Raw genomic sequence first — 72,089 nt, 5'->3', positions numbered from 1 at the left:
GGCTTGGGCAGCGAGGCGAAAGAGTAGGCTGGAGCAGAGGGGCTGCCCTGGGGGTTCTCCAGAGGGGCCCAGTGGCCATCCCTGAGGAAGACGGGACATGCGCTGGGGGGCAAGGCGGGCAGTTGACAAAACAAAAATTCAAAGGCAATCCAGCCCGAGCTCCTGAGCTAAATGCTGGGTGTGTAGCCTTCCAGGGGGTGGAGGAGGTAGAGCGGGCCCTCTAGGGACTAGTGGCAGGACTGGGGGGCAGGCCTGGGCTCAGACAACAACTCTGACATTGGGTGAGCGCTGTCTCTGGGCCAGACCTCTTCACAGGCCGCCTCTCGCCCACGTGGACATTATCGGCTCAGTGCTACGGTTCAGAACACACAGGCTCTGAGAAGTGAGTCCCTTCCCTGGGGTCACAGGAGGGAGTGGTGGAGCCATTACTCCAGCCACAGTCTTTTGCGTCCAATGCCATATTCTTTCTGAACGTGACCCGTGGTGAATGAGAATGGCGAAAGACTAGGAGCCAGGTACAGTGCCAGGAGCTTTACCTGGGTTATCTTCCGTCTGTACGACCCTCCCTTTATGGAGCAGGAATCTCAGGACCAGAGAGATTTCAATGTCATGCCCAAAGCCACACAGCATTCAACCCAAATCTTCTGGACTCCAAAGCCCTGCACTGTTTCCTCTATAGCTTGTTTCCCAAAGTGTGTTCCGTGGCATGCCCATGGGTGTCCTGGAAGGGAGTGGGGCAGCTGCTGGTGGACAAACATCTTGGGAAATATTGAGTTAAGCAGTTATCTTTACATTCAGATTTCTCGGGGCTTGAATAATCTCATCTATTTTGTGAATCTCTGATGGTGAAAACTGGCATGCCCCAACATAATTTGTCCACAGTCCCCGTTTGTCACAAAACACTGCACTAGTTAGGAATGCGTTGAGCTGCAAGAGAACTATCTCTCCCCATTAGTGGCCGGGACCCAGTATGGAGACAGGCAGCCCGGGGCCATGTGGAGGCTCGGACACGGCACTGGGGGCCCGGGCTCCTTTTATCTTCCGTCCTGCCACCCTTCACATGCAGCTGCCATCCCCACGGCTGCAAAATGGCGCAGCCCTTTCCGGCACCACAGCCGCACTCCAGGCAGGAAGAAGGAGAAAGGCAAAGAGCAAAGGTGGGTCTGAACCTTTATACCCTGGAAGCTCTCCCCAGGAGACTTCCGTTTACATCTCATGAGTCAGACGTGTGTCACATGACCACCCTGACTGCAAGGGAGCCAGGAAGAGTGAGTAACTTTGAGGGGCACATTTTCACCTGCATGGGTGACACCTCCAAGGTCTACGGCTAAGGAAAAGTGGGTGCCATAAAACCCCGCCTGGGACTGGCGTTCTGTGAAACTGCTTTGGAGAATGCTGCTTATCCTCACGCCACTTCCCCTTATTGTTCAGTGAAAAGTCAACTCATTCCCCAAGATCCTTCCCAGGCGGGGGTCCCACTCCCTCGGATTCCCCCACTCCCACTCCCCACCCGTTATCAGCACACGGCAGGTTGTGCTGGAGTGAGGAACAGGGATGTTGACCTCCACTACAGATGTGCTCCCTCGCAGCTGCTGGAGGCCCAGGACGTACCCGCCAGTGCCTCCATCTAGCCCCAGGCAAGCCGTGGCGCACGTGGCCAATAGCTGCACGAACGGCGTGCAGAGGCGGAAAGCGGCTCGGGGTGCCTGACTTGATGAGCTGAGGCAGGTACCAACTTGAGCAAACATAAACAGAAAAGCAGACTTCTTAATTAGGACCTGGGGGCTTTGGGGCCCACAGGGCTGGGATTCAGTCAGGGCTTAGCAAGGGATGGGGTGGAGTCTGGAAGGGCACGGGGATCCCAGGCAGGCTCTCTCCCCAGGGACTGCTCCATCTGCATGCTCTGCAACCTGGCCTTTTCTGCTCCTCTATCCAGGGGGCAAGAGGCAGACGCCACACTCAGCTCCCAGTCAGATCGGCCTTCCAATTCCCAAGCCGGGGAAAGACTCTGAGTGGCCCGGCATGCACGGGTTAGGCATCAGCCTGGTCCAATCAGCTGTGCCCCTCAGCGGCTGGGAGGGGGGCAAGTAGGGCTCATGTCACACAATGGGTGGGGGGACAGTTACAGCAGATACCCCAAGATGCTACTACTCAGTTTAGGGTGTTGGAATATATCGGGGGTCAACACATTCCCGTCTGACGGCTAAATCCAGCCTGCCAGCATTTCCATAAATAAGGTGTTATTGGAACACAGCTATGCTCATTCGCGTACCTATAGTCCATGGCTGCTTTTGTGCCACAACTACAGACTTGAGTGGTTGTGATGGAGACTGTGCGGCCTGCAGAGCCCCCTGTTTATTATCTGGCCCTTTAAAGATCTATTTACTTATCTGAGAAAGAGAGAGAGAGCAAGTGAGGGGGGCAGAGGGAGAGAGAGAGAGAGAGAGTCTTAAACAGACTCCATGCTGAGTGCAGAGCCCGATGTGGGGCTTGATCTCAAGACCCTGACATCACAACCTGAGCAGAAACCAAGGGCTGGATGCTCAACCGACTGCACCACCCCGGCGCCCCTTATCTGGCCCTTTAGAGACAAGTCTGCCAACCCCTATTGCAAGGAGGAAGTGTGTCGGTTAGGACCTTGTGGGCAACTTGAGGGCAAGAATGTGTCACTCAGGTCTGCGTCCCCAAAGGCTGGAGCACAGGTAGCTGGTGAGGGAAGGAAAGAAGGAGGGAGGAAAGGAAGGAAGGCAGGAAGCAAGCAAAGAGGGAGAGAGAGCAGGAGGGAGAGAAGGAAGGAGGGAGGGAAGGAAGGAAGAAGAGAGGGCAGGGAAGAGAGAAGGAGGTAAGGGAGGAAGGAGGCAGGCAGGCAGGAGGGAGGCAGAGAGGGAAGGAGGGAGGGAGGGGGAAGAGAGGCAGGGAGGAAGGGCAAAGGCAAAAGCCGGTACCCTTGCTATTCTCAGACCACTTCTCTGGAGCTGGAGCAGAGCAGAGGGACGTTGGGAAGCGGGTTTCTTGCTCCTCCCGCGCTCAGCCCCGCATCTGCTCTTAATTGAGGCGTAGTGGTACAAGCCTGATTGGGAATAGCAGGTGCTGGGACGTGGTGAACATTAGGGAATAGTCACTTGGCGGGCTCCGGAGCTGCCAAAAACGAAAGTGTGCCGATGGGCCAGATGTTCGCTCATTACCATCCGCTCCTCCTCAGAAACGTTTAAAGGGAACATTTGTTTGTTGAGGAAACACAGCTGTTCCTAGGGAAATGGGTTTCCCTCCTTTGGGCAGAGAAGTGGGGGAGGGGACTGTTGGGGGAGGGACACAGGAGACGCCTTGGGTGGGTGGCAGTTAAGAGTCACCATCCGGTCAAGGGCAGGGGTCTTTGAGAACAGGACCTCAGAGACTGGAAAGACCTAGTAAACCCATAGTGACTTTCTCCACACTCGTGTGAAAGATCATTCGCTCCATTTCTCAGAGACAGAACCAGAGGTTGAGAGAGGCCATGTGACTCAGCCAAGGCCACAGAGCCAATCAGTGGCCAATCCCAGCCTCGAAACTGGCCTCTGTTTTCCAAGACCCCGGCTCTTGCACACTCCCGTCTCTGGCCCTCTTCGGCTGTCTGAGACCCGTCTCTTAGCAGCTCAGTCTTACACGCTTCATTTCCAGGCCTGTGTTTCTGTCCCTGCGTCTTGTTTTAAATTTCCTGTCTCTGCATCTCCCACTCCCTGTCCCTGGGCCTCTGTGATTTCCATCGGCTGTCACCTGTCTCCTTTTCTGCCTTCTCAGGGTGTCTCGTCAGCGTCTGTGGGTGAGTGGCTCTGTGTTTTGTTCTTCCCATCCATCTCTTTCCCTGCTTCTCCCTCTCCATCTGTCTTTGTGCCCGAGCCACCTTGGTGATGTCTGTAATATCCCAGGGTCGGAGGCAGGGTCCACTGGATCTTGCCTCCTTTAGTTATCTCTCTGCCTCTTTGGCATCTCTTTCTGTATATTTACGATAGTGTTTGTCAGGTTGTGTGTCATTACCATAGGGAGTTCATAATATCAATTTACTAGATTGTGACTAGCAATGAAACAAACAACAAAAAAAATAGAAAATTTCAGGTGTGCCTGGGTGGCTCAGTCGGTTAATCGGTGGACTCTTGATTTCAGCTCATCATGATCTCAGGGTCACAAGATCGAGCCCACATTGGGCTCCACGCTGGGGGTGAAGCCTGCTTAAAATCCTCTCTTTCTCCCTCTGCCCCTCCCTCCTCTCTAAAAAAATTTTTTTTTTAAATTTCAGACTATCTTGTGAATTATTTCGGTTCTTTACATGACTGTACTGGGTTCAAATATAAAATGCCTCACTATGAGATTTGATAAACAAAAAATCTTCAAAAACCACTGAAGGTGGTTTTAGACTACTCAGAAGCCCCACTGAGTAGGGGCTCCTGGGTGGCTCACTGGGTGAAGCATCTGACTTCAGCTCAGGTCATGATCCCACGGTCCTGTTGAGTCTGGCTCCTTGCTCAGTGGGGAGTCTGCTTCTCCCTCTCCCTCTGCCCCTCCCCCTGTTTATGTTCTCGCTCTCAAATACATAAATAAAATCTTAAAAAAAAAAAAAAAAACCACTGAGTGGAGATTCTTTGGCTGTAAGTGCAGAAATCTGACCCAAGAAGTTCAAGAAGTCTGCAGGCAGAGGAGCAAGAAGTCCTACAAGAAGTCCGGAGGCTGCCAGGCAATATGCTCAGGAGTCAGGCACTTTGCCCTCTCCTTTTGCTCTCAGCCATCATCAGCGAGCCAGCTCACTGTCCTCACGGTCACAGGCGGCTACTGCCGATCCATCCCCCCGCTGACAGCTCCGGCGGAGGATGAGCGGCCTCTCCGGTCCCTTATATCCCTTTTCCGAAGCCAGGAACCTTTCCTTTCACGTCTCATTGGCCAGCACAGGGTCACATGCCCAACCCTTACCCAATCACTGGCAAAGGAGACAAGGCTCACTGTGATTGGCTTAGACTACTCAGGAGGCGGTGTCTTTCCTCAGCTTCTGACTGCGCCGCGGAGGGTGGTGGTCAGAGGCCCTGAGCCTTGTCCAACCAGAAAGAAGAGGGAGAAGTCTGCGCGCTGGACAGAATGCCCCCCACGTCTGCCGTAGTCTCTCACTGTCCCCTCCGCCTGGGTTTCCCTCCTAGTCCCTCTTTAGATCCATCCCGAGGGGAGCCCACGGGGCACAGTTTAGGGGTCTGTATTAGCTTCTTGTGGTTGCTATGACAAATTACCACCAACTCGGTGGCATAACACAGACATTTCTTCTCTCCCGGTTCTGGAGGCCAGAAGCCCAAAGTCAAGGCGCCAGCCACCGTAGGCCGTACTCCCTCTGAGAGCTCTAGGGGAGACTCCATCTTTGCTCTTCCCCCTTCCCGGGGCCCCAGGAATTTCTTGGCTCGTGGCTGCCACCTCCTATGTCTGTCTCCATCTGCACGTGCCAGTCCCCTCTTCTCCCTGTCTCTCCTCTGTGTGTCTTTTGTAAGGACACATGTGACTGGGCTTCAGGCCCACCTGGATAACTAACACAGGATGACCTCACCTTGAGATCCTTAACCTGATTACAGCTGCAAAGACCCTTTTCCTCAGAGTAGGTCACTTCACAGGTGCCTGGACACGGACACGTCTTCTGGGGGTCACAGTTCAGCTCACTACAGAGACTCTGTCCACCCCAGGCCAGGCCAGGCCAGGCTTTTGGAGGGCCAGGGCCTGGAGTCATAGCCTCTCTCCCACCTGCTACCGTGAGACCTTAACCTCTGAGCTGCAGTGTCCTCATCTGCTAAATACAGACCTGAATACTGGTGCTGAAAGACCAGACAAGTATCAGGAGCCAACGTGTTTTCCTATTGTTTCTTGTCCTGTGACAGAAAAAGCAGGTTGACGTCTCCCACCTGTTCTCTGGGAAACTAGGTCTTTGGAAACTGGGCTGAGGTAGTGGGGTCTGGCGAGGTGTTAGAAAAAGACCTCCAGATCTCCCATGAGAGTCATAGGACCTGGCCAGCCTCCCTCTCCCAGTCGCTCCCTTGAGTCAAAGCAGGAAGTCTCTAGAAAGCTCCTCAGAGAAGGCTGCACCTATTACCTAGGAGGGGCTAACCTGGCCACAACCACACCTATGGTGAGAGAGAATTACTGCCCCTCCGCTCTGCCTGGCACCTAACAGTTCCCCATGGGCCCCACACATCAGACTCTGACAGCAATCCTCATGGTGCAGGTACAGTGACTGAAGTATATTCATTCATTCAACAAATATTTGATTGAGCACCTGTTATATGCCTGTCAGGCACTGTGCCAAGCCCTGGGGGCTCACCAGGGAACAAAATTCACATCCCTGCCCTTACGGAGCTGACATGTAGCAGAGAGGTTAAGTTACTCGCCGAAGGCCACACAGAGCTAAATGACCAGACCAGGCCCAGCTCTGGATCCCCATCCTGTTCGTCAGTGGATGGCTCACTGGTCTTCTAGGAAATCCCGTGGGAGTGTCGGGTTAAGGGCAACCAAGTTGGGAGGGTGTGTAATAAAGAATTTGGCTGGCCTGCGTCCCCTGTCCCTGGCAGGTCATTTCTAATCCCTTGGTATTTCCCACGGTATTTCTTCATTACTCATGATAGGCTCCCCAAGACTTTGCCTGATTGTTTATGCTAATGAGGTGATTCGTGGTGGGCTTCTCCATAGTTTATGCTAATGACTCAGATTACGGGGCTGGCCATATCAGAGACCAACCACATGAGGAGAGGGTTGGAGCTCTGAGTCATGTGATATTAGCCTGACCTGGAGGGGGCACTTGAGACTGAGTTGAATCATGTGACCAGTGATTCAATCAATCATGTCTGCATACGTCTGCATAATGAAGCCTCCAGAAAAACTCTGGACACCGAGCTTGGGTGACCCGCTCCAGCTGGCAACAATGCTGAGGGTAATACATCCCTGAGGATAACAGCAGCTTTGCATTTGGAACCCTCGCAGACCTCGCCTATGTGTCTCTCCTTTTGGCCAATTCAGATTTGTAAATTTTTGCTAAAATGAAACTGTAATCATCAAAAAGACAAATACCGTACAATTCCACTTATATGAGGTACCTAAGAATAGTCAAATTCATAGAGACAGAAACTAAAGGGTGGTTCCCAGGAGCTCGGCAAAGAGAACAGTGGGGAGTTGTTTCATGGATATATTGAGTTTAGGTTTGCAGCATGAGAAGATTTCTGGAGACTGGTTGCAGAACAATGTGAACATACATAACACTACTGAACTTAAAAATGGTTAAGATGGTAAATTTCATGTTAATGCATATTTTACCACCTTTTCTTAAAAAACCATAATCATAAATATAGTGCTTTCCTGAGTTCTGTGAGTCATCCAAACAAATGATCAACCTGAGGCTGGTCATGGGAACTCTGGGAAGTCCTGAATCTGTAGCTGGCTGGTCAGAGTGAGGGTGGCCCAAGGGACCCTTGAACTTGCAGCAGGTACCTGGAAAGCCTTGTCAAGGGGCATGCCCTTAACCTATGAAGTCTGGCCCAATTCCTCAAGGGGAAGCTGAAAGTGGGAGCTGGCTGGTGGGCCAAATGGCTTTTGGAATCCCACCCAGGCTTGAGTTTCTACGATTCCTCCATGAAGACCCCAGCCCTCAAAGCAACCACTTTCCTTTGTCTGTTCCACTTGCTCATGGCCTGGCTCTCTCCCTTTGGTTTCCTTTTCAGGGGTGTGTGTGTGTGTGTGTGTGTGTGTGTGTGTGCGCGCGCGCACATGTTCCTCTAGGCCTGGAACTACACTTTCTACTACTGCATTGCTTCTACCACCAAAGAATTTCTTTGAACAGCCTTTCATCCTTCCCAGGTGAAGGCTGGCCTCTTTGAGGGGCCCATGGTCAGCGCTCACTACTGTCGCTCCAGATTCAAAGTGTGCTTTCTTGAATTTGTTCTGGAATGTTCTCTGGAGGTAGCTCTAGCTGTAGACCACAGGCAGGAAGTAAGCTGTTCAGCTGGAAGACAGCACAATGACTAATGAAACCAAACACTGCCGCGGCTGCACCCTTACCCCGGGTCCCGAGGCCACCAGAAGGGATCAGACCCTCCTTCTCAAGGATGACCTCACTGCCCTGGGGATGTGGACTGTTTAATTAGAACACCTTCAATCGGAAACGCTCATCCATTTATGGCAAAAACAGCGACAGGCTTTTAAGGACATGCCATAAGTTTTACAGTTATTGGATTTTTCAACTTGTTTACAAAAGCAATATTGTTAAATGGCCAACGGCCAGGCCCAGTTGTTTTTCCTCCTGTGCCTTCTGACAACAGGAAAGCATATTATCTCCCCCAGCCAGCTCCCAGGAGGTGTGTGGAGCTGCATTCCATTCTGCTATCTGTTTAATTATCCATTCAGCCAGGCTTACGCTGAAGCTTTTTCTCGTTTGTTCACAGCCAGATCTGTTCTGGAATGCAGCAAAGAGCTCCTTCCCCATTCCTCTACCCCCTGCAGCAGTTCCTGCAAGCAGTTTCACTCCAAGAAAATGCCAACCCCTTAAGAAAGGGTCCTTTTGTAACAATGGATCCGAAGGATCCAATGCAGGACAGCCTTAGTGACCCTGACACTGGCTTAACCCCTCCGTCAGGGGCTCCCCCTTGTTCAGAGAAAGAAGATTACTTTAGAAGAGTGGTTTCCAAAATAGGCTGCTGGGCACCAAGACCCCCTGGGGGGATTTTAAAAATAAAGCTTGCCATGGCCTTGCCCTTTCAGACTCTGAGTTAGAGGGTCTGGGTCCTCGAATCCCGAGTTTTAAAAGCTCCCCAGGTGATCCTGATAACCTAGCAGCAGGGCCTTCTGGACTTGATGTTCTCTGCCTGCCTTTGACCCTGAGGTTCTGGATGTGCTCGCCCAGGGGAGGGGGGGAGGGAGGGGACCAAGCCTTCTGCTTTGCATATCAGCACCAAGCAGGAACTCCACACCTGCTCACACCTGCTGCAAAGTCATCTTGGAGAAACATCCAGGTTGGACAGAGCTCCAGAATCATCGAGTAGGTATAAATAAATGGGGAAGTGCGTACGAGCTGCTGCAAGGGTTTTGTGAATGGTGTGATAGTGGAGCACCTGTGCTGGCCCAGCAGTGCGTCTGAAGGGCCTGGGAAAACGCTTGCCTCCCCAGCTTTCATTGCGAAAGTGCCTCCAGATGAAGGTAGACTTGACATCTGCCGCTGGCTTGGCTGAGGGACGTAGAGAGGAAGGCAGGGGACAGAGAGCCCTAGGCAGGAAGTCCTCCTCCTGGCACCGCAGGTTGGCCCCCAGAGGAGGAGGCTGGGAGAAGGGCCAGGAGCTCCTGCATTCCAACTTCACGCCCCCCATGCCCTCTACAGCAGAGGGAGGACAGTCACAACCCACTGGGGCTTAACCTCTCCATGGCACCTAACAGTCAAATACACTCACACATCCCTTATCCCCCTCCCGCCTCACAGCATCTCTGTGTGGGAGGCAGGGCAAGCCCATTCAACAGCTGCAGGGATTGAGGAAACAAGACAGGAAGACAGGATGGAGTGATTTGAAAAAGGTTACAGGGCTGCCAAGTGGCAGAACTCCCCCTCGGGTCCAATCCCAAGTCCACAGCCCCACGGGCCGCCTTTATCATAATACACTTACTTACACATGGGCCTTCATCATTCCCAAAGCGCGTCCATAGACACAACTCGATGTGACTAACGGAGGTAAGTGGGAGAGGTGTGACATCCTCAACCCATAATCGAGGAGACTGAAGCTCCAAGAGGCTACTGCAGCCACAGAGCTGTACCCTTTGTAACCCAGGAGCTATCAGAAGGAAGAGTGTCAAGTTGGGGGGGGGGGGATTGCGTATTGGAAAGAATCTAATGTTTGAAATTGGACTGTCGCTCTTATAAGCTGTGACCCTGGGCAAGGTATTTAAACTTTAAGTTTTGTCCTATTAGAAAACAAAATTCAACGGAGTAAATTTTGAAGATCTCATTGGCTTTCTTCAGTGATTCATGAATCAAGCAGCATCCAACCCAGCAGACAGAAAGGAGCTCCGAGGAGCTGTACAGAACAAAGGACTTTTACAGGCAGAAGGGAGGGCGAACAAGGAAGTTGTAGGAGCAAGAAGGGGCTTGGTTGTGGCAAGCTCACTTTCCTTTAGGAGACGGCAGGGGTTAGGGGCGCCTGGGTGGCACCGCGGTTAAGCGTCTGCCTTCGGCTCAGGGCGTGAACCCGGCGTTATGGGATCGAGCCCCACATCAGGCTCCTCCGCTATGAGCCTGCTTCTTCCTTTCCCACTCCCCCTGCTTGTGTTCCCTCTCTCGCTGGCTGTCTCTATCTCTGTCGAATAAATAAATAAAATCTTTAAAAAAAAAAAAAGAGACGGCAGGGGTCTCGCTATCAGGCAGATAAGTTACGTGTACTGATGAGGTAATTCCCGATTGGCTGATTGAAGATTCCATTTCTGGGAAAGACGAAACTTTAATTAAGTCTCGGTTTGGTAATGAGGGGCTTAGCATAAGTGACTCTGTTTTGGGCCTGTTGTCTTGTTTTTAACAATTCTATGTTAAAGAACAGTTTTCTAAATGTAAAATAACCACTTTATTACAAGTATAAGGATGCACAAATATCAAAAAGATTTTATTTAACTCACTAATTAATGAGGGAACCAGCAAGGTGTTAAAAACTGGTTCTAAGGAGAATCCAAAGAGCACGCATATAGACAATCTGAAATGGATTTACAAACAGTGCACAACTGGTCAATATCCTCAGGGCATCAGTCATTTGCATTCCAACAGACACAATTTATTTGCTCGGACAAGAATCATTTGCATTATTATCAGTTTTCTACAGCTTAGTTGCAAAATAGCTCAGACAATATAAAATGTACAGATTGCCCAAAAAGGCATGCTATTCAAGACATCCAGTAACCTTTTTTTTTTGCTCATGCCAGACACTTCCACAGTTTTTCCTAACTTGGAAAATGGGATGACCCAAAGGGCAGTTGCAAGCATTAAATGAGATGGCAAAAGTTTACTACCCGGTGTGAAATAGATGCCCCATAAAGTTCCTTCCTCTCCTTACCCAGGTAAGGCTCTTCCCTTCTAGAATGGCTTCCCAATCACCCCAAGCCCATGGGTTTTCACTCTCCTGAGTCTGGCACAGCGGACAGGAATGGGGTCTTGATGTCACCCAGACCCGGGGTCTGGTCCTAGCTCTGCCACATCCCCGGACGAGTCATTTCTTCGTTCCTTAGGCCTCACTTCACTGCCAGTAAAAACGAGTAGCTGGACCAAGTGACTTCCAAATGGTCTTTAACCTCTAAATCTTGGCTTCACATTGGTTGTTATGGCACAACCAGAACTGTGGGTTTTCTGAGCGGATTCATGGCACGGTGAACAGATACGGACTTTGGAGTCAGCAGATGGATGTTTGACTCCCAGCTTAGCATCTCACTATCTGTGTGCTATGATTAAGTGGCTTAACATCTCTGATCCTACACGGCTTGTCTGTAGATGAGGTCACAACAGAGGCCCAAAGGGTTAGGGACATGGCTAAGGACAGGGGAGAGACCTTGGTCCTCAAAGAGGGGCCAGCAACGGGCAGGGAGCAGTCACAGGAGATAGCGCTCACTCTGGCAGCTGGGCCAAGATGGGCTTCTAGAAGGAAGTGACCCTTGAATGAGCACGGCAAGATTTAGACTCAGGACAGTGCTTCACAGGCACAGGGGCTACTTAGACAAAGCCGTGGAGTATGGTAGGCAAGGCAAGAAATTGCTCATTGTTTAGTCTGACAAGGGCTGAGGGTACCTGGAGGGGAATTCTGAAGACAGGTTTGGAAAGCGATGTATGATTTTGATTGCCAAGGGCTTTTAGTGATGGGCAAAGGAGTTTGGACTTCAGCATTCAGATGGTAGGGTACCAGGGGAGGGGGCTGTGGGACTCTTGTCTTCTGGCCAGCAGGTAATACCCTGGGAAGGTGCACCTGCCCGCTTTGTATCCTCTCTAACGTCTAGCATGGAAAGGGGCACCCAGTAACACACATGAATCCTTGGGGATCTTATGAACGTGCCAATTCTGATTTAATAGGTCCAGCACTAGGGCCACAATTCTGCGTTTCGAACCAGCTCCCAGATGATGCTAATACCTCCGGCTTGTGGGTCACACTTGGAATAACAGTTACATCACGTGTGCCCTCAAAGCCCGTGGGTAACTTCAGGATCAGCAAATGACAACACTGTCGGGAAGATGGGGCTTAGGCTAGCTACTGTTCTCTCCTCTTTCCTCCTAGTTAGTCTCCAGGCCCCAGATCCCCAAAGCCAGATTTCCTGTGCCCAGCTGCCTAGGACTCAGCCCCCAATGCAGTGCCCTACCTGGGCTGCCCCTTCCAGGCCCTAGAAAGGCTGAAGGTCTCACTTTCCATCACTCTCACTTAACTTATAAGTTTCATTCCCTGTAGGCTCTGGGAGGTGAGATGGATAGGACCGCTTTTCGCTAATCTACCCAGGGAAGTTCATGGAGCAGGTGGCCATTCAGCTAAGCCTGGAAGGATGCCAGTGGCAGGGATCATCCCGCAGAACTAGCCCAGACCAAGATGTTCATGGCTGACAAAAACCTGCTGTCCATGCCTCCCAGAACACATTCTTGACTTCTGCCTGGGGCTCTGACTGCCTCAGACCAAAAGAGCTAATCCAAGGTTGGGCATCATGGAAGGCTTTAGGATGAGAGCACATGATGCAGGCCCCTCTCCCCAGTTCCCAGAGCACCCCATGCTCTTCCACTATCCGCCCCCCCCCCCACGGCCTGCCTCCCCTGCTGCACTTGGGAACTCCATGGAGAGAGGCAACTTGGCATTTCCAGCACCAGCACCTACTTCACGACGTTTGAGAAACGAACGAGCGGCTACACCCAGAACCCACACCTACGTGGTTCCCAATGTGGCGATTCTGCCCCCAGGGACATTTGGTGCGATGTCTGGAGACAATTTTGGTTGGCACATCTGCAGTGCTGGGTGGGGGGGTGGGGTAAGAGAGGATGGCTGGTGTCTGGAGTCCAAGGATGCTTGCTGTAAGCAGCCTCCAGTTCAGAGGACACACAAAGGATTCTCCAGCCCCAAATGCCGATAGTGTTAAGGTGGAGAAATCCTGGTGTGAAGGGGACAGTGAGTACCTAGGGAAATGATACCTCTGGGGGATGGTCACGGGGGCACTGATAGAGTCCGCTATAGAAACCGCGACCCAAAGGGGGTGAAGTGACTTTCCCTGGGTCATACCACAAGGTAGCAACAGCCCAAAAAGAGAAACCTGCCCCTGGAGCCATTCTGCTATCACACCTGTCACCCCTTTTCTTCACCCATGTTGCCACATCTCAAAGTCATCCCTGTCCTGCCTCCCTGACACGGTTTACTAAGAACACTTCAGTAGCGGAGGTGACGGTGTCTTGGAAGACACCAGATGCTTTAAATCTCTGAGACTCTGAGCCTTCATGGACAGAAAGACTCTGAGTCCTCTTCCCTAGACCTGCATTTATGGAAACATCCCCACTCAAGAAATTTAAGAAAAATGTAAATGGTAACAAGTAGAGGCAGGCAACAGTGAGCTAGTAATAAGACACCTTGGGATGTTCATTATGCTGGATTTCCGGACAGTTAAGTTGGCTAATGCATTTCCCTTTGGCTGGTGGATCAGTCTCGGTGACTGTTGGCAATGCAGCAGCCACCTTGTTGCACGTCACAGCTTAAATGCCTCGGTGACACCAGTGAAGTCCTCTCCAGGTAAGACCTTGATTCATGAATGGCAGAGTGGTGGAGAGAGATGACTCTGTGCCCACCATTCAGGCTGCTGGGGGCCTCACTCTCACTCCCCCGCACCCTCATATGCACACAGCCCCCTCCCCAAACAAGCAGTTATAGACATGCAAGTGAAAGTAATTTACTCAATTATTTCCTGCTGTTAATTAATTAATTCCTGTAATTATTTCCTATAAGGCTTGGGCATGGGGAAAATCATAGTGTCCTCTCTGCATGGAGAGTTTCTTTTAAGGAGCTACAACCAGCCAGCATGGCCCAGGGAGGGAGTGGCAGAGCGGGGCAGGGGGGTGGTTCGGGGCGCTGAGTGTCATGAAAACCCAGCCAGGGCTGCAATTCCATGGAATGAGCCTGCCTTTCGGTTTCCTTGTCTGTCACAGAGGGGCTAACAGCTGTCCTTCCATCCACCCTCTCTTTCTTCCTTTAACAAACACCCATTAACGGGCACCTGGGTGGTTCAGTTGGTTAAGCAGCCAACTCTTGATTTTTGCTCAGTCATGATCTCAGAGTCCTGGGATGGAGCCCTGTGTTGGGCTCCATACTCAGTGGGGAGTCTGCTTGAGGATTCTCTCTCCTCTCCCTCTACCCCTCCCCCCCCACTCTCTCAAATAAATAAATCTTAAAAAAAAAAAAAACAATACTCATTAAGTCCTGGCATGCACAGACTCTGGGCTAGGCACTGGAAATATAACTGGAAGAGAAAGAGAGAAAGAGGAGGGATGGGAGGGGCCAAGGACAGCGAGACGCGTGGAGAGGGTACAAGCTGGGTGAGCATAAGGTGGGAATATTATTCAGTTGGGACAAGCCCCACCTGTGAATTCATGGCCTTCCCCACTGGCCCACAACACCCATGACCTGTCCCCACCCCCGTCCCCCAGCCCCCAGTCTCCCTCTCCCAGGCAGCAATCAAAGCCAACTCCCCCTTCCCCGAAGGTCCCTGCCTCCTGGGATGTCACCTTCTCCTGGATCTGAGGCATCCTTCACACCTCACACACCCCTCTTTTCCACTATTTACATAGTCCCTCCTTCTTCCTCATGGTTGTTGAGCTTTCTACCATGTTCTTATTCTGCTGGTTAATTTTTGCATGGGTTTGCCTTGGCTCAAAAGCTGACCCGTACCACCTCACCCCATCAGGAGGGCTATTATCAAAAAGCCAGAAAACAAATGAGGAGGTGGAGAGGTTGGAACCCTCATGCACGCTGGCAGGACTGTAAAATGGCAAGGCCACTGTGGAAAACAGTATGGCAGTTCTTCAAAAAATTAACCATAGGGGGCGCCTGGGGGGCTCAGTCAGTCAAGCGTCCAACTCTTGCTTTCGGTTTAGGTCATGATCTCAGGGTCGTGGGATCGAGCCCCTCATCAGGCTCTGTGCTCAGCCGGGAGTCTGCTTGAGATTCTCTCTCTCCTCTCCCTCTGCCCCTTCCCCCCCTCTAAAATAAGTAAATAAATAAAACCTTTACATAAAAAAAATTAAACATAGAATTAACATTTGGGGGCGCCTGGGTGGCACAGCGGTTAAGTGTCTACCTTCGGCTCAGGGCGTGATCCCGGCGTTATGGGATCAAGTCCCACATCAGGCTCCTCCACTATGAGCCTGCTTCTTCCTCTCCCACTCCCCCTGCTTGTGTTCCCTCTCTCGCTGGCTGTCTCTATCTCTGTCGAATAAATAAATAACATCTTTAAAAAAGAAAAAAAAAGGAATTGACATTTGATCCAACACCCCCAGCTCTGGTATGTACACAGAAGAAGTGAGAGCGGGGTCTCGAATAGATACGGGCACAGCCATGTTCCTAGCGGCACTCAACAATAGCTTTAAGGTGAAAACAGCCCAATCATCCGTCCATGGATGATGGCTAACAGAACAGGGTCTAGACACACAACGGAACATCGTTCAGCCTCAGAAAGGAATGAAATTCTGACCCATGCTACAACATGGATGGACCTTGAAGGCATCATGCTAAAGCCGAATCAGCTGGACACAAAAGGACAAATATTAAGATTCCACTTATATGAAGTACCTAGAATAATCAAATACATTGATTTGATTTGACACATATACAGAAAGCATAATGTTGGTTAGCAGGAGCTGGGAGAAGGGGAGAACTGGGAACCAGAGTTGAATAGGGACAGAGTTTCAGTTTGGGAAGATGAGAAAGTTCTGGAGGTGGATGGTGGTGATGGTTGCACAACGTGCCTATGCCACTGAATTATACACTTGGGTGGTTGAAATGATCTATTTTATGTGTATTTTACCACAATAAAAAAATATCACATATATTTCCATTTTAAAAAGAGAAAGAATGAAATCTAAGCTGTGAGCTCCTTGGGGCTGGGCCTGTATTGTTTTTACTTCTTTGGTTTCTGTTCAGTGATATTAACAAAAGCAATGGCTGTGTGAAGAGAAGAGGAAGGAGGGAGGGTGTGCATCCCCAGGTCAGTGGTCCACTAGGACCAGAGATGGGAGCTGCAGTTCTTTGTCCCCATGGCAGGCATCTCCTACAGGCCCTTCTTCTGGAAGCAGGCACTGTAATCACAAACCCCAGGCCTCCACATACCCCACAGAGCCTTCCCTGCTCCAGTCCTGCAGACCTGAAAGGCCCTGCCACTCGCCGCTCCCCCACGTTCCCTGTACTCAAATCACACTGGACACCCTCGTTCCCAGTGCATATTCTCACTACCTCTCTGCGCCTTTGCTCAGGCCATCTTTTGACTGGGAAGTCCAGCCTCATCCTCTGGGCTCAGTTCACACCCACTGGCTTCCCCTGAGCATCTCCAGAGCTCCTGCTCCCCACTTGGGGCCCCCACAGTGCCCTGCTGTACCTTCCCTGAGTCAGCGTCAAACACCCGGATCTGTAATTGTAATTGTGGGCATCTCCAGCTGGAGGGCCGCCTGGACGGTGGGGCACTCACCCCTGACTGGACCTTTCCCCTTCTTCCCACCTTGCTTGCAGAGCCCCCCTTTTGTTCAGCTGATCCCCTTCTGCCTGGTCCTGGGAGTGAGGGCAGCCTCGGCCCCAGGGTCTGAGCCTGTTTAGTGTACTCATCACTGTACCCAGTCCCCTCACCAGGGCTGTTGCTGAGGAACGATCATGTGATCTAATTCTGGCCAAAGAAATGGGAGGGAAAATGGGAGCGGGGGTGAAGCCCTGCTTCTCACTCAATAGGCCATTGCAGGCCAGTTTCCGGCTCTCCCAGCCCCCATCTTCTCATCTATGAAATGGGGATGTTAAGCACAATAAGAACAGTGTTCTCATGGGATCCTGGTGAAGGTGATGAGAGGCTAAGGGACAGTGCTGATGTCTGCCTGCCTCACACACAGTAAACACTGGGAGCTGTCCTGGCTGGTCAGCAGCTCCTACGCTGCTGCTCTGACGCATGGGCTTTGGACTGGCTCCCCCAACACCCAGTGCCACCCTGTGCCGCATCTGTACAGCCAGCCTCTGTGCCCCACCTCCCTGGGCTCAGGGCACTGGCTCGGTGACCTGCCTTGTGCCCAGGACTCCTCCCTGTGTCTCTGGGTCAGTCCCCCCTGACGCCTTCCTGTGAGTGTCCCGCAGCCTGGACTCCCCTTCCTTCTGCTCCTGCTTCTACATTCCACTCCCTTCCAGGCAGCGTGGACCATTCCCCCATCCCGTCCTGAGACAGGTCAGGGACGCTCATTTCCACGGTGTGGTCCTCCGGCACTGGATGGGTACTCTAGGGCTCTTGTAACAAATAACCACACGCGTGCTGGCTTACAACAGCAGCAATTTATTCTAGAGGCCAGAAGTCCGAAATCAAGGTATCAGCATGGCCATACCCCCTCTTCCTTGTCTCTTCCAGCTCTGTTCACCCCGGTCATTCCTCAGCATGGGACAGCCGGCATCCCTCCAATCCTCTGACTTGTCCTGGCCTTCTCCTCTCTGTGTCTCTGTGTGTCTTTTCTGTCTCCATGAGGACACTTTCATTCGATGTAGGGCCCGCCCTCGCCCAGTACGATCTCATTTCAATCCTTAACCTTCATCACATCTACAAAGACCCTATTTCCAATGAATCTGGGGGACATGCTCTTCAACCCACTGCAAGTGGCAAGCTCCAGACCCAGAGGGGAAAGCAGAAGACAGAGCAGTAGCTGTCCCCACCCAGACACAGGGGTTTCTTCTTTGGGGGCCAGCTGTCACACATGAGCCTACATTTCTGCCCCTGTAACCACTCAGGCCCTGGCAGTCAGGGGTCACTGCTAGAATCTGCCGATAGGTGACATCACACCCCCTCTTCCGTCTCACCTACAGGCTGCTGGTACGTTCTGCCTGTCACAGCACACACTGTAAATAAAGCCAGCTCCATCTGGGGACCGGCAGTACAGCAAAGGGAAAAAGGGAAAGAATTAAACAAAAAAGGCAAAATCTTCATCACCCACCAAACACTACACAAAAACCAGGGCATTCCTCCGGACCGTCGATAAATAATCCAGACCACAAAAATAATCTATTAGACAGCTTGTATAATGGTAGCATGTGAAAGACTGTGGAACTTTCTAAAATTAATTTTCTTCATTTTGGTTTATTAAAATTGCACTCATCTATCTCCCCTGTTAAATATTTTATTTTTTCATATTAATGGCTGCAATTTCAGCTTGTGCCTGTTTCTGTCATTAACACTGTACAAACTTAATATCATTAGTAGTTTTTCCCTTAATTATGTGACTAGAGAAGAAAAACATCAAAGTTTCCGTGAAATTGGAATAGTATATCTAAATTGCCTCATGTTTATTTTAACATTAACAGTAAATGAAGCTAATGGGCTTTTATATTATTAAAAGCACTCATTTGTGTCCTGCCTGTTCTAATATATAACAAAGCTTTAAAAGATGTTAAATAATTAGTTATTTAATAGGGATGGGTGGAATAGATCAAATGGAAGGAAAAGTTGAGGGTAGCCAACGCGCACGGTTGAGGGGTCTGTCCCATTTCGGGCTTTCAAACGGGATTCCCCCTTCCCAGGATCCCTACCCCACTGTAAAGTGAGAGCTCTAATTTATAACTACCCTGGAGAGTTAGAGCAACAAAATCTATTGCCACAGCCCTGCAGAGGACACACACGTGTGGGGGGCAATAATGTGTGCAATTATTTCTGGGCAATCTCCATTCATAATTCAATACCTGCACAGGGCCCGTGTGAGGCTGGGGTTCGGAGGTCCTCTGTGGGAGGGAGGCCGCGGGGCTGCCGCTGGCCTGCCTTCTCCCTTACAGCCTCCTCACCTCGTAGCAGGATCTCCTTGGCTTCAGGGGCTGCTGATGCATGTAGGCATTCAGCTGCGTTAGGAGCCCAGCGAGACCTAGAGAAGGACTCTGGCCTATGGGTCTAAAAGAGGTGCCAGACTGTTGTCACTGTCCTGCTCAAAAACCTGCAATGGCCCCCCTGGCCTGCTCCACCAAGGCCAACCTCCTTCTTGGCACTCGAGGCCCTACCTCTCTGACACGAGCTCCCACCCTTCCCAACATCTGTACTCTGTTCCAGCAGCTGGCTTCCTCACTGGGCCCAGCACAGGCCCAGGTGTCCCATCTTCTCCCCTCTGCTCATGCTGTTGCCCGTACCTGAAGCCACCTTCCCCCTTTCTTTTGCCTCTTCGTATTCGAGTCATTCCTTACGGTTCAAATTCCAGATCCTCCATCAGGCCTCTCCTGGTCCCTCTGGCTCCTGATTCCTGGAGCAGGGGTTCTCAAACCTGAGCATGCTCAGAATCCTGGACAGGGCTTGTTACCACACAGGTCACTGGGCACCACCCCCTCGCAGGCCTGAGTCCCTAGTTGGTTCCAGAGGTCTCAATGTCTAACAAATTCCCAGAGGATGCTGACTGATGCTGCTGGTCTGGGGACCACGCTGTGGAAACTACTGGAGCATATACAGTCCCTCCAGACCATTAGGCACTATTCTTGCTCAAAAGGTTCTCTGATAGCAGCGTGTGGCCACTGTCTCCTCAAATAGACAGCAAGTCCCTTGAGGGCAGGGGCACTGGGCTACTTCTCTATATCCCTCAAAACACCACCAGCTCAAGGCTGGGCTCGTGGTGTGTGGGACAATGACTCCCGATGAACCGAAAGATTAGTTGCCATGGAGTTTCATTCAATCCTTAGGGAAATCTCCATCGTATAGGTGAGGAAGCTGAGGCTTTTAGAAATGAAGAAATGACATAAGTTGCTGATGGTCACACAGACCTTAAGTGACAAATTGGAACCCAAGTTCACCTCCAAAGGTCTGGCCAGTACTTCTTAGTTGAGTGATTTCAGACATGGTGACTTGGAGGGCAAGGCACGTGTGTTAGGAGACCAGATGTTTCTGTCACTGTTGTGTAAGGAGCCTGGGCTTCCAAAACAATTATATCTAGTGGGGGAGGGATTGAGCTAATTTCTCCTCCATGGATTTAGTGATCCTCTAGTCCGGGGAAGATACACATGGTAAATAGCTGCGCTCCAGCCAATGGCTGCACTGTCACCTTGATGTTAGCTGCAGTCTCAGAATCCTTAAACGATTGGCGTTTCTAATGCAAGATGATATATATTTGCCATTTACAATGTAGTCCAACTTCTCTGCTACACGGTTGAGAAGACAGAGATTCCAGAGAGGAAATGCAGCGTGGCCAAGAGCAAATTAGAGATGTGTATTAGTTATCTCTTGTGCATAACAAATTAGCCCCAAACTCAGCAGCTCAAAACCACAAACATTTATTGGCTTATAGTTTCTGTGTGATGTGAGTTTGGGGGCAGCTGTTCTGGGCGGTTCTGAGTCAGGGTCTCTTGTGAGGTTGCAGTCAGGATGTTGGCAGGCACTGCCTGTTGTCTAAGTGTCTTGACCAGAGCTGGAGGGTCTGCTTCCAAGGAAGCTCTTTCATTGAGCTGTTGGCTAAAGGTCAAAGTTCCTCATTCTAGGCTGATTGAGTGTCCTCACAACATGGCGTCCTCCAGAGCGAGCAGTCCAAGAGAAAACAATGAGGGATTTATAGGGCCTTTTATGGCCTGGTCTCTGAAATCACACGTCATCATTTCCACTCTATTCTGTTTGCAGGAAACAAGCCACTAAGTCCAGTCCACATTCAAGGACAGGAGAATTAGTTTCTATCTCCTGGAGGGAGGACTATCAGAGAATTTGTGGGCACCGCGTGCTGGAAGAGGGTCTAGAATTCAGTGTCCAATTTTTTCAGTTGTGAAATAAATTGTGCAAACATACATCAATTCTACATATACAGCATAAAGCATAATTATAAAATGAGCTCGTAAGCAGTCACCACCCAGCTTACTAGACCTAGAACTTCATCAGCATCCCAGAACTCCTGTGTGCCCCTTGTGATTTCAACTGCTTTCCTCCCAATATGTAACCACTCTTCTGACTTCTGTGATTTCTATTTTCTCACCTTTCTTTATAATTTTACTAACAATTGTGAGTCACTAAACAATGTAGTTGTCTTTCCTGTTTTTTTGAACTTCATGTCAATTGAATCATAATGATTCTTTGGTGTCTTGCTTCTTTCACTCATCATTATGTGTGAGTGTCACCCATATTTTCACATGTAACTGTATTTTATTTATTTTTTGTTGTTGTATAGAAGACTTCTTACCTTTAATAGTTCTTTCTGCCTTAGAGACTATCCTGTTCGACATGAATATAGCTATACCTGCTTTTGTTTTGATATTTGCATGATATGTTTTCTTCCACCCATTTGGATTGATCCTTGCACTTTAGTTGTTTTCCTAGCGGTTTTAAATGCAGTCTGATAATCTTCAGTTTTTTAACCGGAACACTTGCTCTGCTTACATTTGATGTAATTTCTGACATATTGGATTTATTTCCGCTACATTATTTTGTGCTTTCTATTTGCTCCACCTTACTGTTTCTTTTACTTTCCTCTCTTGTATTTTTTGTATTAATGGAATGTTCTTTGGTTTTTGTTTTTTACCATTCGGAATTGCTCCTTCAATTAGTTCAAAAGGTATGTTTTCTGTTTTTATTCTTTTAATAGTTAACCTGGAAATTACAACAACCTGTATTCAAAAATTATCAATAGCTAACATTAATCAATACATCCTCCTGGACTATACAAAAATGTTAGAATACGTTAAATCCATTTGACCCCTGACTTATACGTTGGGGTTTTCATATTTTAATTCTATTTTTAAAAAAAATTCCAAATAACACTATTATTATAGCTTCTATACTCTACATCTGTTTATACATTTTATTCCTCATTCCAGAATAACTTTCTTTCTCCCTTTAGTACAACCTTGCCATTCACTGCCTTTGATGAGGCTCTCCTAATGGCAAATATTTTTCTTATTTTTTATCTGAAAAGACTTAATTTTATTTTATTCTTGAAAGACATTTTTACTGACTAAAGAATTCTAAGTTGATGGTTGTTTTTTATTGACAATGTGCTAAAATATTCTACTATCTTCTGGTTCCCACAGTTGCGGTTGAAAGTCAGATGCTAATCTACATTTTTCTTTTGAATAGATTGTAACCTGTTTTCCTCCTTCTCTGGCAGCTTTAAAAATCTTTTCTTTGTCCTTGGTGTTCCCCAGTTTCACTTGGAGGAATCTACATGTGCATTTTATTTATTTAAACTGCATTTATTTAACCTTTCATTAAGTGTCTCAAAATGATGGATTAGTATCTTTCTTTAGGTCTGGCCATTCTTAGCCGTTATTTCCTAAATTATTGCCTCTGCCCCATTCTCTTAAGCTTCTCCTTCTGGAACTCTGATTTGATGTAGATTAGATCTTATCATTTTACCTACTATATGTCTTAACTTCTCTTTCATAGTCCCCATCTCCTTTTTTCCTCTTTGCTGCATTCACCCAGTTCTCTGATTCTCTCTTCAGCTGTGTCTAATCTGCTATTATACAGATTCACTGACTGTTCAATTAAGTTTCTCATTTCTAAATGTAATATTGCCTTCTTTTTATAATCTGTTAAATCTCTCCCTTTTTAAAAAACATTTTCCTCTTCCCTGCAGATATCATCCTTGTCTTTTTACTCCTTTTAAATAGTAAGCACCACTGTTTTATATTCTGTATCTGATAAGCCCAGTATCTGAAATCTTGCAGATACGTTTCTGCTGTTTCTTCAGGTTCTCACTCCCAGTGCCTTGCTTCCTTGTGTACTTGGTTATTTTTTTTTTTTTTTGTCTGAGTTGTTCATTTTCTTTGGAAAATTATTTTTGGTAATTCTTTGAAAACTGGGATGAAAAGATCTGTGTTTACTTCTGCCAGGTACCTTAAAGGTATTACCAGTCTAAGACTACTTTACATTCAGTGCATGGCTACAGTTATTCTGACTTTTCAGGTGCTGTGGATTTCTACAAATACACTTTTCACAAGTAGCTCTTCCCCACCCCCCCTCCCCCACCCTCCTCAGAACCAACTTTTCTCACAGTCCCTGGGTGTGGGAGGGATCAGGCAGTTTTTCTTCTAGTTCACACATACACTGAGAGTTTCCCTTTGGAGTTCCACCTTTATGAGGGAGGACATCCTATTAGATTCCTCGTCATTGCTGAGCCCTGGGTTTTACATTCTCTCCCCCAAATCCTCGGCAATGTCAAAACTGGAGCTCAAGGTTGCTGCTTGGGCAAATGCTCACAAGGCACACGTAGCTGCAGCATTCTCAGAGCCCCTACTTTCAACTAGCTTTTGACCTTATGGCTTCTTACTAGCTTGTCAGCTCTTTAATGTCTTTAAGAAGATAGTTTTCACTTTACTCAGCATTTCTAGTTGTTTCTACCCTGAGAGCTAATCTAAAGGACCCAAACTGCCATATTGCTGGCAATAGAGTTTGCTCTACACTTTCTCCACAATCCTGGATTAGCATGTTCTCTTAATTGGAGAAACCAAAACAGGAAGTAGGATGGTCCAATCCAGTGGGTGGTGTGGGTCATGAGTGGTGGCTGTTGGGCAAAAAAGTCCTGCTGAGAATGGTGGGGGTTCCTAGCTCACTAAATGTGAGCTCTGACCATGCACTTGAGTAATTGGTCCATGTTCTCCAGGGAGGATGGTCCTGATTCTCCCAACCTCCCACTGTTTTGTCAAGGTCCTTGGAGGCTTTTAAGCAGGAGAATGACACAGTCAGATGTTACTCCAAGAAAAATGGCTGTGGCTGCTATGTGGAGTTGGAGACCGTGCAAATTTAGATGGAGTAGTCCAGAGGCTGTGGCAGTGGTTCGGGTGAGAGATGATGGCAGCTTGGACGATGCTCAGGGAAGGGGAAGAAGTGGAAGATTGATTGATATCAGGGGGTGCCATCAACAAGCATCATGATGTTGGCATGGTTGCTCCAATTTCTTGGACTTGATACAATACAGATTGTAGCTTTTAAGTGATACAACTCTTCTTTCTTTCTTTCTTTCTTTCTCTTTCTTTCTTTCTTTGAAAGTGAGAGATTGAGTACCAGTGGGAGGGGCAGAGGGAGATGGAAAGAGAATCTCAAGCAGACTCCATGCTGAGTGTAGAGCCTGACGCAGGGCTCAATCTCACAACCCCGAGATCACAACCTGAGCTGAAACCAAGTCAGTCGCTCCATCAACTCTTCTTAAGTCTCAATTGACATGAATGGCCAGGAGGCAACTTGATTCCAATGAACCCATCCTGTGACCACATTAATTTAACTGAGGGATGCAACGCCCCTTCCTTAAATGGGCATGCCAGATTGACAACCACAACAACAGTGAGGGGCTGAGGCATCCAACCATTCCCAGGTGTGCACAGGGCCCTTCTTCATTTTGATTCCCTTGCACCCATTCATCTTGCTTCCTGGTATAAACACCCATTCCCAGGTAAAGAGGATTACAAAGAGGGAGCAAGAGGAGGGGGAAATAAAGGATAGAGTGAAAATAAAGGTAGGCTAAGAGAATTATAAAAAGTCAAAATTAGAATAAGAATCAGATGATACAAACTTTTAAAAACAAATATTAAAAGGAACACAAGAGTTGAAAATAGTGAATTTATGGATAATAATTTCAACTGGATTTTAAAAACTAAGATATTAGAGCCTGGGAAATACAAAGCTGTCTCAGTGAGGGGGATTCACTTGGAGCAACTGCAAGAGTGGCTCCAACTCAAACAGTAATAATAATAATAATAAATGAATTGTTTAAAAATGGGAGGGTTGGTAAAGGAAGTTCGAATAGGAATGTGGGATAAGAAAAAACGAGGTAGGTGGTAAGAACCTAAAATGAGAGGAAGAAAAAAGATGATTTAAAGATAAAAATTAGATACACACACCCCTATGTTTATGGCAGCATTATATATAATAGCCAGGATGCGGAAGCAGCCCAAGTGTCCACTGACTGACAAATGGATAAAGACGATGTGGCATATATATATATATATATATATATATTACTCAGCCATAAAAAAGAACGAAATCTTGCCATTTGCTTCAACACGGATGGAACTAGACGGGATTATGCTAAGTGAGATAAATCAGTCAGAGAAAGACAACTACCATATGATTTCACTCCTATGTGGCACTTAAGAAACAAAACAAACCAACACACAAAGAAAAAAGAAACCAAAAAAACAGCCTCAAATACAGAGAACAAACTGGTGGTTGCCAGAGGGTAGGTGGGTGGGGGAAGGACGACATAGGTGAAGGGGATTAAGAGTACACTTACTATAAGGAGCACTGAGTGATGTATAGAATTGATGAATCACTATATTGCACACCTGAAACTAATATAACACTGTATGTTAATGATACTTTAATTTCTTTTAAGAAAAAGATAAAATTAGAAAATAAAAAGGAAAAATCCAATGAATGTGAGACCTAAGAGCTCCTGGGGCGAATGAGTGGGCCTGGTCCAGAAGGCTCCTACTCTTTCCACCTTTCAACCCTCCCAAGCTGCAGCAAAAAGAAGGAGTATGTGGTAGAAAGGTTGTTGTGAGAAGGGTGGGGGAGCCCCAGTCTGAGAGGTGAGAGAGCTGGGTCCTGGCTGGGTCTGACTTCATTCCTGCAGGGCCCACACCAGCCCCTTTCCAGCCAGACCTCAGTCTCCTCAGCTATCCAGAGCATAGAGCCAACTTGATATGCGTGGGGTTCCTTCTGCTCTGATGTTCTGGGTGGGGAAGGGGCACCAGCAGGAAGCAGGAGACAGGATCTTTGTTTTGTTAGGGGAAGCACTGAATCTAGAGTCTGAAGTCCTGGGTCTGATTCTCTAAGGCTCCAGAACACAGCAGAAAGCAGAAAACAAGGGGTGTTCAGCAGGCAGTGGGCAGGGGGTGGGGGGAGAGCTGCCCCTTCCCAAGTGCCCAGATCATGGCCATCCGTGTAGGTCACCCCACTGTGGGGAAGTCCATCTGCGTGCTGCAGCACGAGCAGTGTCCCAGAGCAGGGCTTCTTCAGCTTCTGTCTGTCTCCCTGGTTGCTCAGCTCCTTGAAGGCAGGCCCTTGTCTTATACAGGTCTTTATCCCACTCCCAGCACAGACCTTGCTAAGACACTGCTCAGTGTCTGTATGAGGGACAAAGATAAAAAAAAAAAAAAAAAAAAAAAAGATAATTCTAACCCCTTGCCAATGCTTACTAGGTGCCCTCATAATGAATGGGTCCATTTAATCCTCACGACAGCCTTATAAGTAGTAGCATTATCCCATTTCACAGATGGGTAGACTAAGACTGAGAGCACTGAAATAACTTGCCCAAGGTCACCCAGCTAGGAAGGAGACAGCCTGGGGTTTAGACTCAGGTATGCTGGCTCCAAAGTGGTAAGATTCATCATTGTGCTATGAGGTAGTGGGAGGGAGCCGCCCTGGATCTCACAGCCCAAATGGTATAGGTATGATTTGGAGAGGAGGCTATCTTGAGCCCCACAGAAGGAGGCAGCCATAGTGTGGCCAGAGCTCAGATGAGGCGACCTTACTATATTGTTGGGGGTGGGGAGCCAGTTCTCCAAATTGCTGGCTTATCCCTCTGAGGTCTCTTCTTCATTGGTGCTAAAGCAAATGGAATCTTCTAAACAGAACAGAGTAGCCACTTCGGTATAAAACCCAAGGAAGAAACAGCCAAGGGACTGGTGTCCCTGGCAAAGGGAGATGGAAATTTCCCTGTGGGTAAGGAGCTTTGAGCCTGGAGGACTGCACAGCCTCCTAAGGGGCCCTGCCCCCTTCCAGTGCATTCTTCTCACCATCTTCCTCCCCAGGGTCTTCTAAGACACAGTCTCCCCACAGCTCCCACCCCTTCGCTGGCTCCAGGCACTCAGGATGCATCCAAACTTGCTTCTGTGCCCCCTCTCCCCCTCCAGCCTCTTGCTGGGTCTCCCAGCAGCCAAAGCGCTGTCTGGGTCCTTAGGACTCCCTCATTAGGTTGGTTAGGATCCCCCAGTTCAACCTCAAGTCTGGGGCCAGCGGAGTTGACAGGCAGACCTAGTTCCCTTTGTGTTTAAGGCAAACTTCTGGTGGAGGCTGCTGGTTCTGCCTGTAATTGTCTCCTCATTAACCCACGAGGTCACTGCAGCCTCCCTACAAGGATGTGGACCTGACCCCACCTCCACACAGGCTCCGACAGACGAACCAAGTTCCACCGCTCCCCTGCACTTTCCTCTCTGCCTCCTCTGAACATCTCCACATCCTCCTTCTGGGCCCCCCCCCCACAGGTAATGAGCTGCAGGGTGTCCCTGCTGTAATTCCTGAGAGGGCCCTCCCACCTCCTCTCCCTGCTGAAAGTATTTCCAGTCCTGTCAGCTGTAACCTTTGACCTGATGGAGGCCTGTGAGGCCAAGCTGGCCCTGGCCTTTGGGAGACACAAGGAGGGAGGACAGGTACCCATGAGAAGCCCGAGAGAACTCTGGAACGGAGCCTGGTGAGCTAAGGAAGCCAAGTATAGGAACTGGTGCCCTGGCCACACCACTGATTCATTCATTCAACAGTTCCTGGGGGGCTGCTCCATGCCGGGCACTGGGCAGACACTGGGAAAGAACCAGGCAGATGTGGGACTTCCCCCAAAGGAGCATATGGTGTACTGACAGCTGGGACACTAAGCAATCGCAAGTGCATGGTCAGAACTCGGGCCAAGCCACTCCTCCTTCCTCAGTCTCTGTTCCTCGTTTCTAAAATGGGCACACCACTACCCCCCACCCTGGGCAGGCGGGCTGGTCAAAGGAGACAGAACACAGAAACTCTCCCCCAGGATGGCAGGTGCGGGCGGCATTTTCAAAACTGAAGGTTGAGTCTGAAGAACGGGTTACAAAGAATTTAGTGAGTCACGAACAATTTCTTTTACAAAAGAAATGCAATAAAAACATTATACGCATCATACGTAATCAGGGTATTATATTTGGGAAGCCGCTACCTTAGCCATAAGGGTGTGTATATACACGCCGGGTCACATGGGAAAATGTGTTATTTTTCAAAGAAGTTTCAAGGCCACCGACCTCGCGGTTCAGAGCGGGGCTTTGGGGTGGCAGGGGTCTAGTTCAAATCCCGGCTCCACCACTTAGGACACTGTGCGACGGGATCTCCTCTGACCGTCATGGGAGACACGTGCACACAGTTGCTCAGAACAGCACCAGGACGTGCCAGGGTCTCAGAAGATCAGGACCCGGTCTTTGCGTTACTGTTGTTTATACATCACAACCTCAAGGAAGGGCGAATTGCCTCTGATTTAAAACAAGTGAAAAAGGAGCTAGTATTTTTGTTGCTAGATATTTTCTCTGTCAATAACCTACATTTTTAGGCATTAGCGCACCACGCACCTCATGTTCTCACAGCAGCTCTGTGATGTCATTATTGCCATTTTACAGCTGAGAAACAGAGAGGGAGGTTCAGATTCTTTTTGTTTTGTTTTTTAAGGATTTTCTTTATTTGGGAGAGTGCACACCAGTGAGAGAGAGCACGAGCGGGAGAGGAGCAGAGGGAGAAGCAGACTCCCCACTGAGCAGGGAACCCGATGTGGGGCTCGATCCCAGGACCCTGGGATCCTGACCTGAGCTGAAGGCAGACACTTCACCGACTGAGCCACCCCAGCGCCCTGGAAGGTTCAGATTTAGTGTGACTCTGGCAGGCGGTCCAAACAAACTCACACTCAGTGCCCAGCACCAGAGACACTGGCGGCCCTGGTTCCCCGCCTCCTCTCCAGCTTTGAGGCTCCTGGGCTGGCCGGCCCTGCTGGTCCTAGCTCTCTGCTGCCCGCTCTGCACGTGCCCTGGGCCTGACCGCTCTGCACTGTTTCCTCTTGCTATCCCGCTGGTTCTTATTTAAAACCCCTGCCACTCAGATTCCCCAGACAGAGGCCACCCTGAGTGGGGGCAGCAGCCAGGGGAGCGGGTCACAGGCGAGCTGGGAGCTGGGGGTAGCCTGGCCCTTGGGGGGCCGGGGCCAGGCCTGGGGCTGGGGCCTCCTGGCCTCTGCTCCAGTCACCAGCAGCCAGGAGAACAGGGCTCAGCTTCTGCCATGGTCTTCGGGACCGAGAAAGTCCCGGAAAGGGAGGTCTTCCCCCCCCACCCCCCACTGGAGCCCCAACTTGGGAGTGACCCTTCCTTGCCCGGAAGTCCTGAGCCAGCGCAGAGGCCGGAGGGTGGGCCCAAGGTGCCCGTGTCGCCAAAGTGGGGCATGCAGGCAGCATCCCAGCGCCGTGTCAGCCGCCGGCTCCTACCACATCGATCATCCAGTCCTTAAGACATATTAAAATGGATTTAAAAAGACATTTCGCATTTTCTCTCCTTAACACCCACATTATTGCCACACATCGGCTTTTGTTTTAATTAAAATCGGTTTTGAAATCCTCCATGAAACTTCAGTGGGATTGTTAAAGGCGGCAATTTCCTTATCGGCAGTGCGTCCCCACAACATACTGTAATAGTTATTTTGCAACAAAGTACAAGTCTTATTAATTTAGCTCAATCAAATCAGCACCACGTTAATTTATGGGGCTGTAAAAATCTGGCAGTGCTTCTCTAGATCAAGGAACTTAGGGCAGGCAAGACACCAAGTGGGATGTTTATTTTGTACAATGGTCCCTAACTGCATTTCCGTGATTTAAAAGCTTTCCGAGGCGTGCGATGATAATATTACATGCATATAGAATTGTGTTTGCTATGCCTCATTACTCCCCACAGAGACCCAAAATCATTTGGTATTCAACTCCTACCTAAAATATTTCCTTTTACATACAAATATTTTTTCTGCTTTAAATGGCTTCTCTATGTTAAATTTTTTTTCCCAGGGCTGTGGAGCAAGATCATGTCCTAAGTGGGGTTCTATTTTGGTCCAGTATTGATCTTTAGTGGTGGTGACTAAGTAGGCATTCGGCTCCCCCCCCCCTTCTTTTCCCCTGGCCAGTCCCTCCAGGGTGGTTTTGGTGGGGTTAATTTTGCCTTTTCTGCCCTTCTTTTTCCTCCTCCTGTCCAGATCCCTGCTTCCGGGTTTACTTTTACTAATGTCTTCTTTGGTGACTAGGAATGCTTCTCTCTCACTCGTGTCTTAACAACAGAGCTGCACAATGATAATGATTTATCAGGAGATGCAGCTCAGCAGCCAGCAGAGAATTTGAAAGGCAGGGTGCGGTGGGGAACTGCAGCAGATGTGAGGTGGACATCAGTACATGAAGCTCAGAGAGAGCAAGTAACCTGCCCCAGGTCACACAGCAAGTTAGGAAGTGCACTGGACCCTGGGATTCAACCTGGATCCTCTGAGCCCTAAGTTTCCATCAGATGAACGAGGACCATATGAATTAGAGGGAGGTCACTCAAGTGACAGAACTAGCCCAGGGCTTGGCACAGAGCGGGGGCTCTGGGTATCTCAGCAAGGCCGGGCCCGGGTTTTCAAGCACCTGACTCTGAATCGCAAAGACGGACTCTGTGCAGGTGCAAACAAGAACAGCTGACATCGCAAACACTTGCACCTGCTGTGCTGTTCACAGCGTACAAGATGCTTCCATCGACTCCAAGAGGGCACATGCTTGCTCTGGGCATACAGACTGGCCACTGAAATATGATGTAAGCATTAACTAATGGGCTCAACACAGGCAGGCATGAACTGATTGAGAAGACCAAGAGGAGCAGAGAGTTTTGAGGGGTGCCCAAGGGTCAGACGATCAACGGCAGAGGGAGATTCCAACCCAGGGGTATGGCCAAGGTCAGTGCCCTTTCTAGCACCCTGGTTGTGTCTGGCACCCTGGCCAGTCTGCAGGGGCCCAGGGAGATGGTGGCTAAGGTTTGGGGAGGAAGTTCCTGCTGGTAGTATAAGCATCTGCTAATGTGACAGCATTTGGGAGGCCCAGAAGGCACCCTTTGCTCCCTTCCTGGCTACAGCGAAGCCTTCAAAAGAACAACCCTCTAGGTGAAGCCTTGCTTTTTCCCCGACACGTGTGTATTTGCTTTAATTATATAACCCACACTGTCCAGTTATGATCCTTCTGTGTCCCGTTAGTGAGAATGAGTTTCTAGTTAGTCTAGAACAGAAGGGCTCTCAGCGTCTGGCAGGGAGCTTTGCATTGGACGTGGAGGTTCTGATGTGTGACTGCCAGATGCCATCACATCTTTAGTGACAACGACGTGGGTGGGGCTCACTACCTCCAAGGCCATTAACATCCACACCATTGCCAGGCAAAGCCCTCGTTGGAAGTTTATCCTTCTTGTGTGGAAACCAAACCAGCATCTTCAGTAAAGCATTATGACTTCATTACGAATGGCCCGGCATCCTCTCTGACCTGCCAGTGCCAGGAGGTTCCAGAGCCACCCAGAGATGGAGGTGTCTCAGCGATGCTGGGTAGCAACTCAACGCCATATAAGCTAGCGGAGGCAGAGAGAGCTGTCTCTGGGGCTAGGAGGGTGGAGGGGCAGAGGTGAAGTTACCGGAGATGAGAAGGTGGATGTTCAGGCCTAGGCCAGATGTGGGACGCTGCCATGCATGGCCTTGAGGCCTGCAGTGAGGAACAGGGCCAGAAAAGTCACAGCCAAGAAGCTCAGTTCTAGACACATGCAAACCCTTTGGCTAAGTTCCAGGAAAAGACCACTGAAATGGGAAGGTGAGGTGTGAGCTAAGAGTCTGCTGGATCGAGTTTCTGAAGAGGTTTCACCCCTGGGCAGGGATGTCAGAACCGAAAGCTTCCCCATCGACTTCATTGGACAAGTACTTTGGGAAACGTGCCGTGTGCCCAGCACCAGGGCAGGCTCTGAAGAGCAAGGGAAGTAGAAAGCATTCCTGATGCCGGCCCTGTCCTCCCAAGCGTGCCCTCGGCCACAAGTGTGCAAGCTCCGGGCCCACGCACGGTCCCAGCTAGAGTCCGTCCTCATTTCCTGCTGTGTTGTTTTCTCCTTACTTTGGGAGCTGGGACCAGGAGGAAATGAAAATGTTGCAGAGCAGGCTTCTCTTTGGACCTCCAAGCTCAGGCCCTGCAAACAAATGCTAAGCCTGTGCAAGGCCAAACTGCATGGCTGAACCAGTCTGAGAGGTATCAGCTGCCACAGGACAGAGGCAGCAAGCAACTCGGTTGCTTTCAAAATGGCTTCTCTCAGACAAGGCCACAGCTAGATCACAGAGTGTCTTTGTGTGAATTTGAAGAAGGCGACCTCTTAGGGCAGACACCGCCCCACAAGACCTCAGACTGGCATATGGATCCTAGGATGGATCTCAGTTTTTACAGCTCCCGGAGTTGGGCATACTTGTGCAGTGAACAACTTGTACGACTGTAGTTGGCGGCTTTGCCCCAGACCCCAACTGCATGGTCAAAGGCACCAGGCCCTTTTCAGGCATTAAGTACAACAGGATGCGGGCCTAGGCTCCCCCTACATCTATGGATCGCCCCAGATCTAAACCAAAACTCTCCCCAAAAGAGGAAGGAAGCTGTGGTCTAACACCCACCCCCTCCTTCCCACACAATAACCAGCTCGCTCAGGCACCAGCATCACACCCGTGACCTCCTCCATCACTGTGTCCTTCCTTTCACGGAGGGACAGGTGGATGCGGCAGGGGGAGAGAGCCCCAAAACTGCTTCCCCCAGCCAGTGCCAGGCCTAGCCCCTCTCCTCGCGGTTCTTTAAGAAGGCTTTCTAAAGAAGAGGAACCTTCCGTGGTAGCAGATGGCGGATAAGTAGGAATGGTAAATAGTTTTAATTACTGCATAATGTAAGTGAGACAATAAAGGGGAGACAGTGGAAGCAAGCTGCTGCCGCCGAGGCCCTGAAACTGTTGTGGGGCCCAATTTGTCTGGCATGTGCTGTTCTCAGTCTTGGGAGGGCTTTAAAGAGAATGCCGAAAATATTAATTGCCCGCCTCACTGGCCCATCCATCTTCACAACCGAGTAACACGCTTTTTTAATTTCAGGGGAATCGTTTTCAAATGGGAATCATGCAAATGAGTATTTTAGCTATTCATTTGTTTTACTGCGAGCGCTTTGTGAGCAAATGGCCTACAGCTTGCAATGAATTAACAGACACGGGCACTGGAGACCGATTTTTAATACAAAGTCTTGACTCGGAGACGACCCCGACCAGCAGCACAGAAAATGTTGGCATAGCAACTTTGGGCATTTTCATGCAAATTGGCTTCTATATAGATGATACGAATGCAATGTTTTCCTTCAACTAATCATCATAAAATTAGTTTCACTATATTTAAATGCCTCCACTTAATGCATTATATCCATATGCATGAAATTGCCTCCGCTAATGCAGTACATAAAATGCCAAAGATACAATGAATAGCCAAATTGCGAGCAGTTATGTTATCTCCCATAAAAACGGCGCCCCTCCCCCCTTCCTTTTTTTGTGAGTGTGGGCGCCAAAGGCATCTATCACAAATTGCTATTAACACACAGACACACACACACCCGCACGCGCGCACACACACACACACACACCCCAAAGTCCTCTTCAGTTAAGTAACGTGAAGGTTGTAACCCAATCGAACAACAGCCAGACAGAGCCGGACCGGGCCCAGTCGTGCACCCCTCGGCTGGCCGCCCTCCCTCACGCCGTGGGCAGCCCAAGGAGACGGCGGAGTGCAGAGCATGGCCCTGCCCTGGGGTTAGCTCCAGAGCCGGGGGGTTTCATGCGGCGCCCCTGTCACGGGCCCGAGAGGAAGACGCGTCTGAGCTAATCGGGGACCAAGAGGCCAACCGGAAATCAAAGGGGGAGCCACTGTGGGTGAGAAGCGGCCCCTGGGAAGGCTGGGCCTGGCAGCCTGGAGAGATGAGAACTCTGGCAGAACCCGGTCAAAGTCAGTAACTGAGGAAGGGCCGGAGAGGAAGGAAGGGACGCCCACGGCAGCCCGATGTTCTGGGTGCGGGGCTTGGAACTGCACGTCATCCAGGTCATGTCATCCTTACTACAGGGAAAGTCACCATGATCGTCGCTGGTCTGATGGACTCTGAAATGAACACGTCCAAAGTCACATGACCAGTAGGTCGCAAAGGGAGGATTTAAACCCAGGTCTCTCTCCCGTCAAAGCCCCACTTTCCTCTGTGCCAGGCTGCCCCCTGCAGGTGGCATCAAGTAATGGCGGGAATGGCTTCCATCACCCTTTTTGCTCCAAGAGGAGCTGTCCTCTCTCCAAGCAAGCTAGGGGGTGTGAGCGTGGATGGAGACAGTGGTGTGGGGGACTGGCCTTCAACGCTTAAGCCCGATTCTCCTTGAGTATCTGATGAGTCCCCGCAGGGTTAGAAGATTCATTTTTACGTGGACAGAGAACCGTGCTCCCCAACTTACTGTCAGGGCCTCTACCTCCTCCAATCCCGCCAAGGGAGTCAGCATTCTCTCGGCCCTGGCCTTGCAAGGGTTTGAAATTTGACTTCAATATGTGGATGCTACTTGCGTTCATGCTGGGGGTTATGAGCGAGAGAAGCAAGAGGTGAAACCTGAAAAATACAAGCCCTTCTTTTCCACCTGGAGATGGTGTTCCATCTCAGGAAGCCTCCAATTCTCGTTCCCCGGGGCATTTCATGTTTGGCTGAAGCAGGGGTGTGTTTCCTCATAGGAATGCATGAGGTCACTGTGGAAACGGTCCGGTGGTTTCCCAAAAAATTAAAAATAGAATCACCATATGATGTGGCACTTTCACTTCTGGGTGTATACCTAAAAGAAGTGGAAGCCAGGACTCGAACAGATGTTCGCAGAGCCACGTTCATGGCAGCAGGACTCACAACAGACACAGGGCAGAAGCAGCCCAAATGTCCATGGAGGGATGAATGGATCAGCAAAATGTGGTTATGTACACACAACAGAATATCATTCAGTCTTACAAAGGGAGGAGAGTCTGACACAGGCTACAACAGGGGAAACCTCGGAGACATTGTGCGAAATGAAATAAATCAGTCCCCAAAAAGACAAACCCTGTAGGGTGCCGCTTATAAGAGCTACCTAAAAGAGTCCAATTCATAGAGACAGAAATTACAATGGTGATGGAAGAAGGGAGGACGGAGTGTTAGTATTTAACAGCGATGGAGTTTGAGTTTGGGAAATGAGTTCTGTGGGTGGATGGACGGTGGAACAGTTGCATAGCCGTGTGGATGTACTCAGGCTACTGAGCTGCACACTTCAAAATGGTTAAGGTAGTAAACCTTACGTTATGGGTATTTTGCCACAATTAATCATTTCTTTTAAAACAATGCATGAAGTAGGAAGACGTCTCTCCCAAGACCCCAAGCGTGCCCAGCATTCAGGAGCCAAACTCTGTGGGCAGCTTGAGGAGCAGGTGAGAACGGCTCCTCCTGATTGCTCAGGACGGCCCACGTCTCATGAAACATGTCTGTGCTCAATACAGGCCTGTTGAATTAAATTAAGTGGTAAAGTGAGGGAGACACAAAGAGTGACAGGATTAGCTGGGGTCGAAGCCATAGCTCAGGAATCCCTCCAGTCTCATTAAGTTGGTCCACTCCCATTTCCTTCTTGTCCTTCTCCCTTTTGTCTTCTATCTTGCGTGGACAACCCCCTCCTGCCACTCCCAACACACAGATACTCCTTTTACATTTCCTTCCACTGGTCTATTTTGTTCTTGTGTTCCCTCCACAAGTGTTTTTCTCACCACCTGGAATTGTTTATGGGCACTGTGACTTTACAAACACCAAATCGAATTGGCGTGCTTTTTTGCAAATTGAATGATTTATGCGATGCATTGCTATCCTTGACATCGGTCCTGTGGTTCCACCAGTAACCACCAGGTGGCACAAGTGGGAAAACCCAACCGTGTCGTTAATGGCAAATACCACCTCCGGTGGCTGTAGTGAGATTTGCAGGCATGATGTCTAGGTGGTGATTAACCAAACCAGGACTTGAAGCGGGGGCCCAACTCGATTAAAAAGCCAGCCCTTTCAGTGACAGCAAGTAGAAGGGCTCTGAGGAGGCCCCAAGGCTCCAGCTGCTTCTCATGTTCCCTCTCATACCTGAGCTCCCAGAAGAACCAGTACTGGGTGATGTCTTCGGTATCACCCGTCCCTAGTGTAGGACTGTATGCTTCAGCCCTTGCAGTCCTGGATGGACCATTCTCTCCCATGGCCTAGACCCTAAGGTCAGATGAAATGCTCCATCTCATCTGTTTCTACCAGCTTTTCCAGATTCAGGTTTTAAATTATTTTCTCCTGGAAAACCTCTTGTAGCTTTGTTCCTCGCACGCCTTCCCTAATGCCACTTCCTTTGCTGCTCTCTTCCATGCCTGCCCCTCCCCCTGTGGCCCGTGGGGGGAGCTGGATCTCCTACTTCAGGGGAAGCGTGTCATCCTTGACCTGTGAAGTTGTGGCCTCCCTTCGGAGAACTTTCTTTTGTGACTAATAGTATTCTCCTAGTTGATAAGCAGTTAGGAACCAAAGACATGATGACTACTAGGAATTAGTGGGGATTCGCCAAGAAAAGGCATATGTTCAGCTCACCTGGTCTCCTGCCAATGGGATGCTTTTAGACGTAATGCATTTTGATTTCTGCGAGGCATTTTGTAAGTCTCTGCCATTGGCCTTGTGAACAAAACGGAGAGATGGGGCAAGATGAGAGCTTAGATATGCAGATTCACAGCTGGCTAATCCACCCCACACAAAAGTGTGGGGTGTTTGACTGGAAGGAGGTCACTGGTGGAATGTCATAAGGCCTACCCTTATCTCTGTTCTAGTCTACATTTTACTGCCTTGAACGAAGACTCTCAAAGCAGACTTTCCTCATTTCCAGGCATTGCAGAAACACTTGAGTGACAAAATAGAGACTGGAAAAGTACTTAATAGGCTACAAAAAAAAAAAAAAAAAAAAAGACTGGATGCAGGAAGGTGAAGTTTAACAGACCCCAAAAAAAAAAAAAATGTAGAGGCGCGTGGGTGGCTCAGTCGGCTAAATGTTCAGTTCTTGATTTTGGCTCAGGTCCTGATCTCAGGGTCCTGGGATCGAGCCTTGTGGCACGCTCTGCACTCAGCATGGAGTCTGCTTGAGGATTCTCTCTCCCTCTCCTTCTGTCCCTTCCCCTGTTCATGCGCTCTCTCTCTCAAATAAATAAATCTCTTTAAAAAATGTAGCTTCCCACTTGAGTTCAAACAATCAATTGGCTGAGCACAGGATGGGGGCTACCTGATAGCAGGTTCCTGTTCAAAATCCCTGGGGTTTCAGTAACCCATAAACTGACTCCTAAAGGTGGGGCGCAGCAGCTAAAAGAACTAGAGCGCGCTGAGCCGGCATTCACGCAGGTGTGCAGTATGGTGGTGGTGCTGCTAGAGCCACCGGGATGCTGGGATGAGGGACCAAGTTGGTCAGGACGATGGGTCGTTGGAGGTGAGGAACGCTTGAGCCACAGAAGGGAACACAGACAGATGTAGTCCCGCTCGCCCACTCTTGGAGGGAAGGGACTACCTCCTACTGCGTACATTCCCAGCATCTACTGTAGCCCCTGGCAGAAGAGAAGGTGCTGGTCACATGTGTCAAAAGAATGAATATGTGAATGATTAGAGGGTTCAGGAGGCTTTCTTTGAAGGTTGAAAAGGTTTGCACAGGAAAGAGGGAACCAGGGCCCAACTGTGCTAGGGGCCCAGGGTCTCTTTAGTACCCTGAACCCCCTTTCCTGTGAGCCCACCCACAAACCTATACATGGCAGTCCATTCCTACGATCCCAACCATAAGTGATTTGCATATCCTATAGTGGAAGGAGACATCCGCGCCTGAGTCCAAATTCTTCCCCTCACTTGTGTGAATCTGGACAAACGAACTTCTCTGCCCCTCGTTTCCTAACTGCCAAACAGAAGCAAAACACTGCCTCCTTCACAGGCTTGTTGTGAGGGTTAAAATAAATGGCAGATGTACAGAACCCAGCACCTAATAAGGGCTCCAAAAAAATTGTGTAGAACGAACGAATTTGCCCTGAACATGTCTCCTGCACCCACTGGTTTCCCACTGATAACAAATAACCCTCTGCCCACTAAGTTCTGTTCTCCAGGGGCAGAGCCTCCTCTCCTCGAGGAGACCTCCTAACATCACTCAGCCACGATTTTCCTTGTCTCTTCTGGTTCTGCGATTTCCCTGGGGAACCACCTGTAGGGATGGGCACCTGCAGTGCTGGGAGCTGGACCGGGCAGTGGGGAGTTGGCAACAGAAGCCTCACTGGGGACTCTGGAGACCCAAACTCTGGCCCTGGCTGCTAGAGCACTGGGCACTTCCAGGCCTCAAGGAAGGTTCTCCAGACTGTCCCTCACATGTGGCGATTCTCTGTAATCTTCTCGCTCCATGGCATTCTCAGTAACTACAAGATAAAGACAGCTCTTTGGCAGAGAGGATACCGATGTGGCAGCCATTTTTACCTTCCAAAGAAGACTCAGGGGCTTGGAGACAATGACATGCTGCCCCCTCCCATCATATTTGTCTAAATATTTCCTTCACTGGTGAGGAGACCTGGTTCTTTAACTCCTTCAGGATGCGCTGATGGCCATGGCAGAAAGATGCCCTTTGAGGCTCCTTGAACCTCTTGCTTGTTTTCTCAGAAGTAGAAGTGCCCTAGTGCCCTAGCTGGGGGGGGGGGTCTCTAAACCCCTGGGGGACCTGGGAGGGAAGCTCCATTCCCTCTCTTGTCCTTATCTTCTCCATCTGTAAAATGAAAGGATGTGGGGGTAGAGGAGCTCTGAGGTCCCTACCGGCAACAACGGCACAATTATCTATTTTAGTGTGTCCATAGCCCCAATAATTGTGACTGGAATATCAAAACAAGATCTAGGGTTAGTAAACAAAGCTTATCAAATGGAACCCTCCCACAATTATTCTTCCAATCTCAGTCAAGAGACCCACATAATCTGGCTTCTCAATTTGCAATTTCCTTGAATTCCTGCTGTTGATTAGTTCGGGTAGCCAGTTAATGGAGTCTGGCACACCAAACCCATTCATTTTGTTTTCTTAGAGGCAGGCTCCCATCTTAGAAATCAGAACCAGGAGGTAATGGCTTTTGATGGATTGTCAACAGGAGAGTCGGGAGTTCTCACACAATGTCCTCACTGCCTGGGATCCCACAAGGACAATGACATTGAGAATGAGGATGAAGAAGGATGGGGTAGGGGTGCCCAGCCATCATGGGGCTTGAGTAGAACAGACGTCTGGTGAGACAAAGCAGGTAGCGACAGAGCCCATAGGCAAGCCAACTAAGATCTGGGGTGTCCAGTGGCGTCCATTACAGGAGAGCAGAGGGGTCAATAAGAGGCCTTCATAATTGGGCACTGAGGGGCCAGAACCAGAGAGGTAGCAGAAATCCTAATTCCAGGTACCAAGTTAACTTGCTGCCGTAGAGAGCTACCAGATGTCAGATGCAGGAGCAAAGGCTCAAGACCCAGCTGGCTCAGAGTACATGCACCCATTCAACGATATTTACTGAGGACCTACTATATGCCAACTACTGTTCTAGGCACCATGGATGCAGGCATGAAAGGAGACAGAAGAGCCTTGCCCGGGGCGCCTGGGTGGCACAGCGGTTAAGCGTCTGCCTTCAGCTCAGGGCGTGATCCCAGCGTTCTGGTATCGAGTCCCACATCGGGCTCCTCCGCTATGAGCCTGCTTCTTCCTCTCCCACTCCCCCTGCTTGTGTTCCCTCTCTCGCTGGCTGTCTCTCTCTCTGTCAAATAAATAAATAAAATCTTAAAAAAAAAAGAAGAGCCTTGCCCCCATGGAACTAATTCCCGTGGAGGATTTCAAGTAACAATCACATCACACAATGTCCTGTAGAGATCGACAAGAACCATTAAAAAGCAGCACAGAGAAAAGGAATGCAGAGTGGTGAGAGCTGCTGTTTAGATAGGGCGGTCAGGGAAGGCTTCACCGAGGAGGTGACAGGGAGCAAAGATTGAATGAAGCAAGGAGTGAGCCATGTGCATACCAAATCCCTTTCACCAAAAGCTGCCCTTGTCACCGGGTGACAGAGCAGCTAGGATAGCATTCAAGCTGTGAGTGCTATAGAAAACCCAGCTAATCACGGCCTGAGCAGACAGCATTAATTTAACTCACTGAATAAGGGATGGGGTAGGCAGCCCCAGGGCTGGAACAGAGGGTTCAAGGGCTCTTGGGGCCCAGACTCCTCCTCTCTTTCTGCTCCATCATCCTCAGCATGTGGTTTTCGTCCTCAAGGTCATGAGGCAGCTGCTCACTTCCAGGCACAGAGTGCAAGTTCAAGACATGAGGGGGGAAGAGGAACAGGCAAAAAGACCTAAAAGGACATCAGCCGATTCTGTCCCCATTCGCCCCAGCCAACAACTTCTGCTGTGTCCTAATGGCCAGAACTGGGTCACATGGCCACCTCTGCACCAGTCACTGGGAGGGAGAAGGCGGTTGTAGGTGGGTCCCAGGCCCACCCATCAGCACCATCCACCCTGGGTCTCTTTCTTAGGCCCTCTCTTCATGGAGGGCAGCTCTGCGATGATACTTACCCTGAGTCACCTGAGAAGCCCATCTCTCCTCTGATGAGTAACAGCCCTGTAGGGAATCAGGAAAACCCAGCACCAGTTCTAGCCCGGCCACAAACTTGCTGTGTGACCTTGGGCCAGTTGCTTCTAGTCTCTGAGTTTTGCTGCAGTAACCATGAGACTGCTCTCTGCATTAATGGTCTAAAGTCCCAAGGGCCACTCTCATCTCTGCCACCATAAATTCTACCACATAGAGCCTCTGAAATCCAGCTGTGTCCTAGAGGGACACACAGAACATTTTTCCATTTTACCAAAAGAGACACAAGCTCTAAGAGGCAAACCCAGCCGACAGGGCCAGGACTACGGTGAGGTGACTGAGGCATTTGCCTACAGGCATACAAGGAGGTGCCAAAAAAAGGAGTCAGCGAGATACACAATATTTTAATGCAACATTTTTTAAATAGAAGTTAATCCCCAAAAAATCCATGTTGAACAAAATATCAACTTTTTAAATAAAGACAAGATCACTATTACTGATTTTTCCTTTTGCTTCAGACTCCAGTATGGCTCAGCATGGTGTGGCCTTATTACTGACCCTGGTTTATTTAAAATGTTGAAATTTCATTTATCATCAACTTTTTGCATTGATTTCGGCTGTCAGAAATCTGTTCTGTTAAACTATTATTTGATTACTGAGTACTCTGCCACCCCCTTAAATTTTGCACCCAATGCAAATCCCTCCCCGGCCTCTCACCCTGCCTTTGCCAGCTTTAGGGAGCCTGAAGGAAGCCTGTTGCTGGACGGGGGCCAGTCTGCCCGGCCAGGCATTCACCCTGTCTGGGGACTTCGGGGTCACACAGTGGGCATGTGCAATGTTTAGTACTTTGCCATGAGGTGTTTGGATTAAAGGCGCTGGTATTTCTTTAATAAGAAAAACAGGCTGTAGCCATTAAAAATTTAGTCCCACAAATAGCTCCTAGGAGCTCCTCTCTGAGGTGCTGTATTTATTTAATCATAGTAAATTTGGGCCAAATCCTCTCCCGGGGCTTCCAGCACCTGCTTCTATACCCTTGAGGAATGTGTCACTAGGACCATGCTATTCGCACAAAAATCCCTCTGCCTTTGGCTCCCCTGGCCCGCTAGCACACAGGGAGATAAAACACCTTAGCCTCATTACTCAGATGGCTAATTGCGAACTGATTTAATTAAAGTATACAGATATTTCCCCAAGTTAGTTACATTTCATATCACTCCATTAGGAGTAATTGGCTGGAATCAGAAGCTGCAGAAAGGGAGGCTGGCCAGGTGGGTGGGGAGCAGGGAGCCCCCTGGTCTGCGGAAGGCTTGCTGCTTATGGGGGTGGTCCGAAGGCGTGCCCGGAGGGACAGGGTCACTGAGACGCACCTCCATGCAGCAGCCTACTGGGGCCGTACCTGGGTCATTTTAAGAACAGGCAGCAGATTGCTCACTGCCTGGGCCAGGAACCTGGGTTTCAAGCTCATTCCATACTTAGGAGTTCTGTGACCTGAAACAGTCACCTCACTTAGTTGAGCCTCGGCTTCTTCCCTATAAAATGGGAATAATAGTAATGCTTGGTACCAGGTTAAACGGTACAGGCTCGGAAAGTCTTTAGCACGGTACCTGGACATAGTTCATGCTTAATAAATAACAGGATTATTATTTGGGGCCAGCAGTGTGGTTACGGAGTGAAGCAGTATAGACAGGAGAACAAGCACCTGTCTCGGAATCAGAAACCTTGGGGTATGGTCTCAGGTATGTCCCTCATTTCCTGTGCAATCTTGGGCAGGTTGCTTCTTTCCCTGGGCCTTAGTTTACTCTTCTGGCAAGTTAAGGAAAGGAGGTAGGGACTAGACCCTTTCTCCCCCTCTTCCTTATTAGCACGGCCCTGATTGGGGCAGCAATGATCAGCTACAACATCCATGTTTCCCAACCTCCCTTATAGATAGGGCCGGCCCCATGAATTCTGGTCAATGAAGTGAAAGCCAAAGTTGTCCCCTTCTTGGGTGGGGTTCCCAAGAAGTTTCCTTTAAAAGGGGCCAACTCAGATGGCCAGCACCCCTTCTACCCTCCCCTTTTCCTTCTTTCTCCCACCTAGAATGTGATCCTGATGGTTGGAGCTCAGGTAGCTATCTTGTGACCAAGAGGTAACCTTGAGGGTGGAAGCCCCTTGCAGAGCCACCTGGCCAAGCAGAAAGATAGAAGATGCCAGAGACTCTGATCATATCTTAGAGTTGCTGCCCCAGCCATGACCATCCTGGATTTCACAGTACCTAAGAGAAAAACAGACCTGATCTTTTATGTTTTGTTTTGGTTTTTTATTTATTTATTTGACAGAGAGACAGCCAGCGAGAGAGGGAACACAAGCAGGGGGAGTGGGAGAGGAAGAACCAGGCTCCCAGCAGAGGAGCCTGATGTGGGGCTCGATCCCAGAACGCTGGGATCACGCCCTGAGCCGAAGGCAGATGCTTAACGACTGCGCCACCCAGGTGCCCCGTGTTTCTGTTTTTTTGTTAAGCCTTAGCCTTTTTTGGGTCTTGATGACTTGCTGCCAAATGCTATCCCTAACTGATACAGGGTTTCTTGCTCTATCTGAATATTAAAGCTTGATCTCTGAGCTAATCAGAAGTGCCTGCCCATCCTCTTTCTGGGCCAGAAGGGATCCCTCAGCCCACAGCAATGTCACTTCACCCCAACCCCAACTCCAACCCCAATCTGCTCACCTACTGTAGGACCCTTACTACACAGCCAAGATCCCCACATTCCTAGCCTATACATCTCAAAATTTGAGGAGATAAGAAGTAGCCTCTTCTCACAGAGAGAACAGGTCCCTAATCTATAGATTTTCAAGTCCCTATAGAGCCAGTCCATTTGCTCACTGCCATGGCAGGAGTAGCCAGCCTGGGGACAGCTGACAGCTCTGGGGTACCGGAAACGGCAAGGATTCACTGCTGAAATAACTGGTTTTAAGCCCTGTTCTGTCCCTTCCTGATTGTGTGACTGCTGGAGACTGAATGTGTCCCCCACCCCAAATTCATATGTCGAAAACTAATGCCCCATGTGTGGGGATTAGGAGGGGGAGACTTTGGGAAGTGATTAGGTCATGCGAGTGGGGCCTTGGTGAATGGGATTAATGCCCTCATGAAAGAGGCCCAAGAGAGCTCCCTTGCCGCCTATGCCCCATGAGGTTATAGTGAAAAGACGGCCGTCTATGAGGAAGCAGATCTCACTAGACACCGAATCTGCCAGCGCCTTCAGCTTGGACTTCTCAGCCTCCAAAACTGTAATAAGTGAATTTGCATTGTTTCTAAACCTAGGGTATTTTGTAATAGCTGTACCACAGCCTGAAAGGACTAAGACAGTGACCTCTGGAAAGTCTCTAAGTCTTTCTGGACCTTGGTTTTCTCCTCTATAAAATGGGCCTAATAATAACGCGCCATTCCGTAGGGGATGGGATGAAGAAGGGAAATGCGTGCGAGCGGCACTGTAAATCACACAGTAACAGTACGCTCATTGGGACTTACCATTGTCAGAGGCCATTTTTCGAGCCAACCCACAAGTCTTTCCTGAGCCGACCCCATAGGCACGGTGAGAGGAATCCCCAAAAACGTACAGGCTACTGTCCCCCATTTTACAGAAGAGAAAAATGGAAGTTCAGAGAGGTTAAGTAACTTGTGTAAGACCACAGAGCTAAAGAGCGGAGGTGCTGGGATTTAAGTCCAGCTGTCTGCGTCCAAACACTTCCACAGTCTCCCTACATAGAGGTGAGGAGCTGTGGCCAAATCCAGCCACACCCGATTTTAAAGATAAATTCTCCACCACAGACACACTCATTTGTGTATGTCTCGTCTCTGCCTGCACTCCAGTGGCAGAGTTGAAGAGTTGTGTGGCTCACAAAACTCAAAATATTTCCTACCTGGGCCTTTTCAGACAAAGTTCCCTGAAGGCTAATCTATAGGGTCCTGTTTGCCCATCGTCTGGCCACCAGTGAACACCTCTTCTGGGCCTGACGTTGCGGGTCCTGGTGATGGAGAGACATGTCCCAGGTGAGCCTGGTTACTCCCCAGGTCACCAGTGAGGCTGGCCCCACTTCGCAGATGAGACCTCCCCAGGTGCCTGGCAGATCTGTGAGAGAAATGGACCAAAATCCCAACTGGCACCTCGCTCTGTCCCACACCCACCTCCTGGGAGCTCCAGGAGCTCTGCAGGGTCCAGGAGAGGGCCCCAGGACCCACATCAGGACACAGCGAGGAGAAACAGATAGAGGATGTGGAGGGAATCCGTCTCCCTCTCTTGGTGTCTCTTTCCATCCCCTCTACCAATTCCCACTTGTCAGAAAGTCAGGGCAAGGAGGCGTGCCTGGGTGGCTCCATCTGTTAAGCCACTGCCTTTGGCTCAGGTCATGGTCCTGGGGTCCTGGGATTGAGTCCCACATCGGGCTCCTTGCTCAGTGGGGAGCCTGTTTCTCCCTCTGCCTGCTGCTCCCTCCACTCGTGTTCTCTCTCTCTCTCTCTCTCTCTCTCGTTTGGTCACTCTTCTCTCAAATAAGTAAAATGTTTAAAAAACAAAAAAGCAAGTCAGGGCAAATTGCACCCCTTCTCCGCCCTCCCTCCATCCACAGAAGTCACCTCCACTCAACAGACAGGCCGGGTGCTGGCCCTGTGCTCTGCACGGACACCGAATCCTCCAGCCTCTGCCCTTCCTCGGCCTCCCAACCTGCTGGCCCTTCCAGATGGGGTCAGAGTACCAGGCCGTCCACCTTGCTCACCACACAACCCCCCAGAGCCCTTCCTGGCCCTTCTGCCCCCCCACCCCTGACCTCACTGGTGTGTTTACTTAAGGCTGAATTCTATATCTGGAAGTTCATTAATTTTTTTGTGGGTGCCAAAATGCGGATCATTTGTGCTTATCCTCAACTAAATAAGTCAGGTCATAAGAGGTAATGCCATGGGTAGTGGAATGTAAACAAACACATTCTACCTCAATAAACATGCTAATTTCCAGCTATAATATTCACAAGTAAAAGATCCATCACGCCGACCCTATTTGGCAAAGGCAGCGGGCCTCATCCGTCAACGAGGGAGGCTCCCGCCAGTTCTCTGCGGGAGGGAAATAGTACAACTTAACTTGCTTGATGACGCCCTCGGGGGGAAACATGAGCCTCATAAATGAGTCTGGAAATGTGATAAAAGGATAATCTTGCATAAATGAGCCTATATCATCATTACCTGCACCGACCAAGGCCAGGCGCAGGCTTTGAGTGATGGAGTCACATTTCATATAAATTAAGGCCGAGGAGCTGAAGCACCAGACCAGCGGGAGCCCTCTGTCCTTGCTGTGTCCCACTGCCCACCCTCGCCCGAGGCTGCCACACGGGAGGCACAGAGGGCCAAGCAGGGCTTCCACTGCTGGCTGGGGCTGGGGTGTTAGGGTGGGAAGGGCAAGGACTACCCAGGCCCTCCCTGAACACGAGTCTACCCTTGACAAGTGGTGACATCAGAGCGGGCCTTGGAACTTCCCCCCACCTCACAGAAAAATTAAGGAATCTATTATTTTATTCGCTCAATTTAGTGGACACCTATTAAAGGCCAAGGCAATGAGATACACATGGAAAATCAAGATAAGGTGAAGCCCTCGCTTATAAGAATTCACCGTGGGCTCAGTGACGCCAAGCAAGTCCTCCCAGCCTGCTTGGTCAGCGGTCGAGTGTGGAGGGCGCTCAGAGGATGGAAGGACCCAGGGGCCTGGGCAGGGCAGGGAAGGTCAGGGTCACGGTGCATGAAGGACGGCGGGACACTCTCGGTGAGTGCGGAGCCGGGGCCGCCCCCTCCTTGCTGCCCCTCCCCAGGGCCCTCGGGGACACTGGCTCTGGTTCACCCGAGCTGTGCAGCTTCTGCTGAGCTCCTCTGCTCCACCCGTGAGGCCTTTTAGCAAAAGACAGAAAGGCGGGAGACAAATCCATAGAACACATGCACCATCTTGGAAAAGATCCGGGAGAGATCTTGACACTCCTCCCTGAGCCTCCCTTGGCCTCTCCCCCTGCGACGTGGTCCTCTCCACACGTGGCTGAGGCACCCATCCCGCTGCTGGGAGTGTTGGCAGCCACAGCTCACAAGCACCCTCTTCCACAGAGAATTGTCTTTGGCCAAAGAGGAGCCACCTCACCTGGGAGATTATCCCTGCCTGTCCCTCTGACGTCAGACAAGCTGACTCAGGGGTACAGAGCCCGGCCCCCATGACTGACAGCCTGGTCAGGGCTCAGGCTCTGAGGTGAGATCCCCCTCCGATCCATCAGGCTGAGACTGGACTCCTGCTCACCCCTGGACTCACCCCTGAGGAACAGCGTGTGTCCAACTCTCTGTCTCAGGCTCTGCTTCAGGTAGCCCAGCCCGGGGGCTCCATCTTCCCATCAGAGCGGCCTTGGACACAGCCCACCACAAGGCAGTGAAGGAGGGGCGCTACTCCGGTTATGTCGAACGTGCTGGGGGGCTCAGAGAGGGAGAAGCTAACTATGCCTCAGGAGGTCAGGGAGGGCACCTTGGAGAAGGGGCACCCAGCTTCTCTGGGCTTGGTCCTGCATTGTCTGGGTGGGTGAGGCGGGAAGGGGCTTCTAGGCAGAGGGAACTGCATGCCCTTTCATTTCCAAAGCATGTCCGTGGATCACTTCACAGCAAATAGGGGCAAGCCTGTCACAGCGAGAGGGCCTGCTTTAGAAGCCCCCAAAACCGCCCCCAGGGTGAAAGGTGGCCAGGCCCAGGGAACGCTTATTGCAGGAATGGGGGGATATGTACAACCGAGTGAGTAAAATCGTTCTGAATGTTCCTCCAGTGGACAGTAATTTCTCCATCCTGACATTTTCCCTGTGGTGCCTGCTCCCTCGCTAGACCGGAAAATCCTTTACAACAGGGCCTGGGGCTGGGTACCAAGAGCGTCTCCATGAGGCCTAGCTCTGCTTTTTGCACAGAGTGGACGCTCAGGAAATATTTAGTCCATGGCCTTGAACTGTTGACCTGAGAGGAGAAGGGGATCATCAAGAGCAGAGGGTGTTTAGATGTATAAAGACATTCATTCATTCATTCATGCATGCATGCATGCATGCATGCATTCATTCACCAAACAACTTGGTGATGAGATAGTAAAATCAGTGAATCAGATAAGGAAGAGGGGAAATTACTGTGTCCCTACGGCGTGCAGAAACTGTACTAGGTGCTTTCATATGCTGCACTTAAATTTCACGATAACCTGGAATTATTATGGCCCATTTTACAGACGGTGAGCCAAGTGGGAGCAGATGTGTAATTGACATCTAGGTGTACCCAGGTCCAGCACCCGTGGTCTTTCCCTCCTCTCTCCCTCCCTTCATCCCCGTGGGAGGATATTCTAAAATCAAAGTTGCAGAGGTCTAGAACGGGTTAACCAGATCTTTTCTAAGGGAGAAGATCTGGAAGACCTCTGGGTATCTCTTTCAGCAGAGAATCATCCGACTCAGGCCACCCGGGTCCACGGAGCCCCGATGGACAGCAGGTCCCACCCACCCCACCTCCCAGGCCAAGGCCAGCTCTCCTGATGTGCATGCAAAGACCCAGAAAGTCATGCTTCCAGGGATAGTATGATTCAGAACCGGCTTTAGGGTTAATTCTTTTGAAGGGAAAAAAGAAAGGTATAAACACTGTTGAAAAACTGAGCTGACAGGCTTAGGGGAAACCCGAGCCACAGAAGTCTTAGTCAAAAGCGCTGGCTGAGAAATCGCTGGGCCCTGCCAAGCCCAGGAAAGGGAAGCTTGCACATTCCCGGGCTGCGTGTTTCAAATACTTTCCGAGGTTTCGCCAGTGGAGGGCCAGGAGAGAGCTATCTGTCATTACCAACTTGGGTCTGCAAAACAGCTTGGCTGGCAGGGAGCGGTGAAATCGCAGGAGGCAGGAGGCGGAAAACCTGACTCATGAGCTTCAGGGACAGGGGAATGTGCAGGAGGGAGGGGGTGAGAGGCAACGGACCGCAGACCTGAAGGGCAGGCGCGGATCCTTTGACTCATAATGCATTCTCGCCGGCTAACCACCGTGACTGCCCCTTCCCGGTAGGGTGAGAGCCTCGTGCAGTTTCCCAAATGTTCTCCATCAGCGCAAACATTATGGAGGACCTACTAGGTGCCAGGCATCGTGCTGAATATCCAACACCACCCCCGTGGAAGTTAGCAGAGAGGGCACAATATGCCCGCTTTCCGAACGAGTAAACTGAGAGCCAAAAAGGCCAAGACATTGCCCCCATGCCACAGAGCAGATGGCTAAAAACATCAGTTCATCCTTGGTGTGCTGAGAGCCCACTCAGTGTGGGGCGCTGGGTCAAGGACGGGTGCAAAGATGGAGGTGGAGGCCTTTTCGGTGAAGGGCTCAAAGTCTTCTAGATATGAACTATTTGGTGTTTTTTTCAAGATACATCTATATCTGCTACTGAAGTTTTCTTATTAAACCATGTGTGGGAGGAGAGGCCACGACAATTTGGAGACCTGACAACATGGAGGGGCAGGGGGAGGGGAAAGTGATGGCAGAAAGAGCCCCGGGGGACGAGCCAAGAGTCCTGGCTTCTCGGTTCAGCCTGCTGCTAACATGCTATGTGGCCGGTCCCTTTGCCTCTTGATTTCTGAAGAGGACACTACCCGTGCCTGGCCAACCTCCCTTTTGGAAGTACTGTTCCCTACACACCTTTGGCTTCAGGCCAATGGCCTCTTACTGCCAGCTTCTGTCACTCAGCCTGAAGACCTTCTCCGGCAGCAGGAGGATGCTGCGTGCAAGGTGGGGCAGGCCAGAAACGGGGGAGCTCATGCCCCCGGGAACAGCCCTCAACAAAAGAGTGACAGGAGTTGGGGGGTGAAGACTGGTTTCCTGTCCCCTGGAACAGGACAACTCTGAAGGTGTGTGTTCGCAGCCTCGCAGGACTCCCCAGTGGCACGGAGCCCCAGCTGCCCCCCAGGGTACTCTGCTCATCAAACACCCTGTGTTCTATCCCTTCCTTCCACCTCGCACATCCCTACGGTGCTTCCTGAGACCACCTCCTAAATAAACGACTTGCACTCAAATCCTGTTTCTGGCTCTGCTCCTGGCAGGAGTGAAACTAAAACACATTCCGCAATTGTAAAGGAGAAATCAGGCCCAGAAGAGTTGTAGCCATCATCTGCAACAACCCCATTATGGTGTAGAAGGAGTGACTGAGGTCTCCAAGGAGGAGCTGCTGTCCCACTGGGTGTGACTTTTGCCACCTCTTCCCCAGATCTCAAGAAAGCAGCCTGCTGAGCCTCACTGGCCCCACCTCCAGCCAGGAGGAAGGCCTAAGAGGTGAGGCCCAGGGTCGGAGAGAGCACAGAGGTGCGGGCACCAATGCAGGGGTTCTCCCAGGCACATAAACCCCTGCTGACCCATACCCACAGCCTATGCTGCTCCTTGGGGTGCCCTGAGGGGAGGGGCCCCATGGAGAGAACCAGAGAGGGGGTGGGCAGTAGCAGGGCCGGAGGGCCATGGCCCCCTCGCTGGGCTCCCCCTCCTGGCTGCCGCCCACCTTCCCAGCCCCTCTTCCCCTGCCTCCACTTTGTCCCATGCACCCAGATGAAATCACAGGAGACGCCATCTGCTCTCCTGCCTTCAGCCTTCACGCATTCCCTTCAACTAGAATGTGCTTCCCTCCCTCCCCACCAGCAGACTGCTCCTCTTCAAAGCAGATCAGCCTTCTCCAATTCTATGCAGCCTTCTCGAACATCTGCCCTGTTCTGGCCATCAGGAGTCCCCTGCTCATTCCCTTCCATGGGGTCTGGGATGCCTTCCAGCACCACAACCGGGATGTGGTCTACGGGGAACCACTGTTGATGAGTCTGTGTTATGTCTTCCCAAAGGTCTCTGAGGGCGGGACTCAGGCTCATTTTCTTTTTATCCTCAGATCCTGGCTCTGACAGCTCTACAAATGCTTGCCGAGTAAACAGGAGTAGGAAAAACACTCAAAGCTTGTTGAGACCCCAGAATCATTGTCATCCCCCCCCCCAACAGGGAGCCTGATGGAGAGACCAAAGGGCAGGAAGTTGGGACCACAGATTGGAGCCTCAGAGAGTCAATTATGCCACTACTGCATAGATCCAGAGGCTTCCATTCATAGCTAGAGATACACAGTGAAGTGGCCCTGTGACAAGTCCCTTCTTGGGACAATTCTGTATCAGTGCAGTGGTTTTCAAAGCTTTTCTAGCTGTGGAATTCAAACAAAATCCTCCCTAGAAGTTGCCCTGGGTGAAGTGGGGGGCATGTGTTATCCTTATCCTTGAGGCAAACCACTCCTGAGAGCGCCCTGGGGCTCCACCGAGCTGATTAGAAGCCACTGGCCACCTGGGGAGAGCTGGGCTCCACTCTGCTACTCCCAGGCTATGCGACCCTGAGCCAGTCACTGCACCAGGCCTCCATTTTCCAGGCCTCCATTTTTCTCATCCCCATGATGGAGAAGACAGTGTCTTCCTCACCGGGCTGCTGAAAGGCTCGAAGCTGATAACCAGGGCAGCTTTGCATGTTATGGTCACACATAAAATTTGTTGTCGGGGGCCCAGAAGGACATGAGAAATCTTATGTCATTTTGAAACAGGGGCTCTTGGCGGTACTCGGCCCTGGTCTGCAGAATAGACACATGGCTGTGAGACTCGTGGTTCCCTTTTTTCTTGGGGCTTCAGGCCCCCGCGTGCTCACGGGGTGCCTCTTTGCCCCAGACCTCATTACCCTGCCAGCTGGGGCCCTCACACACGCATTGTTTCTCGTCCCTGGATGTGGAGCTGGAACACGTGAGCACGGAAAACTCCTCCCCTCGCTGCTTCACCAGCCAAACCCCAGTCCCAGCCCGGGATGTGGACCCCTAAAGGGAAATGGAGGCAGAGTGTTCTGGCTCCAGGAATCAGCTAATGGAACCTTGTTAATTACTATGTAAATTACTTTAATAGCCTGGATCCCCCCCAGACAATTGTTTAGGGGCTTGAGACTCTAGACTGGGGAGACGGGGTCTCAGGTGAGGGGAAGGAGCAGCCTTTCTTTGGCCCAAAGAGCTCCCACGTATGGTTTCCCATGGGGTGGGAGTAGAGGCACAGATGGGGAACCGGAGGGGAGGATGACCTCATGTCTGACCATGGTCCATGAGGATCCTGAGAATGACACTGACATGCAGGAATCAAGTCCATCCTTGAAGATTGGCACTAAAAAGGCTCCCAGATGATCTCTGATCCACCCTCACACCCTCTCTGCACCCAGGGAGAACAGAAGCCCAGAGCAGGTGAATGACTTGTCCAAAGGCAAACCGCAAGGTGTGGCCAGCAGGGGTGAGAATGCCAGTCTCCCGTCTCCAGCCCAGGGCTTCTCAGACTGGAACCTGTGGATGAGCTGCACCTGGGGTCTTGCCTGACATATCATATAGTGAGACTTTCCCAATTTAAAGAGGGGGGAAAAAATAAAGTTAAGGGAGGCATTTTCTTGATTTTAAGTTCTAAATGTAGTTTTTTTGTTTGTTTGTTTGTTTGTTTTAAGATACACTATTCTACAGACATGATAGGTAGTTACACTTTCTTCCCTAAATGTGCTCTTGTACCATGGAATGAAGTATGACGAAATGTCACAGCATTCTATGAAGGGCACCATGACTTTAAGATTCTCTGACCTGAAGAGAACCCTCATTCCTGAAGCACTTCTTTTCATCTCGATTTTCCAGATAAGGGAAAAGACACCGAGAGATGCTAGGGACTAATGCTGGACCCGCGCTCTTTCCACCGTGCCGTTTGTTAGGAGTATGTGTAAACCAAATGGCAGGAGGGCTAGGAAGGGAAGCGGGAAAGAATGCGCACACTGCAACTATGGGCTCTATTTGACAGTCTCCCTGACCTCTCTCCTGGCTGCCTGCGGGCACATGGCTCCCTTTCGCGGCACGGGCTGAGTTTCAGACGGTAGGTCTGCTGGCTAGACGAAGGCTGGGCTGGAGTATTTTTATCATAACACGGTGGCTCTGTGGCCACTTGCTACCTGTGCGACCTGGGGCATGTGGCATCATCTCTCTGAGTTTCAATTTCTTCATCTGAAAAAGGAGAATAAAAAACTTGCCTCACAGGCTGGTTGTAAGCACAAAATGAGACGGTGTTACGTATCTGGTGTGGCACCTGGCACTCGCCTTCTCCCTCTTTGTCTCCATCTGTCTCTCCAAGATGTTGATGTAAATATTGTTAAATTGGGGTCAGGCCCGGGGCCTGGGGGTGTCACTAGGTAAATGCAGTAGGCCACCAAAGTTCCCCTGGCACCCGGTGGCTTCTTAGCACCTCCAGTGCACTGTGTCCAACCCTCAGTGCCCAGCAAGGCCAAAAGCCCAAAGCCTCTCCCTCACGTGTCCTGCAGGCCCAGCTCTGCCCTATGCTTGGCACTGGCTGCCGGCTCCCCTCTGCCAATCTCCAATTCTCCTATCAGCACCCCCAACGCAAGAAGCCTTCCCACTGCCTCCAGAACCTGGTCTCCCTGGTTCTCAATGCCTCTGAGGACACAGGTGTTTCCTCTTTCCCTTCTCTCGATGGATGTCCCACTGCCACTGTAGCCTGGGGTTCTAGGTTCTGAGTATTTCCTGGAGTCTGCTAGAAGGAAAAGGTAGGACCATGAGCCTTGGTCCCTGCCCTTGGGAAGGGGGGGGGATAATATTGTCCCCACCTCGTCCATGTGAGGGGAAACGCATGGGGGCTATGAAGCTCTTCCAGCAGCAGAGATTGTTAACGTTCGTGACGGGTGTAAAGGTACAAATATGGATGTTGGTGTATAGAATATGCAAGGCTCTCCTGGAGGTGTCTGATGACCCCCTGCTGGGACTACCTTCTCCCCCTCCCTTCCTCATCTCAGAGGTCATTTCCTTGGAGAAACCCTTTTCCCTCCACTTCTCAGAGGGGACTGTCATGGCCTATTTGCCTGCCTGTCCCTGCACTGGGCTGAGTTCTAGGAAGGGAAGGGCCATGTTTCATTTACTTGGCTCTGAACTAGTTTAGGCTGTAAGAGAATCCAACAAAAGCTATTTAATCAAAAAGGGGAATCTGCTGGAAGGCCATGGATGTGATTTAGGAGGGGCCCGAGGAGATGCAGCTGGCCTCAAGAAGGGCCAAAATCAGAAAGAGGTCACCCTCCACACTTCCCCCTACCCCTTTTTCCTTCTCCTCTCCATTAGGATTTTCTTAAGATTATTTATTTGAGAGAGAGAGAGAGAGAGAGAGAGAGAGAAAACAAGCAGGGGGAGAGGCAGAGAGACAATCTCAAACAGACTCTCTGCTAAGCCCACCTGGGGCTCGATCTCACAACCCTGAGATCATGACTTGAGCCAAAATCAAGAGTCCGAGGCTTAACTGACTGAGCCACCCCGGCGCCCGTCCGTTAGGATTTTCTAATGAAAGTTATTTGCTCAGCCCCTAAGATGTTAGATATCCCATTACCCAAGTGAGAAACAGTCCACTGTGTACAATTTTAAAGTGGTCAAAAGCTGCTTGAATAAAATCCTAAGGCCCTCACCTTAAGCTCTACCCCACACAGAGGTTATGAACCGGTGGGAGTCAGAAGCTTAGGAGTTTGAGGATGAGGACTTTGGAGCTGGTCTATACGGTGTGTGTCCTTACCACCAAAACCAAGAAATGATAATGGCTGTTCACCTTAAAAATCAAACTGCCAGTTAGTTTACCAGAAAACGATGGGTGTATACGGGAATATTAGAGAACTGCAATCTGAACAACCCCGCTGGAGCAAACCCAAAGGCACAGCTACAGAACAAAGCGGAGGAACACCCTTTTATAGAGGAAGGCACGCGGCTGGAAGGCTGTTGTAAACAGAAAGGCCATTGGAGTAGACTGGGAGTTGGAAGTATAGTGGCTTCTCATTGGCTGGGCAGAGACAGTCCTCATTGGCCGTGCTCTAGGGAGGCGGGGAAAGCCTTTCTGCCTCCTGCTGGGGTAGTAAAGTGATACCCACCTGCAGAGTCCCTGGCTTCCTGCTGGATTTTCAATTGGCAATGAGTGGTAGGGCTGTGAGCTCGCCTGCCCAACCTCCTGACTACATTTTAGTGAGCTTCCCCTTAGGAATGTTCATGAAGCGACCACTGGTGGGGCGCTTAAGATGTGCCAGGCCCCCTGCTGAGCACTACACGTGGGCGATCGCGTTAAACCCTCCGAACAGACACCTGAGGGAGGTTATATTAAGTATCCCCCATTTTACAGATGAGAACACTGAGACATGGGAAGGTTAAGTTACTTGCCTAGGAAGTTTCCGAGTGCGGATTCAAACCGCTGCCCGACTCCCAAGCCGCGCGTTATACTGTGTCCTGTGCCAGTCCGTGGCTGTGGCACACGTCATTCCTGTGTGTGTTATGCACTGCTATGACAGTGTTGACGTAGGTGTGCACAAGCGCCTGGGTCCCCAGGGATGTTCCACGTGCATGCGTGTGTGCGGGCTGGTGCACTGCCCGCGCGGGAGACGGAAGAGGGAGGCGGCGTCACACTTCCGCACACTTCTGGGTCTGGCTCCTTCATCCCCCAGGCAGTGCTGGTGAAACTTCACCCAGCCGCTGCTCTTTGGTGACCATTTTTCTTAATGAAAAATTCAGTGAGCGGAGGAATGGCTGCTGAGCACTGGGGAGCCCGGCACGCTTGGCGGCTTTGGCAGATGGTGCCTCAGGGAGAGGGGCAGCGCCCACAGCTCTCACTGTTCCCGTGTCAGCGGGCTCTTGGGGTGAACCGCAGCCACGGCACAGGAAGCAGTAAGGGGCTCCAAAAGACCCCGGACACGGCAGCAGCTGCCTTCCTTTGGCCTTTGCCACCGGTCAGACAGGCTCACCCCAGTCTTGTTTCTACGCGCCTCCTCCATACTAACGCCAGAGCTGCCTTCTAAACGCCCACTCCGTCCTGATCACAGCCCTGCTCCACAAACCTCCATGGCTCCCTTCTACCCTAAACATAAAATCCCATGCCTGTGCCTCGCTTTCCTCCAGCGCCCAGGCGCAACCTGCCTTTACAGAAAATCCTTTGAGGTGGGCTCCAGGGCCGGCACTAGGTGAGGGGGGAGATGCCCTCACGCTGGGGGTCCCGCCTGCCCCACCTTCCCTGCATATGCTCGACCATCCTCAGCACAGCAGTGGGCATATCCACCAGCTCCTCAGAGCTGAACTAAAGTTGCTGCAGGAAATTCAACTCAGCTCCAGCAAAGGTTCTGAGCGCCAGCTCGGTGCTGTGCCCCTCCATCTCCCTCCGGTCACTCAGCCTCACAGCACCCCGTTTTGAAAGTACTTCACTGTCCCAGAGTCTGATGTGCTAAAGTCACAGAGCCAGCGAGTAGGAACAAGAGCAGTGACAAAGACCATGGAGCGAGGACCTACTGTGTGGCAAGCCTCATAGTAGGGCCTCCATCTCTTACTTTGTTAAGTAAGTAACAACAGAGAGGCTTAGCCGACTGAACCACCCAGGCACCCCTGCTAATTCCCCTTTTTAATAAAAGAAAACCATCATGTGCACAACAGGTAGCAGGGGGGAGGATCTGCCTGGAATTTAGTAACAATTATCTTTATACCTGCCTTCAAATAGAATACTTGCCATAAATAATGGCTTCTTTAAAAAAGATTTTATTTATTTATTTGAGGGGGGGAGGGAGAGAGAGCACAAGCAGGGGTGAGAGGCAGAGGGAGAGGGAGAAGCAGACTCCCCACTGAGCAGAGAGCCCGACATGGGACTCGATCCCAGACCCTGGGATCACGACCTGAGCCGAAGGCAGATGCTTAACCAACTGAGCCACCCAGGCCCCCTTAAATAATGGCTCTTAATAGTTTTTAACTTTCAATAAAGTGATAGAAAGTTTCTTTTCAAATAGATTCAGTTAAGATGTGAATCAAGAAAAATGTTAAGTAAGTGTAAGAAAGGGGCGCCTGGGTGGCTCAGTCATTGGGTGTCTGCCTTCGGCTCAGGTCATGATCCCAGGGTCCTGGGATCGAGCCCCGCATCAGGCTCCCTGCTCAGCGGGAAGCCTGCTTCTCCCTCTCCCACTCCCCCTGCCTGTGTTCCCTCTCTTGCTGCCTCTCTCTCTGTCAAATAAATAAATAAAATCTTTAAAAAAAATAATAAGCGTAAGAAAAATCCCAAAGGTGGCCTTTAGTGGTCTCTGAATGAAGCAAAAACCAAGAAGGTAATATGTGAATGTCTGATGTTTCGGGGGCAACATTCTGTTTCTTGATCTCAATGCCGAATACACAAATGTGTATTAAAATTTTAATGGTGTTTAAACCACAGGGGCTTAAACCAACAACAAATTTATTATTTTACAGTTCTGCAGGTGAGAAGTCCAAAACAGGTCAGTAGGGCTGTGTTCTTCCGGAGGCCAGAAGAGAATCTGTTTCCCAGTCTTTTCCGGCTTCCAGAGGCTGCCTGCACTCCTGGGCTTGTGGCCTCGTCTCCTATCTCCAGAGTCAACACCAAATCTCACTCTCCTGCCTCCTCCTTTCCTTTATAAGGATGCCTGGGATTACATTGGGCCCACCTGGATAACGCAGGTTACATTCCCCATCTCAAAATCCTTAATCACATCTGCAAAGTCCCCGTTGTCATGAAAGGTAACATAGTCACAGATTTTGTGATTAGAATGTGGATACCTATTGGGGTCTTTATTCCACCCACTTCGCGTGTTAGTGTGAGCGCATCAAAGTATGTGCAGGGAGAGTGCCGGCGTGTGAATGCGCATGCCCAGAAGCATGTGTGTGCGTGGGGGGGGGTGTATAGAATGCACAGAGCTGGGCACTTGGTAACTACGGCTTCTCCAAGCTCACAGCACCCTAGCACAGCCAAGCATGCAGCTGTCATCGCCACTGTCCCCTCGAAGCCTCTCTTTGCAGCCCAGCTGCAGCCAGTGAGGTGGCCTCTTACCTCCCAGCTGGGACCAAGGGAGAGGTGAGGGCTGGGGATCGCATGATGGGGATGGGCAGTGCTGGCATGCCCAAGGCCCCTGTGAAGACACAGATGGCCTGGGTGGGGAAGATGGCCCCGTCCACCCTCCACAATCACCCCGCTCGATTGCTCTTTAAGGAGCTCCTCCTCCCACAAACCTAGGGCAGGGTCATCGTCTGTATTCCCACCGAGTATTTGGTCACATTTCTGGGCACCATCGCTGCTCCCAGCCTGGTTTGGCCGGGCTTGGGGGTTTACAAACTGCAAATCCATCTGCCTTCATAACGGCACCATTTATTTTCAAAACCGAGGTGCCCCTTGGAAATAGTTTGTTAGTAATTACAAAACACAATAGCAGCAAGCTACCATTGATGTGCTGCCTACCTTCCTTGTCAGGGTGCTAAACCCTTCACACACATTATACCCTTAAGCCTCACGCAGACCCCACTTGGGAGGCGTTTTACCGGTCAGGAATTCAAAGCTCACAAAGGTCAAGTGGCTTGCCCAAGATGCTGAACCAAGTGAACACGGGAGCTAGGATCTGGGTGCCGGCCCTAAAGGTCACCCATCCTGCCTTGCTTCCGGGAAGGGCATGCCTGGGGACCCATTCCTTCGCTTAGGCTTGGCTCTCCTGGAAGTTCTCCACCAAAACTCCCCGTGCCCTGGGGAGGGGAGGAAAAGTAGCCCCAGTCTGGAGCTGTGAACTCTTGCTGACAGGCGTCAGCCCCTTCAAGTCATGGGCCCAGGGCCTTGGAGAGGCAACCAGCCTGAGGGATTGGTCTCCAGCCATCTTTCAAGGATATGAACTAAATCTCAGGCTAGAGATTTTTACACCTAATTTCCCTTCCTCAAAAACAAATCAACATATAAAATATAATTGCCCAAAGTGTCTAAAACACTACACAGTCCAGACGCTCCCACAAAAACCTCAACAAGGAGGGTTATGTCAAAAAGACACAGGAGCCAACTGAAAGAGCCCCAAATGGGCAGAGCTGGGACAATTTAAGCAACAAAATAAAAAAGTATCGGATGATAACCCGAAGTATAAAATACATATCCATGAGTCCACGTGGCTATACATCAACGATCGAATGAATAAATAAATGAGGGAGACAAGACAAATCTGTGGCGCAGAAGAATTCCAAATAATTTATGCAGCAGCTCCGTACTCGGGGAGGAAGAGCACAAGACTTCGAGCCTTAAGTGCGGGTTGTGCATAGTGACTTCCTCCCAAACAGCATGGTTGAGAAATGGAGAGAAGGGTAGCTTACCACGGACACAGCCGACAGACAGCACCTCAGCCACGGGACCAAGGCCAACATCAAGAGTGTATGTTGGTAAGTATGATGAGAAGGGCACTTTACTCCTGGGCCCTTCCTCCCCAGAACGCATAACCCCGGTCTAAGCATGAGAAAAACAGCAGACAAAGTCCCGGAGAGAGGCGTACCTGACCAGCGTTCCTCAAAACCGTCAAGGTCATCAAAAACAGGAAGTCGGCAAAACTGTCACCGCCAAGAGCCTGAGGTGACTTGTAGATGTAGTGTGACAGCCTGGATGAGATCCTGGAAAAGAAAAACGTAGGTAAAAATGAAGGAAATGTGAATGAAGTAGGGACTTTAGTTAATACGAACGCACCAATATTGGTTCATTAATGATAACGAATGTACCATACCAGTGTATGATGTCAGTAAGAGGGGGAGCGGGGTGAGACGGTACACGGAGGCTCTCTGTACTATCTTTGCAATTTTTCAGTCAATATAAAGCTATTCTAATATTAAAAATTTATTTTTAAATAACATTAAATTGTTATTTAATATATACACTAAATCGTTAGCAATTATCTGAGCATTAAAAGTAACAAAAAGAATAATAATTTAGGTATATATTCATGTATTTTAATCAATTTCTTGGCCACATCTGTTTCTAGTATCGTGTCACTGGTGCTTTTTTTTTTTTTAAAGAATATGTGTTTTTTTAAAAAAAAATATGGTCTCTTCCCCCCCTCAAAGAATTGCTATAATCATCTTCAAAGTTATAATTTATGATTAATAAGATGGGAATTGTTGATATGCTTTGTAAACTCTTCTCCGTAGATCACAATATTTTTTTAATCTAAATTTTAGTTAACATACAGTGCAATACTGGTTTCTGGAGTAGAATTCAGTGATTCATTACTTACGTACAATACCCAGTGCTCATCACAAGTGCCCTCCTTAATGCCCATCAGCCATCTAGCCCAGCCCCCACCCACCTCCCCTCCAGCAACCCTCAGTTTGTTCTCTGTCATTAAGAGTCACTTATGGCTGTTTCTCTCTCTCCCTTTTTTCTTTCCCCCTTTCCATATGTTCATCTGTTTTCTTTCTTACATTCCACATATGAGTGAGATCATATGGTATTTGTCTTTTTCTGACTGACTTATGTCACTGACCATAATACACTCTAGCTCCATCCGCATTGTTGCAAATGGCAAGATTTCATTCTTTCTGGTGGCTGCATAATATTCCATTGAGATACAGATATATCACATATAGACACCACATCTTCTTTATCTATTCATCAGTCGATGGACATTTGGGCTCTTTCCATAGTTTGGCTATTGTTGAAATCACAATATTTTTAATAAGAATGTAGTTTCCCTGCAGAGATGCCTGGGAAGCTCTGAGAAATTCTATCACAAGGAAGATATTCTCACTTATAATTTCTTCAGACAGGAATGGTTAACTGTTTCATAGTTAGTGTCCTTTTAGCCTCCATTTAGAATATCTTTCTTTAACAAATATCGGGAGGAGATAAAACTCACCACATAACTCGACTTTGTGACTCTTTTTAATATTTTGCCAATTATAGATGCTGCAAAATGCCAGCCTTCCGTCTTCCCTTCAATTCAAGCACAAAATATAAATTGGCCCAGTTAAAAATAGGAGCTCCATCAAAACATTCTTCCCACAAGTCAAAGAAAAACTATGGAATTTCTACATTAAATCTTGGCCAGCATTTGAGCTCCCATCAGCTAATTTATTCAGCGACTCCCTCATTTTTCAGAGATAAATATAAATGTTTTCCAGTGTGAAATCACAGAGATTTGTTCAAAGCTTTGTCTATAATACCTAAAATTTGATGCAAGTTTTAAAAGTTACAGGTTTTGGGGGCACACTTGTGGAACATTGTGATTAAAGAATTTTAGTTTCTTGGGGCGCCTGGGTGGCACAGCGGTTAAGCGTCTGCCTTCGGCTCAGGGCGTGATCCTGGCGTTATGGGATCGAGCCCCACATCAGGCTCCTCCGCTGGGAGCCTGCTTCTTCCTCTCCCACTCCCCCTGCTTGTGTTCCCTCTCTCGCTGGCTGTCTCTGTCTCTGTCGAATAAATAAATAAAATCTTAAAAAAAAAAAAGAATTTCTTTTGAACAAAATTTAGAGGACTCATTTACAAAATCCCACTGTAAACACTTAAAATGATTTACAAAGTAATTCTCCAAAGGCTCAAACATTTAAAAAATCTGCCTTGATAGCAGACAGCAAAAACAAACACAGAAACAAAACACATCGTGCTATGCATGGCAGTGCCATGCCAAATCACACTGGATGACTGAGGCAAAAGGAAAAATCAATAATCCTGACCCTGTCTACTCAACATGTTGATATTTTGTTCACATGGATTTTTGCATTAATTTTTGATTTTGTATTAAAATAATTTATGCCTTGACTACTATATTTTTGGTGCCCCCCCCCCTTAAACTTTGCCCAGAGGTGGATGCCTTCCTCCCCCTCCCCCTAGTCCTGGCCCTGCTGCCATTTGAAATATGTTTTATATTAAATATCATCTTTGCCACAAAAATACTGCAGTGTAATTACTCTTTATGCGTGTGTGTACATTACAAATAAGCACAATTTCTATTTCAATTGATATACCATTGCAGCTTGTTTTATCCCTATTTTCAAATATGTGCACCAGCACCAATTCCAAGTTCATTTCTGCTCCATGAATTTCCTAATTGGATGTGAATATTGTTTTTACCATGCTGCTGTGTTGTACTGAAATTACGTGCATGTGTGCAAGCACAAATAACCCCATCTCCAACGCTGACCTTTGTAAACACATGCGCAAGACTGTTCACAACAACGTGAGATGTTTGGCTCCACCAGAATGAACTCACAACAACTCACATTGATTCCATTATTGAAATAAGCTGAATTTCTACAGGAAGCACTCGATGACCTTGATTTAAAACTGCTGAAGGCCAGTAGGTTTGGTTGCAGGGAGCAGAGGCTCAAATTGAAAACTTTGTGATGGGAATGGTTCCACCAGGAAAGATTCTGGGCCCCTGGTGGCATCAAGGACCGGCTGTATCAGCATCGGGTGGCCTGCCTCCATATTTCTTTTATTCAAAGGAAGGAAATGAAACTAATTTGTTTAAATTGCTGTTTGGGGAACGTCCCAGAGCATCATTCCTAATGGAGCAGCATCCAAATCTCTCCTTCCCCATTGAATCCAGTGCAGGGTAAGTTTGAAAGAGCCACCAGGAAGCACATATACAGTTCAGAGTGATGACCCCTAGTTCTCTCGGCCAATGGCAAGAAAACGCAGCCCTTACGTACAAAACACGGTTGTAGAAATCATAAGGCAGGAGGGTTCACGTCCCAACCCTGCAGGAACTCCTGCTCTGATGGGGCAAGGAGGGAAGGGACATTTATTAAGCATCTATTATAGGCGAGAGGCATCAGCTGTTAGGACTTATTTAATACCTGTGAAGAGGTGCTTGTTCCTTTTCATCCATTCGGAAACAGCTTTCCTAATCCATTTAGAAACTAAGAGACTATGGGGCGCCTGGGTGGCACAGCGGTTAAGCGTCTGCCTTCGGCTCAGGGCATGATCCCGGCGTTATGGGATCGAGCCCCACATCAGGCTCCTCCGCTGTAAGCCTGCTTCTTCCTCTCCCACTCCCCCTGCTTGTGTTCCCTCTTTCGCTGGCTGTCTCTATCTCTGTCGAATAAATAAATAAAATCTTAAAAAAAAAAAAAAAAAAAAACTAAGAGACTAGATCTCCCTTCTGTGAAATTTAAGAATAGGCAAAACTAACCAATGGTGACAGAAGTCCAAAGAATCGTGACCTCTGGGGGCAGGGGTGGTACTGACTGGGAAGAGGACACAGGAGACCTCCTAGGGTGCTGGGAATGTTCTAGATCTTGGATAGGGTGGCAGTTAAATTTGTAAAATGTCACTGAGCTGGACATATAAGATTGGAACATCATCATATGTACATTAAACCTCACTAAAAACAAAAAGAGGTCAGTATATAAAATTACGAGGCCAGTCTTCACAGGCCATATGCATGCAATGAATGGCTGCTCACCCGTCATTCTCCCACAGCGCGAGCAGACGGGGAGCTTTGTCAAAGCTGGGTTCTCACTGTCTCGGGGCTCAATGAGTTAGAGATTCAAACTAGTTTATATTTCAGAAGTAAATAGTAAGTAGTAAAAAAAAAAAAAGGAGAGAGAGAGAGAGAAAGCAGCAAGAGAAAGAAAATCTCTCTCATAGCTTTGGTGCTTCCTTTGGAAATGACAGTGCTACGAGGAAGAATTTTATTCTTGTTCTAGGAGGTCTGGACAGCACTAAGCTCGAGCCTCAAAAACACTGACAAGGGGATGAGAGGGTGGGGATCAGATCCCCGGGACTCTGCTCCCTTCTGGTTCACGGGTCTGCATGCTCCCCATACGTGTTTCTGGGCCAGGGCATGATTTTACCTACTCCAACTGACGTCACATTCAATTCCTGTCATAGACATTCCTAAACGGGTGGGGAGCAGAAGGCTCGGACAGGGACCCAGAGGAGAGGAAAAGAGGATATCATAAACTGTTTTTAGAGACTGCATATCTGTCTGAGGTGAATTAAACAGTAACACGGAGCCAGAGCTGTTGAACCTTCTCTTCCGTGCCAGGCATTCAGCACCTTGATTTCATCTTACCTCACGCAGTCCTGTAAGTTAGCATTATTATTCCACTTTTACAAGAGAGGAGATTAAGGCTCAGAGAAGTTCAGTGATGTACCCAGAGCCACACAGCAAAGACCTGACTTGCCCACATTCCTCCTTGCCTGCTCCCCCCACCACTGAGTCATTCTCCCCAACACAGTCAGAATGATCTTTTTCATCCTGCCTCCCTGTTTCAAATGTTTCAATGTGTTCCCAGTGCTATTACAGACAGACCACAACCTCACCCTGGGATCCAGCCCCTATCTCTGCCCCATCACTTGGCCACTTGCTTCTGCCACCCAGCCCCCAAAGATTTTTGCTTCCTCTTACCACAGCACTCTCAGCCTGTGCTGTCCCCTCTGCCCAGAATGTCCTAACCCCCCCCTTCCCCTGGGAGGCCCCTCATCGTTCCAGGCTCAGCCCATGTGTCATCTTTCCAGGGATGCCTTCCCTGAACTCTCACAGTCCCGTGCTCTATCCACGCTCAGAGAATCCTGCGTACTTTCCTCACATTGCTTACCGTAATTTGTGACTATACATTTGTGTGACTATTAGTTAAATGTCTCCCTCCCTCACTAGAACGTAAGCTCCCGGATCTGCTTGGCTCACCTATAACCACAGAGCCTACCAGTGAGCCTTGCACCTTGAGGGGTCTCCAAAATTTGCTGAGTGGCTGACAAGATAGATGATGAATGGGGCAGAGAAAGTATTCCAACCCAAATCCATCTGACCATAGCACCCTTCTCTCTCTACTCCATTTCACCAAGTCTGCAGTCCTAGGATGTTCATTAGGACCAAGTACAACCAACATGGCTAACCCTATGAGAGATCTCAAAGACTTCCGGCCACCTGTCCAGGGAAAGGAAATAACTTGCCAAGGTCACACAACAGAGTGGCCCTGGAAAGACTCAAACCTGGGCTTCCTTATTACTAAAAAAAATAATAGGGGTGTTCAGATTCCTCAGGAACAATTTGTGAATGTGGTATTTTGAGGCCTTGAATGTTCAGAACTATTCTTTTGCCTTTCTATTTATGTTCATCTGGACCTAAAAAATCCATGGTTCATACTTTTTTTCCTTGAGTTTCTTGAAAACGTTCCATTGTTGTCCTTCTTCATATGTTTCTCTAAAGAAGTCTGATGCCAAACGGATTTCCTTTCCATCGTAAGGAATTGGTCTTTTCAAATTCAAGGCCCAGTGTCCCTAAAGTCTGATGTCTTGGAGCTGAATGTTTCAGGTCTATTTCCCCAGGTGCAGAGCGCGCCCTCTGAACACAGGGATTGAGATCTTATTTTATTTCCAGAGACTGCTATTGTCTAATCATTTTAATTTTTGTTCTGTTTACTTGTCTTTTTTTTTCTTTCTTTCTTCGGGGGCTCTAATGATATACAAGTTGACACTTCTCTGCCTGCCTTCCCCAGACAGCAGTTTCTCTTTGGCATTATTAAATCTCTTCATTTCATCTCGGCATTCTTAGCTGTTTTCATCCCTCTCCTATTATATTGTTCTGTCAAATCTATTCTCCCCTGGGTACCTTGTAATTTGTTTCATTTCTGAGATTATGTTCTTTTCTATTTCTTTCCTGAATTTAGTAAATACTCATTTTGCATCTACTGTTTCTGTTTTGTCCACTTCCCGTCTGAGCTTCCAAATTTATGATTTGAGGTGGGGCTTTTTTTCCCTCCTATCTGCAAATATTGGTTTAAGGAAGTTTAATTCAAGTCAGGGTGTTCTGTAATCGTTTTTGCTCTCCTTCACCATTGGTTTTGGAGAGAATTTTATCAGCTGAAAATATTTGGACTCTCATTTTCTGTTTTATCATAGGTTTGTATAGATGTTGGCTTCCATTTTCTATTTTAAATATCTGATGTCTTTCTCAAGCAGGACTTATAGGTAGTTCTATGTAGACAAGGGTAAAGCACTCTCAGTTTCAGGTCAAGAGTGTCCTCTTCTGGAGCGCCTGGGTGGCACAGCGGTTAAGCATCTGCCTTCGGCTCAGGGCGTGATCCCAGTGTTATGGGATCGAGCCCCACATCAGGCTCCTCCGCTGGGAGCCTGCTTCTTCCTCTCCCACTCCCCCTGCTTGTGTTCCCTCTCTCGCTGGCTGTCTCTATCTCTGTCAAATAAATAAATAAATAAAATCTTAAAAAAAAAAAAGAATTAAGAGTGTCCTCTTCTGTTTGTAAGTAAAATGAAGTGGTTTTAATAGGTTTCCTATGTTTCTATAGAACCCTTAATTTCTTCTGCCCCTCACTTCCTTATTTTCCTTCACCATCAACCATCCAGGAGATTCTTCTCCCTCCAAGTCATCTCTCTCCCACAAAACTGACTTCTCATAAGATTGCCACCTTTGGTCTCATACTCTCAAGCCCCTTTATTCAATTCCCCAATAGACAGCACTCTGGTCCTTCAGTATTTCCCCACTCAGGTGAGATTCATACTTTCCAGGGCTGATTCTGTCTAAGCTCTACCACCATTAGACCTTGCTGCAATCTCCTCTTTTCCCTGTGGTGTCCACCTAACTCTGCCCGAGCGAAGCCCCTGGAGCTGGCTCTGTTGGTTTCAAATGCTTTTTCTGCACTGATGGATACATGCTCCCGTGGTCTTTCTTCTTCAAACTGTTAGTAGAGTGGATTATATTGGCTTATCTTCAGTGCCTTGCATTCCTAGGACCATTTATTTTTTATGTATTGCTGGCTCCAATCTGTTTTTTGTCAAGGATTTTTGCATTTATGTTCATGAGGGATATTGATCTATAGTTTTCCCGTACCATGTGTCTGGTTTGGGCATCAGGATTGAGTTAGACTCATAAAATTAATTGGGAAGTGTTTGTTCTCCTCTATTCTCCGGAAGAGATTATATGTCAAAAGATTCATTTGATTTCTTCTTTAAACACTTGGTAGAATTTGCCCGTGAAATCTTTTGGGTCTGGAGTTCTCTTTTTCAGACGGTTTTTAACTATAAATTCAATTTCTTTAATAAATATAGGACTATTCAAGTTACTTTTTTCTTCTTGGATGAGTTTTTAGTGGTTTGTGGCTTTCAAGGATTTAATTCGTTTTATCTAAGTTGTCCATTTATTTTGTAAAGTTGTTCATATTATTATTCCCTTATTAGTCTTTTAATGTGTGTGAGGTCTGTTGCGATAATTCATTTCTCATTCCTGATACTGATAATATGTGTCTTCTCTTTTTTTTCTTAGTCAGTCTACCTAGAACTTTGTCAATTTTATTCATTTTTTCAAAGAATCAGCTTTTTATTTCATTTTCTCTATTTTATTTTCAATTTCATTTAATTTTGCTTTTGTCTTTATTATTTCTTCCTTCTGCTTGCTTTGGGTTTACATTTCTCTTCTTGTTCCAGTTTCTGAAAGTGAAAGCTTAGATTGTTGATTTGAGATCTTTCCTCTTTTCTAATATAACCATGTAATGCTATCAATTTCCCTGTAAGCATTGTTCAAGCTGCATTTCACAATTCTGGTATGTTTTCTTTTTATTCCGTTCAGAATATTTTCTAATTTCCGTAACACTTTCCTTTTGACCCGTGAGTTATTTAAAAGTGTGTTTTTTTAAGTTCAAAGTGTTTAGAGATTTTCCAGTTATCTCTCTGCTATAATTTTCTAGTTTGATTTCATTGTGATCAAATAACATACTTTGTATGATTTCAGTCATTTTTAAATTGTTAAGACTTGCTTTATGACTCAAAATGTGGTCTTCTTTAATGTAAGTTCTTTGCACACTTGGAAAGAATTTGTTTTCGACTGGGTTTTGATTGAATGTTCTATCGCCGTCAATTAGTTCTAGTTGGTTTATGGCTCAGCTCTTGTATATGCTTGCTATTTTCTATTTACCTTTTCTGTTAATTACAGAGCAAGGAATAGTGAAGTCTCTACCTGCAACTGTGGAGTTTTCCACTCTCCTTTCAGCTTAATCAGATTTTGCCTCATGTATTTTGAAGTCCTGTTACTAGGTGCATACACACTTAGGATTGTTATAGGATTGTTATACTTTCTTGATGAACTGGCCCTTTTATTGTGATGTCCTGGGTCCCTTTATCCCTAGTAATTTTCTTTGCTCTGAAGATTACTTTGTTCAATATTAATGTAGCCACTCCAGCTTTCTTTTGATTGGTGTTTGCATGATGTATCTTAATTTTTTTAACTGCTTTATTGAGATATAATTCATGTATCATAAATTCACCTATTTAAAAAGAATACTGTTCAATGGTTTTTAGTATATATGTCTTAGTCTTTTAATCTATCTATATCATTATATCAGTATAATTGCAGGCAGCATATAGTTGTATCTTGGTTTTTTAAATCCATTTTGATGGGACGCCTGGGTGGCTTAGTCATTAAGCGTCTGCCTTCGGCTCAGGGCGTGATCCCAGCATTCTGGGATCGAGCCCCGCATCAGGCTCCTCCGCTGGGAGCCTGCTTCTTCCTCTCTCACTCCCCCTGCTTGTGTTCCCTCTCTCACTGGCTGTCTGTCAAATAAATAAAATCTTTAAAAAATAAATCCATTTTGATCATCTCTGTCTTTTAATTGGGATGTTTAATCCACTTAGATTTAATGTAATAATTGATATCTTTGAATTTAGGGCTGTCATTTTATTATTTATTTTCTGTTTGTTCTCTCTGGTTTTTGTTCCTCTGTCTCCTCTTTCCTTTTCTCTTTGGGTCATTTAAACATTTTTTAGTATTCCATTTTAATTTATTGAATTTTTTACTGTATCTCTTTGATAATTTTCTGGTGATTTCAACTTACATACTCAACTTTTCACTGTCTACTTTGGACAGATACTTTCTACCTTAAATGTCCATTTAAGTCCCTTTATCCGCCCTTCTTTATATTATAGCTGTCTTACACATTAGATCTACATTGAAAACGTCATCAGAAAAGTCATAATTTTTGCTTTCAACTGTCAATCATATTTTAGAAAACTCAGGAGAAGGTGAGCAGTCATTTACCCAGATATTTACCATTTCTGTTGTTTGTCCTTCATCCCTAATGCTCCAAGTTTCCCATGGTATCATCTCCCTTCCATCTGAAGAACTTCTTTGAGTATATATTTTAGAACAGGTGTGCTGACAACAAAGGCTCTTAGTTGTCTTACATCTGAGGATATCTTTATTTCACCTTTAATCCTAAAGGATAATTTCTCTGGGTATAGAACCCTGGGTTGGTGGATCTTTCCTTTCAGCACTTCCAAAATGTTATTTCATTTCCTTTTAGCCTTCATAGTTTCTGATGAGATATCAACAGTCATTCAAATATATGTTATCCTATAGATAAAGCACATTTTCTCTGACTACTTTCCAGATTTTCTTCTTCGTCTTTAGTTTAAAAACATCTGATTACATTTGTAACCAAACATTTGTACCTGGGAGGTGATGTTTTTGAGTTGATCCTGTTTGAGGTTTGCTGAGTTTCTTGAACCTATAAATGTGGGAAGTTGTCAGCCATTATTTCTTTATTACTATTTCCTGAACTGCACTCTCTCTCCACTCCTTTGAGGACTCTAAAGACATGAATATTTGACATTTTACTATTGTCCCACAGGGCCCCTGAGATTCTGTCCAATTTTTCAATTTTTTTCTCTCCATTGTTCAGATTGAATAATTTCACCTGATCTATCTTTAAGTTCACTATTTCCTCTGTCATCTCTATTCCATTATTGAGCCCATCCAGTTATTTTTAAATTTTGATTATTGTATTTTCCAGTTCTGTATTTTCCATTTGGTTCTTCTTCAAATCTTCTGTTTTTTATTGAGACTTTCTATTTTTTCATTCATTTCAAGAGTGTTCATACTCACTTCTTAAAGTAGAAGCTTTAAAGTTGTGTTCTGATCATTTCATTATCTATGCTTTCTTGGGGTTGATGGCCGTTGATTGCCTTTTTGCTGTGAGTTGGGATTTTTCTAGTTCTTCATATCCCAAGTCACTTTCAACTGTATCCTGGACATTCTGAATACCATGTTATACGACTCTGGGTCTTGTTTAAATACTAAGAAGAATGTTGATTAAAAAAGTATATATTAGCAGACAAATGATTGAAGCGAGGTTCAACCACAAGCTTCAACCTACTCTTTGTAGGCTCTGGTTCCAATATCAGTTCAATTTTCAAAGCCTTTCACAGTGCTATTCAAATGTGTCCTACATGTGCAACACCAGTCTGAAAACTGGGTGCTGGTCTGCCCCATAGTTCAGTTCTCAAAATCTTTCATATTCCGTCTAGCATCAGATCGACACATGCACAGTTTGGAAGTGACCCCAGAGGTTTACACACAAAGTTATGGAATTGCTCTCTGGTGCTCTCTCCTCTCCACAATCACCCCAAAACTTCCTGGCTCCCTGGGTCCTCTCATCCCAGTTCCCAACCAGAAATCTGGGGCTTTAGTTTCTCAGCTTTGTTATGCCCTTCTTATGACCACATCTGTGTCTGGGACTAGACAGTGGGAGGACAAAGAGAGAAGACAGCAACAGGAATTTGCTCAAGCTCTCGTGTTCACATGTCTTCTAATAGAAGATTTTCTTTCCCTCAGGATTTTAGGTATCTACTTGCTGATGCTACCCTCACCATTGCCACTACTGCTACTGCAAGACTGATGGGACTGGCATAGGTGAGATCGAAAAAAGAAAAAAGAAACAGGGAAAACTTCCTTCTCCCTCTGATTCTTAGGAGTCCCTTTCCTAGTCTTCAGGCCAGAAAGAAAACTCTATTTGCTCTCTTGAAGCTCTTTCTGCATATATGTGGTACACGCTTCTAGATTTCAGGCTGCCTTTGAGTCCAGGCCAGCCAATACTGGAGGGAAAAAAATGAGAAACTCAACGCAATTCGGTTGTACTTCAAATTCTTGTTTCTTTCTCTGATCTATTAACTACCATTTACTTTTCAATGGTCCACACATTCTGTCCAGGGATTATAAATGCATTCAGAGGAGACAAAGCAGATTGTGTTTACTCCATCTTTCCCAGAACCAATCTTTCATCTATTAGGCTTCCCTTTCAATTGCTTGTCATTTCTAGAAATTCTATGTGGTTCTTTTTCAGAATCATTTGATCAGTTTTGATACTCTCTCATTTTTTTGTCATACGTTCAATCATTTCTTTAATTATTTTAAACAAACCACACATAATTATTTTACATTCTATAACAGATAATTTCAATATCTTCAGTCAGTGTTGCTGTTGGTCTGATTCAGCAATGTTGTTTTCTGCTGACTCTCATTTCATGTAGCTTATTTTCTCTTCTGTTTAATGATTTTTTTTTTTTTTAGTATGACCTCCTGTTCCTTGGAAGTTTATGTGTGAGAATTCTTTGAAGCCTAGATTTAAAATGTGTTTCTCCAGGGAGCATTTGCAATCGCTTCATCAGGCATCTGGGGAATACTTTAAACTTCATTTTTTACTTAGGTTTTGTTTTGTTTTTTGAGCAGGGGAATGCAGGGGCAATAGGCAGGGTGAATTCTGGCACCAGACCCACCCGAAACTGGGCTTATCCTAGAGATTCTCAGGAAAGACCTTTCTTTCTTCTGCTCCAACTCCAGTGAAGACAGAGGCAGGCAAATCTCTGTGGACACTCTTTCTCCCTAGTTAACTAGTCCTCTGGGATCTTAGCTGTATATAGAGGTCTTCTCAACTATTTCCTAACTTGCTTATGCCCCAGGAATTATCTTCTATGCCATGAGCTATATAGCCTGCTAAACCCAGACTTTGGATCACTAGGAATAGGCAGATATCCTCTGGGCAAATGCTAGCTCCAAAATGTATTTACCTCTACGGACTCAAGATTTCTGGATGCTTCTGAACACTGACTGACATTTCCCTTATTTTTTGCCATCTAAGCAATGTTGTTAAAACTATATTTTTAGGGGCGCCTGGGTGGCACAACGGTTAAGCGTCTGCCTTCGGCTCAGGGCGTGATCCTGGCGTTATGGGATCGGGCCCCACGTCAGGCTCCTCCGCTATGAGCCTGCTTCTTCCTCTCCTGCTCCCCCTGCTTGTGTTCCCTCTCTCGCTGGCTGTCTCTATCTCTGTCGAATAAATAAATAAAATCTTTAAAAAAAAAAAAAACTATATTTTTAAAAAATGTATTCAGCATTTTAGATGTTTTGTCCCAGGGGATATTTCTCTACATATCTACCGGAAATGGCATCTTTGATTTCTGATAGGGGAATTCATCCAGACCGTAATGATTATGATAGCTAATGAACTTAGTTTTATTTCTCCCACCTAATTTCATATTTACTACTGATCATATTTTTCCTCCCTCTTTCTCCTTTCCCTTTGCTGGCTTGGTCAAATTTCTTTTTATTCCTTATGTCAAACCCCACAACCACCATCATGGTCACTTGTTTATTTAGAAATTCTACCCTCTTTTCAATTTTGCTGCCAGTTTTGTTCGTTCACTTCCCCCTATCCTTTTAGAAGATCTTTAGAATACTTTCATTCTCCAGGCTACAAAACATCCTTTCCCCTCCACGGATTTGCCAATAGTTTAGATCACCACTGTCCAAAAGAACTTTCTGCAATGATGGAAATGTGCTATATCTGCCCTGTCCAG

Source organism: Ursus arctos, unplaced genomic scaffold (genome assembly GCF_023065955.2).
Source record: "Ursus arctos isolate Adak ecotype North America unplaced genomic scaffold, UrsArc2.0 scaffold_28, whole genome shotgun sequence".
Classification (NCBI taxonomy): Eukaryota; Metazoa; Chordata; class Mammalia; order Carnivora; family Ursidae; genus Ursus; species Ursus arctos.
This window is presented reverse-complemented; position numbering follows the sequence as displayed.